Consider the following 72,089-nt stretch of genomic DNA (forward strand, 5'->3'; position numbering starts at 1 on the left):
CTTACATATTATGAAATGATTATCACAGCAGGGTTAGTTAATAACCTCATCGCCTCACATAATTACCTTTTTGGTATGTGTGAGAAGATCTCTCAACCTTCACTATTGTTAATTATAATCACAATATTGTACATCAGATGCCTAGAACATACTCACTGTAAAACTAAGCTGTGCCCTTTGATCAACATCTCTCCATTTTTCCCACTTAGTCCCTGGTAACCACCATTCTACTCTCTGTTTCTGTAAAAGCTTAGCTTTTATAGATTCCATATATAGATGATGTTATACAGTACATATATTTCTCTGTTTTACTAATTTCACATATCATAATGCACTTAAGGTCCATCCGTGTTGCTGCAAAAGGCAAGATTTCCTTCTTTCTCATGACTGAATAATATCTCATTGTCAAAGTTAATAGATTTTTTATTTATTTTAATTGGAGGCTAATTACTTGACAATATTGTAGTGGTTTTTGCCATATATTGACATGAATCAGCCATGGGTGGTACATGCGTTCCCCATCCTAAACCCTCCTCCCACCTCCCTTCCCATCCCATCCCTCAGGGTCATCCCAGTGCACCAGCCATGAGCACTCTGTCTCATGCATCGAACCTGGACTAGTGATCTATTTCACATATGGTAATATACATGTTTCAATGCTATTCTCTCAAATCATCCCACTCTCGCTTTCTCCCACAGAGTCCAACAGTACATTCTTTACATCTGTGTCTCTTTTGCTGTCTCGCATATAGGGTCATCGTTACCATCTTTCTAAATTCCATATATTTGTGTTAGTATACTGTATTGGTGTTTTTCTTTCTGGCTTACTTCACTCTGTATAATAGGCTCCAGTTTCATCCACCTCATTAGAACTGATTCAAATGTATTCTTTTTAATAGCTGAGTAATATTTCATTGTGTATATGTACCACAGCTTTCTTTTCCATTCATCTGCCAGTGGACATCTAGGTTGCTTCCATGTCCTGGCTATTATAAACAGTGCTGCGATGAACATTGGGGTACACGTGTCTCTTTCAATTCTGGTTTCCTCAGTGTTTATGCCCAGCAGTGGGATTGCTGGATTGTATGGCAGTTCTATTTCCAGTTTTTAAAGGAATCTCCACACTGTTCTCCATAGTAGCTGTACTAGTTTGCATTCCCACCAACAGTGTAAGAGGGTTCCCTTTTCACCACACCCTCTCCAGCATTTATTGTTTGTAGATTTTTTTGACAGCAGCCATTCTGACTGGCGTGAAATGGTACCTCATAGTGGTTTTGATTTGCATTTCTCTGATAATGAGTGACGTTGAGCATCTTTTCACGTGTTTGTTAGCCATCTGTATGTCTTCTTTGGAGAAATGTCTATTTAGGTCTTTGGCCCATTTTTTGACTGAGTCATTTATTTTTCTGGAATTGAGCTGCAGGAACTGCTTGTATATTTTTGAGATTAATTCTTTGTCAGTTGCTTCATTTGCTATTATTTTCTCCCATTCTGAAGGCTGTCTTTTCACCTTGCTTAGAGTTGCCTTTGTTGTGGAAAAGCTTTTAAGTTTAATTAGGTCCCATTTGTTTGTTTTTGCCTTTATTTCCATCACTCTGGGAGGTGGGTCATGGAGGATCCTGCTGTGATGTATGTCAGAGAGTGTTTTGCCTATGTTTTCCTCTAGGAGTTTTATAGTTTCTGTTGTTACATTTAGATCTTTAATCCATTTTGAGTTTATTTTTGTGTATGGTGTTAGAAAGTGTTCTAGTTTCATTTTTTTACGAGTGGTTGACCAGTTTTCCCAGCACCACTCGTCAAAGAGATTTGTCTTTTCTATATTGCATATTCTTGCCTCCCATTGTCAAAGTTAATAGATTGACAATACAGTTCTTCATGGAAACTGAGACTTATGCTAATGCTATAAGCATATAGACATGCCAGTTTTGGAAAAAGTTGTCAGAAATGGTAACAATCAATTCTTAAAAAATATGATTTAATTGCAGATCATTCCTCTTATGTTAGAATTCTTAATAAGTTACAGTATTTCTCAAAAACAAACATAAATGTATAAAGTGGATCCAAATATTAAATATTAATACAAGCAAATAATCTAAGTTTATTTGAGTTTTATGGAAGTTTTAAAGGGAGATAATTTAAGAGAATCGTTTATCAGCCTTATTGAATAGTCAAAGCTTAAGTTTTTGCATTAATATTAAGCTAGCTTTCCGCTAGATCCTTAAGGGGACAAATGTCAAATGAAAGAATAAATTTCTTATTAAATCTAACATTTATTAGAAAACATCTCTCTTAACAAGGATGGATTGCTATTTATAGAACAATTAGTGCCTATACATGCATCTATAGTGTTCAACTGTTTGTTGTAAATTGGCAAGAATCTCAGTCCAGTGTCTTCAGTTATATTCATCTTAATAGTTCTAACACAGCTTTTAGGTTTTCTTGGTTGAAAACAAAGATTGCTGTACAAGGTTTTAGATGCCTTCCCATTGAGTTTTTAAATATAACCATGTTGGAGAAGTAAATCTGGGCCACAAATGACCTTATTATTATTCTATATGTAGATAAACGTGGATTTCTGGAAAATTTATTCATATATTTTAAGCTCTGATATTACAATTTCTGAAGACTGGGTTTCACTTGTGAGGATACATTGAAAATACATTAAAAAAAATCCTCTCCTAAAGTAATCAGAGGAGTTGTTGTCAGTGTAATTGAAAGCACATGTCAATATTTTGGTTGGGAAATCTCTTCATTAAGAACAGGTACAACAATGGCAGAGTTAGTAATAGAGAAATAAAATATAATTATTTTATATTATAATTGGTCTGATGGGTCTTAAGTGGCAGAGTCAGATGATGGATACTATTGCGCTCCCTCAGTGAAGGATAGCAGTCATGTTTTCTGAATCCCATAAGACATCAGGGAACAAATGGGGATTCAATACTATAATTCACTCCAGCTAGATGATTAGAATCTTGCAGAGACTTTTTAAATAAGTAATGTTTCTATGTTTTCATTTCAATACTTTAAATGTCAAAACTTTAAAAGTTAATATTATGCTTGTGAGTAAATACTGAGCAGAAAGAACTAAAAATAATGTTTTATTGCTAAGGTTATCAGATGCCCAATATCATTAAATAACTCAGACTTGATCCCATAAAACTTCTCTGATTCACTGGTATTGTTGATATTTTGCAAAACTTATGATTTCCAACATAATTTTGGTTAAGTCAGCAAAGCTACTATAATGTTAAGTTAAAGACATGGAAATACCTTAGAAGGTAACTCTAAAAAGAGAGAGAGAAAGCAAGATTATTAAGAGTTCAAGAGTCCACTTACAGGTGAAATAGTTGGACTGGTAAAGAAGAAAAGAAAAGACTTAGAAATAAAACAGATGGAGAGAGATGGTATTTGTAGGAATGTGTTGAGAGATAGCTGCTGGTAATTTTAAAAATATTGACTGAAAAGGAGAAACTGCTCAAAGCAGATAAATTCCAAAAAAAATTAGAATATTAAAACAGCATGCCAACTCTCTTATTTCCAGGAAAGAGCTGGAGAGACAAGCCTAACAACTTCTGGAATGCCAGAAAAAAGGCAGAGAGTAAATGGACAAAATTTATTATCAGTTCTCTGAGAAGAGGGAAGACAGGGTTAATACAGAGTTTTTTTCCCAGGTAAGGGGCACCAGGCTAGTAACCCTGATTTTACTACCAAATAGATCTAGCGTAGGAGTGATAGAACAGGTTTCAACCCTAGAGACCTACTCTAGGAGTGGCATGATAGCTCTCTAGAGTTAAGGGAATAGTTGATGGGATGCAAATTATGATGGCTTTTTTTGCATGATATAAAAACTATACTGGGACCACTAAACGGGATTTAAATTGAGCTAATGCTGCTTAGAGTTGTTATTTTAATTTTTTTTATAAAGCACTATGAGGTATAAGTTAGAAATCTTCCCTTTGATGTAACAGGAAAAATATATAAAAACATATAACAGTGAAAATGTTAAAAAATACATAAAACATATAGAATTTTCTAGCCTATGTGTCACATTTACAAAATTGCTGTTAATCATTAAAGTGCTGTGGCCAAGTTATCTAGTATAAGCCTTTTCTCCCTCCCATTTAGGAGCTTTGTTACTAATCAGGAATATTCAGGTACGCTGAATTTGGCTTTTGCAACTTTTTTCTCATGTTAATAAATGCATTCCCTGTAGCTCTTTTTATTCCTTTCTAAATAAGATGCTTGTTTACATTAATACTGACTAAATTACAGCTTGCTTCTTTTGCTTAACTCTGTCACCATACAATAAGAAGCTTGTCAATTCCGTTAATGTGTAAAGCATTGTCTTATTATTTTTTATCTGTAAAGATTTCTAGAATTTGAGTTGGAAGCATTAGTAACAAAATGGTAGGAAGAACTGAGAAAGATGCTCTTACATAATATGACAGTCTTTTAAAAAGTTATGATGTGAAATTCAAGTTGATTATTTGGCAAAAAAGAATACAAAAACAATGATAATAATTTTTACTGCATTCTGGAGAAGACATGAAACTATTCAATATCTTGTATTCTTAGGTATCAAATGACTATTTTGTAAAAGGCTCATTTAAGAAGATAAGTCTGAATTAGAACCAAGCTCTTTTTTTTTTTTATCATATCTGAAAGAGTTCAATTCTATAGTCAAAATCTATTTGTATAAGATTAGTGTATTAGTGGTTGTAGAGTAAAGTGAATATTTGGCTAATAGCGAATAAATTTAACTTTGTAACTGAAACTGTAAAGTTATTTAGACACTATATAGTCAATGACAAGTATGTGCAATGAAATAGTAACTATAACATTATTAATGGCCTACTATATCACTTTCTATTTGTGCTCCACAAGGCTTCCATAGCACCATGAACTGAGTCACTGAGCAAACAATTTTTTGATGATGAAAATTAATATGTGCCTATTTGGCTTTTTGCTTATTTTGTTTATGACGAAATGGATCATTGCATTAGATGTTTCTTCTTCTAGGAACACATTAATACATCCTCAGATATTTATATGATTGATTCTTTTGCATCATTTCAGTCTCAGTTTAAAAGTTGATATATATAAAAAATAGACAAGTGGGACCTAATCAAACTTATAAGCTTTTGCATAGCAAGGCAAATTATTAAAAACAAAAAACCTCAAAAAGACAACATAAAGAATAAGAGAAAATACTTGGAAATGATGCAACTGATCAGTGCTTAATTTCTAAAATATACACACAGGGCATACAACCCAATATCAAAGAAACAAACAACAATCAAAAAATGGGCAGAAGACCTAAAGAGACATTTCTCCAAAGAGGGCATACAAATGGCCAACACACACATGTAAAGATGCTCAAAATCGCCAGTTATCAGAGAAATGCAAATCAAAACTACAATGAGGTATTACCTCACACTGGTCAGAATAGTCATCATCAAACAGTCTCAAATAGTAAATGCAAGAGGGGGTGTGGAGAAAAAGGAACTTCCTACACTGTTGGCAGAAATGTAAACTGGTGTTGTAGTATGGAAGAGTATGAAGGTTCCTTAAAAGACTAAAAATAGAGTTACCATATGATCCAACAATCCTACTCCTGGGTATATATACTGAAAAGATGAAATCTCTAATTTGAAAAGATACATGTACCCCAACATCCATAGCAGCCTTAATGACAGTAGCCAAGACACAGAAGCAACCTAAATGCCTGTCAACTGATGAATGGATAAAGAAGGTACACATACACACACACAAAATGGAATATTAGTCATAAAAAGATAATAAAATAATGACATTTTAGTAAAGTGGATGAACCTAGAGATGATCATACTAAGTGAAGCAAGTCAAAGACAAATATTATTTGATATCTGTAATATGTGAAATCTAAAAACTAATAAAAGAAAATAAAAAAATAATATGAATTTATGAAATAGAAACAGACATAGAAAATAAACCTATGGTTACCAAAGGGGAAAGGTGGAAGAGGTATAAATTAGGAGGAATTAACAGATATACACTCCTGCATGTGACACAGATGAACAAAAAGGACTTACTGTGCAGCACAAGAAACTATATTCCATATCTTATAAAAACTTATAATGGAAGAGAATCTGGAAAATAATGTATGAATACCTATCTATATATATGAATCATACTATACGGCTGAGCTTGACATAATACTGTGAATCAACTATAACTCAAAAAAAGTTTCTTTCTTTGACCACCAATGTAAATATTCTCCCAGTTACTATTTTATTTTCATTTTAGCACATGTATTAGTTTGCTGGGGTTGCCATAATAAACACAACAGATCAGGTGGCTTAAGTAACAGAAATTTATTCTCTTACAGTTCTGGAGGCTGCAAGTCCAAACATAGTTGGTTTTCTCCAGGGCCTCTGTCTTTGGCTTGCAGATGGTTGGTTTTCTCCAGGGCCTCTGTCTTTGACTTGCAGATGGTTGGTTTTCTCCAGAGCCTCTGTCTTTGACTTGCAGATGGCCACCCTCTCGCTGCCTCCTCACATAGTCACCCTCCACGCACACGCAGGAGCATGCTGTTGCTCTGCACGTCCTCATCTCCTCTTCTTATGAGGATACCAATCAGACTGGATTAGGGTCCACTCTAAGGGCCTCATTTTAATGTAACTACCTCTTTAAAGGCTCAGTCTCCAAATACAATCACATTCTGAAGTACTGCAGTTAGCGATTCAACACGTGAATTTTGGGGGGATAAAATTCAGCTCATAAGATCACTTAAAATATATGAAATTATAATGTTTATATATATTTACTTGTTTATTATCTTTTTTCTCTTATTAGAATGTATTCACCATAACATACCTCAACTGTATTGCTAATTTTTATGTTCTCAGCACTTAGAACACAGTCTGGTACTTTCGGTATGTATTTGTAGAATGAAAAAACAGATAAATGAATGACTAATGACTTAATTATCATCTTTCATATTTATACTACCATTACAATTTTAATAATTTGATTTAGGAGTCATGAAAAGGTAGCATTTAGTTTTTTTTAATCTTAAGAATTCTATGTAAATATTATTTTTCACACATACCCAAGACTCAATTTATAATTAAAAGATATCTTATGTTTACTGATTATATCTCAGAATCAGAAAGCAGTGAGATTCTATGCCCTACCTTCAAAACAGATAAGGTGGCAAAGATTTCAATCTGCTCAAAAGGAATGAGTATCTTGGGAAGGTTAAGGCAGAAAAAAAGCAAACATTCTTTTTCTCTATGTATAGTGATTGCCACCTCTATGAGCTAAGAAAGTAAAATCATGACTGTGACGGACACCATGTTTTAGGTGAGTACGTTGGTCAGTCATCTAAGTGACTACATTTATTAGCTTCATTTGCTGCTACATGTATAGTCCTTTGATTTAGTTCTGGTAGAGATATATGGGCTTCCCTGGTGGCTTAGTGGTAAAGAATCTGCCTGCCAATGCCGGAGATATAGGTTAGATCCCTGGGTTGGGAAGATACCCTGGAGGAGGAAATGGCAAACTACTTTAGTATTCTTGCCTGGGAAATCCCATGGACAAAGGAGCCTGGACATGTGAAAGTGAAAGTCACTCAGTCGTGTCCGACTCTTTGTGACCCCATGGACTATACAGTCCATAGAATCCTCCAGTGCCGGGGTCCAGCCCCGGTGGATCCAGGGAATTCGAAGCGGGGACGGCGTCGGCGAGGAAATGATTAAAAACAGGTAAAAAAAGTGAGTATATATTTCTCCATAAAGATATACAAACTCCCAAGAGGTACATTAAAAAATGCTTATCATCACTGTCATCAGGACAAGGTAAACCAAAACCGTAATGAGATATCTCACATCTATGAGGATGGCTATCATCAAAAATCAAAAGATAGATGCTGGTAACAATGTGAAGAAAGGAAACCCTGCAACCATACTGGAAAACATAATGGAATGTTGCCCAAAATTTAAAAATGGAACTATCATACGACCCAGCAATACTATTTCTGGGTGGTGGTGGTTTAGTTGCTAAGTCGTATCTGACTCTTTACAACACTATGGACTGTGTAGACCACCAAGCTTCTCTGTCCATAGGATTCTCCAGGCAAGAACACTGGAGTGGGTTGCCATTTCCTTCTCCAAATAAGGATATAAAGAGTAATAGAATAAGGATAGCTCAGTGAGGAAATTCAGTGGAGAAAAGAGGCTGAATAATTCAGCCAGAAGATCAGAGAAAGAACGACATGGTGAGACCAAGTTTCAGTGAACAAGGCCCACACTTTATTTTCCAAAGTAGTTTTTATACCTTAAGTTATGCATAGAGGATAATGGGGGAAGGGGTAGAGTCATGCAGTAAGCCAGGCTTTCTTCCTGCAAACTTATCATATGCAAAAATTTAGGTGATTTGCATCATCTTCTGGCCCAGAGGCCTGTTAACATTTTAAGAAACTTATTTTTCTCTAAAGGTGATTATTCTAAAGTCAGGCGCCAGCCTCCAAAAAGCATTAGATAAAGTTGCATTCCTACAGAGCAAAGGTGTGGTGGGCTATAACAAGAAAAAGAATTAACTCAAGGGTCCCAGGTTACAAACATTAAAGCTACTACTTACACCAATTATATTAATCAATACACTGCCAGGGACACAGCAGGTAAGGGATATGGAAATTTAGCAGCAAACATTGGCCCAACAACTGAAAATCCCTTCACCAACACAATTTCTAATTAATCTTTTAACTACTCAAAAGAATCTGTGTTTAGACAGTTTAGAACATCTCCTGCCTCTTACAGTTGGGAGGCTCTGAACAATCACATATGGCCAGAAAAACCTATTCAGGCAGGCTAGAGGATTTCCAAAGGAGTTTGTAGGTTGAAACACTGTCACATCCAGGAATTATTAACTGGAGCTGTAAGCTAACTCTTTTTCAGAGAGGTAGTGGGGGACAGCCCCCCGTAAAGTCAGAGGTGTAGGTGAAAGCACAAAGCAGAAAGTAGGCAGACTCTGGTTTTGGGGGTAGATGGGGGACTCCTGAGGCTCGATTCCGCCTTTGCGTATGCCGAGCCTCCTTCCTCATGACCTTTGTCATGAGTGGAGCTCCTCACGCTGGCTCCAGCAGTGATAGAATTCCAGTTGAGCTATTCCAGATCCTGAAAGATGATGCTGTGGAAAGTGCTGCACTCAACATGCAGTATGCAATATGCACTCAATATGCAATATGCCGGCTCCCGGCACTCCAGGCCAGACTACAGGAGTGGGTAGCCATTCCCTTCTCCAGGAGATCTTCCCAACCCAGGGATTGAACCCAGGTGTCCCCCATTGCAGGCAGATTCTTTACCAGCTGAGCCACAAGCCTGGACATGGGGCTCCTGGGAAATCCCATGGACTTGCCGGCTGCAGTCCACACAGTTGCAAAGCATCTGACACAATTTAGTGACTAAAAATAACAACAACAAACAAGTAATATGTATATATGTGAAAGTGTTCAGGGGTACATCAGGAGAGTCTCCTTAAAGACAAAAGCGGGTTGAGTCTTTTTTCCTTTCTTCCTTTTTTTTTCTTGCCTGGAAGATAGATATGAAAGCTAGATTTTAACAGCGATCTTAGACTATGAGATTAATGACCACATCCTAGGAGTGGTGAAGTATTTGTGCTGGAAGGAAGGAGCTTGCTTCTTTTATGATTTTATGGAACTGCTAAAGCAGCACTGGACTCCTTTCAGTCAGTCAGTTCAGTGGCTTAGTTGTGTCCAACTCTTTGAGACCCCATGGACTACAGCACACCAGGCTTCCCTGTCCATCACCAACTGCCACAGCTTACTCAAACTCATGTCCAATGAATCAGTGATGCCATCCAACCATCTCATCCTCTGTCAATCCCTTCTCCTCCTGCCTTCAATCTTTCCCAGCATTAGGGTCTTTTCAAGTGAGTCAGTTCTTCACATCAAAGTACTGGAGTTTCAGCTTCAGCGTCAGTCCTTCCAATGAATACTCAGGACTGATTTCCTTTAGGATGGACCGGCTGGATCTCCTTGCAGTCCAAGAGACTCTCAAGAGTCTTCTCCAACATCACAGTTCAAAAGCATCAATTCTTCGGTGCTCAGCTTTCGTTATAGTCCAACTCTCACATCCATACCTGACTACTGTAAAATCCATAGCTTTAACTAGATGGACCTTTGTTGGCAAAGTAATGTCTCTGCTTTTTAATATACTGTCTAGGCTGGTCATAGCTTTTCTTGCAAAGAGCAAGTGTTCTTTAATTTACTGGCCTCAGTCACCATCTGCAGTGATTTTGGAGCCCCCCAAAATAAAGTCCGTCACTGTTTCCACTGTTTCCCCATCTATTTGCCATGAAGTGATGGGACCAGATGCCATGATCTTAGTTTCCTGAATGTTGTTTTAACCCAACTTTTTCACTCTCCTCTTTAACGTTCATCAAGAGTCTCTTTAGGTGTTCTTTGCTCTCTGCCATAGGGTGGTGTCATTTGGGTATCTGAGGTTACTGATATTTCTCCCAGCAATCTTGATTCCAGCTTGTGCTTCATCCAGCTGGGCGTTTTGCGTGATGTACTCTGCATATAAATTAAATAAGTAGGATGACAGTGTACATCCTTGACATGCTGCTCTAATCTTAAATGAATGTGAGAGAAAAATTGTTTAAACTGCTTTTATTTAAGGGTTTTCTGTGACTTTAACATAATGATCATCATTTCTTTCTATAATATTCATTAAAGCCTATATAGTCTACAACTGGGAGGTGCCTATGATCCTTGCAATCTTTGCCTTGCCTGAAGGTTTCTTCTTAAAGTCACACCTTTAATGACTGACACTGAAGCATTGACTTCCCTAGAATTCCCACTTTACTATGCTGTACAAAACTGCTTATGTTTAGAGTTTAACTATTTTTTTCCATCACTGAGGGCTGTCTTAGGCACTCCCACAGCGACATGAATTAACCCTTCAGTTCAGTTCAGTCGCTCAGTCGTGTCCGACTCTTTGCGACCCCATGAATTGCAGCACTCCAGGCCTCCCTGTCCATCACCAACTCCCAGAGTTCACTCAGACTCAAGTCCATTGAGTCAGTGATGCCATCCAGCCATCTCATCCTCTGTCGTCCCCTTCTCCTCCTGCCATCAGAGTCTTTTCCAATGAGTCAACTCTTCGCATGAGGTGGCCAAAGTACTGGAGTTTCAGCTTTAGCATCATTCCTTCCAGAGAAATCCCAGGGCTGATCTCCTTCAGAATGGACTGGTTGGATCTCCTTGCAGTCCAAGGGACTCTCAAGAGTCTTCTCCAGCACCACAGTTCAAAAGCATCAATTCTTTGGCACTCAGCCTTCTTCACAGTCCAACTCTCACATCCATACATGACCACTGGAAAAACCATAGCCTTGGCTAGACGGACCTTTGTTGGCAAAGTAATGTCTCTGTTTTTGAACATGCTATCTAGGTTGGTCATAACTTTCCTTCCAAGGAGTAAGCGTCTTTTATCACTAAGTCTTATAATTGGCATTTTACTTTTGTGCCTTTCTCACTATACTGTATACTCCTGGGCATAGGAGCCTGGCTTACTGTTGTATTCCTAGCATTTAGTGCAGATCCTGGCTACGAAGTAAATGCTCATTTAATCACTAAATGGGTTTTCTAATATTTTATCTATCTATTCATCTATTTTCCTCATATTCCAGGAAAGGAATGAAATATATGAAAGGCAGGTTTTATTACAGTTCCAACAGACTGGGTTAAACTTTATTCATGATATTGTAGTCCTATTTAAACTTTTTATAGAATTTGTTGTGCATCAGCAGTGGTTCTCACAGTGAGCTCCTATACCAACAGCAGCAGCATTATAGCTCTAATGAGACTGTTTAAGAGGCTAGATATAAAGATAATGATAAACAATGTCACACAGTCAGGGAGAGGCAGTATGGCATAGCATTTAAAGAACACAAACTTTGCCTTGAGAACTAAGATCAAAATTCCAATTTTACTTATTTCAGAGAAGTAATAATTCTTTTCTATAGGGGTGTTATCAGAATTAAATGATTTAATAATGAAATCACAAATGTGTATTTTAAAGTGCCAAGTTCTTAATACAGCATATGGCACATAGAAAATGCCCAATAATTATTAGGCATATTGAACATAGTTTGCTATTAGGAGTTTAGCACAGAACTCAATGTCACCTTGCTTTCAACCTTCCATCTAGTACAGGATTCTTTCTTGATTTATTGTATCAATTCTTTATCAACAGTACATTTTGTGATGTACTGATTAAAGCAGTAAATTTGGCAACAACTTTGGCTTCCAATTTACTGATAAAAGTTAAAGACCAACTGTAGGGTTTCCCTTGTAAAATAGAACTATATTGACTTTGCCAAGCAGCCTGTTTCTTTTTATGCCTAACTTCTGCTTGCAGAAAACATAATTATACAGGAACTTTCTATTTCATTTCAGACCTTAAATTTTGAAGATGTGTTTATCTATTAACTGTAAATTTTATATTTTTTAAAAAAGATTTTTTTCTGGAAATTAGGAATTCATTTTCACCATGAAAATAGAAACTGTCCTCAATAAATTCAAGTCTGCAAGAGTTTTCCCTTTTAATCCCTCAAAGACCAAGAAAAATAGCTGTCAGTAAAATCTCATCTCAAACATTGTACTGAGAATATCAGTCATTTAGTAATCTCTTTAATATAATTCCCTTAGTGAGAGCAAAAATGGGAAATTAGAAGAAAACTTCTAAATTTGGCCTGACATGGGAATAAATATTTTTCATCCAATTTGTAATTGTTTTTTGCATTCACTGTTCTGTTCTGTAATCCTATATTTTAGGAATTCAGTCACTATGATGAAGCACCCAAAATTCATTTCTACAACTTTAAACTAAAATTAGTAAATAAATATAAAGTGGAATGACATAATTTTTCAGTTATGATCATAATTACAAGGGAATTAAATTTGTTAAAAAAATGTGGATTGAACTTTGTTCTAATTGGTTTACATTTAAAGATTCTTTGATCTGTGATAACAGTAATATATATTAACATGTTGCATTTTAAAGTGACACTGCCTTTCATTAATCAAGTGTCTGTATGGTTGATTAATTTGTACAAGATTTAAATTGCTATGAAAATTTATCATTCATAGCCATGATCTCCATTTACATATATGTTAATTATGGTAAATGTAATCTTTTTCTGAATCCTCTGGGCTGCATACTAAAAAGACAAAGTGATCAGAGTGACTACTTTTCCTATTACAAAGTGAACTCTTACTGTTCCTCAAAACTGTTGTACTTGTCAAAGCTAGGCTAAAAACATAATATTTTCTGCTGAAGCCAAGTTCAAATTCCATAGATGATGTTTCCTATTCAAGTGATTTCTTTATTAGGCAGCCACAGCATTACTATGTTTATTTACTATGGTATTTAGTACTGTCTCTTCATGCTGCCAAAATTTTCTTTTGCTTTGAAGCATTCTCTGGTATTAACTTTAATATTAATGAGCACAAAATAAGTTTATAATATATCTGTAAAGTAGAATAACTTGAAGTTAGTTGGAAAAGTCTTTGTAATAATTTAAAATTGTTAGAAATAGAAACCTAAAAAAAAAAAAAGGAAGAAAAAGAAAGAAAAAAAAGAAACACAGCATTTTAAGACTACTTGGAAAGATTTTGTTCCAAAAAGTTAACATAGGAAAGTACTTCTGAAGTTTCTCTAAGAAATTAGATTGATCTTTGTTTTTTGCAGAAAAATATTGTGTACTTAAGAAAAATGAGTTGTTGATAGTTTTTATCATTTTATAGGCAAGGATCTAAATAGGATAAATGTAAATGTTGTCATCTATGAGACTAAATTCCTACTATACATTTTTTTACAGGAGTATTGTGTGAAACTGGAAACACAGTTTGGAAGTGTGGGTCTGGCCTTACACAGCCCACTATTGGTTTTTTCCTTAGTAATGTTTTTTGTATGTTTTATCCAAATCCAAGGCATGCTAACCAACAATTACCTTATTATTTTTATTTTTAAAGATATGCGTTCCATTTGTTCCCCAACTGTGACCTTCTCACTTAACAAATATTGGTCTGGAGAGAATTCTAATATATGTGAAAAATGATATGGTAACTAATGTTTTAGAGTGACTATGATAGGCCTTGCTAGGCAAATGTTGGAAAATTTAATTATTCCTATTAAATGTCTATAATTTTATGCTTAACTTGTTAGTATTTACATAATATATTCACTTCAAGAGAAGCCTCATTTCTTAGTCACAACTTAATAGAATTAAAATATCTATCTTGGAAACCTTTGCAAGCATAGCACCTCTGACTACCTGACGAGGCTATTTTTAAAGACACTTATTTGGCAATTTTCTTATACTCAGCCTAATCACAAGAGAAACAAACTAATATGGCACCTGTTCTGATAGATGGATGTTGTACCTTCATTCTCTGATCTCAGACCTTGTAAGACATATTTCAAAGAAGCATCACTTCCCTCACCACAGAAATGCATCCACCTCTAAACTGGAAATAGCAAAAGCATAGGGCAGAAGATGGGGAATATATTATCCAACTAAAATTACAGAGAAATTTTAAGTAGGCAGAATATAATTGCCCAATTTGGAAATTAGCCAGGACACAGGGTTTAACATCATCTTTACTCTTTTGAAAAGTGCCAAGGGATTTTTAATAACTGCTGGTGGTCAAGACCTTGGTTTTACCCTCATCCATTAGACGACACCTCCAGCAGTGCAGTGCCCCCTCATACCATGCTGGGGCATCAGTTCAGTACTGACTCAGTGAAAATTGTGCCACCTACTGAATCATCCACAGCTCATCTTAGAGTGCCCCGGCTTTTAGGCTTTTCTCTGGAGAGCTGTTATGAAGGATGGGACCAGGCTCAATGATGCTTAATTTATGAGATTTCAAAGTTTTAAATGGTTAAGATCTCAGACCTGAGTTTTACTTTCAATCTAATGCGAAAGATTTTCCATGATTTTTCCATACTTATGGGCTATAATAATGGTCTGGATCATTAAAATATACATGATACATATCTCTCTTTGAAAATAAGGGAATAAAGATAATAACATATATAGCTACATAAATATGTATTTATGTACATTGACACATGCAATAGAAAACAGATTCCCTCATTTGCAATATATTTTATTTTTTTAAAATGGAAATAGTACCACCCTTTCACTAAAAAAAAAAAAAAGTAAACTATATTCCTCAACAAGTTTATTTTCCTTTCTAGATTTTTTAAGAATCTAGGAACAAATATTTTAAAAAGTAAAAGCAAACCTTGGAAGGAGTAGACTTCACTGGCCAAGTAAATAAAGTGAATTTTTGTTAAAGAAAACATTTATTCTAGCTTTCCAAATAAAACCTTGCCATCTACAAAAGAATCTCAATATATCTTAACTATTCCAAAAATAACTGAAAGAAAAATCAAGTTTTTCAGATAAAATTCAGATACATGCAAACATAAATGGTGAAGCATTGAATATTTCTAGCCTTTATGCTTGATTTTTACCATTTTTTTTCATCTGTGTTAATGTGTGTACAATGTATACAATTTGTTTTGGGGGGAAAAGGGTTCATGTTATTTTCATGGTCTTTGAAATGATTATCAAAAATTCTTTTCTGGCTGCTAAAAGTATCAGTATCCTGGAATTGAGAAACTGTTTCTGAAAGTGTTTTTTGAGGTGTTACTTTTGGAAATGACATTGAGTAAATCCTGGTGCTGTGTGAGAAAAAGAGAGAGCTGGAAATGGTTATAAGGAATAGACTGAAACAATATAGCGGAGACTGCAAAATAGATTCCAACATATCACTGTGTTTTCACTCACTCCTGTGTCAAAGATTCTCAAGTTAACACAGACAGACAGACACACACTCTACATACACATCATTATACATAATCTTCTATTTTCCTTTTTTGCTCTCATCAGTTTCTAACATTCTTTATCATCTGTTTCTCCTTTTAAAAGCAATCTGGAATGAGGAATCCTTGTTAAATGGAAAATCTTTCTCAACTCAATCCATTTCCCAGAATTCCCTTACACAGTTCAGCTGTGATTTGATCATTCCTTGCCAGTATATTAATAACTCAAATATTGGAGGGTTGGAGATCAGGGAAAGAAAAACTAGTTGAGACAGCTTAAGTCTGATTTGGTGAATTGCTACTGCTGTGATAGAGTTAATATGCCTCCCTAAGTGCCTGGTTTGCTACCAGATGGAAAAATTAACATTTTTTTTTCATTATAAACACAAAAATCATGGATGACAGATAGTCTTCCATTTTAAAAATGAAAATCCGAGACATAAAAACTCTCCGGCTAGGTCAAATAGCTCCCAGCCAATCCATGAAAAGGTTTGTGTAAACTATGGACAATGGCTTTGATACAATGTTTCATGTTGAGATGATCATAATTTCCTATAGTTTAGTTAAAAATACAAATTATCTTTTATTTCCTAATCAAAACAGTGCATTAGATTTTGAATTTTTTCCATTTAAGTAATATTTTCCAGTATTTTTACATATTTTTATACATTTTTCATGTATAATATAGCTGTTTTGAAGTCCATTACACTTTTGTTTCTAATGCTATTTTCCTTTTCTCAAAATGTCATTCTCTAAACCATAGTTTCCTTACCTAATATTCTTTCTTCACTCTAGTTCCTAACTTCCAAGTACACTTCCAAAAGAAGATAATATTCATTAAATATAATTTTTTTAAAAAGAATAAAGAAAAAATTTTAGAAATTTTTGTAATTTTAGAAACAATCAACTCAGCTGTAATCTGTGAATATTTCAGTTAAAAAACACAAGAGTCTATTTCTATATGACTCATAATGATTATATATATGTGCACAAGAAAAAACATATTTATTTGTCTTTCTAATCTTTTATAAGTAAGGCTACCTGTAAGTATAAGAAATTCAAAAAATAACCATACTGGATGCTCAATTTGCTAATTTCCCCAATTATTGTTAACTGTAATGTATATGTCTCTCTAAAGTATCTTTTCTCCTATCAAACCATTAATTATTTTTCAATACTTCAAATAAATGATTGTAACATATGGCTGATTTTGATAGTCATTACCTCAGCCTCTTCCTCTAAGATTATGAAAATGAGCCTATGATAATGAAAAAGGGTATATAATTTCCTACACACAATGTGAACCAAATATTTTCCTCAGTAAAATTCTTACAATCCTAGAACCAGGTCATCAAAATTTTATAAAAAGTCTTAATCATAAATCTGATAGATTAAATACTATTTTAAAGCTAAATGTTGAGTATATATACATATTAATCATTCAAGTTGTATTAAGCACCATGAATAATTTGTTTTTGAAAGGAAAACATATGAAAAATATAAAATAGCAAATGAATAAGTTCCCATATATATTGGATTAAATGAAGATACCCCAAAAGACATGTCCACATCGAATTCCTAGAAACTGTAAATGCTATTATACTTGGAAAAAAGATATTTTACAAATGTAATTAAATTAAGGTTCTCGAAGACAACATCTAGATTAGCTAGTCAGTTCAGTCTCTCAGTCGTGTCTGACTCTTTGCGACCCCATGGACTGCAGTATGCCAGTCTTCCCTGTCCATCACCAACTTTCAGAGCTTGCTCAAACTCATGTGCATCAAGTTGGTGATGCCATCCAACAATCGCATCCTCTGTCGTCCCTTTCTCCTGTCTTCAGTCTTTCCCAGCATCAGGATCTTTTCAAATGAGTCAACTCTTCACATGAGATCGCCAAAGTACTGGAGTTTCAGCTTCAGCATCAGTCCTTCCAATGAATATTCAGGACTTATTTCCTTTAGGTTGACTGGTTGGATCTCCTTGCAGTCCAAGACTCTCAAGAGTCTTCTCCAACACCACATTTCAAAAGCATCAATTCTTTGGTGCTCAGCTTTCTTTATAGTTCAACTCTCACATCTGTACATGACTACTGGAAAAACCATAGCTATGAATAGATGGACCTTTGTTGGCAATGTCTCTGCTTTTTAATATGCTGTCTAGGTTGGTCACAGCTCTTCTTCCAAGAAGCAAACATCTTTTAATTTCATGGCTACAATCACCATCTGCAGTGATTTTGGAGCCCAAGAAAATAAAGTCTGTCACTGTTTCCACTGTTTCCCCATCTATTTACCATGAAGTGCTGGGACTGTTTGCCATGATCTTAGTTTTCTGAATGTTGAGTTTAAACAAGCTTTTTCACTCTCCTCTTTCACCTCCTCAAGAAGCCCTTTAGTTCCTCTTTGCTTTCTACCATTAAAGTGGTATCATATGCATTATTTGAGATTATTGATATTTCTCCCTGCAATGTTGATTCCAGCTTATGCTTCATCGAGTCCAGCATTTCACATATTTAACTTCAGATGAGTTAAATATGCAAGGTGGCACTATACAGCCTTGATGTACTCCTTTCCCAATTTGGAATCAGTCTGTTGTTCCATGTCTGGTTCTGACTGCTGCTTCTTGACCTGCATACAACTTTCTCAGGAGGCAGGTCATGTGGTCTGGTATTCCCGTCTCTTTTAGAATTTTTCACAGTTTGTTGTGATCCACACAGTCAATTTTGCATAGTCAATGAAGCAGAAGTAGACGTTTTTTCTGGAATTCTCTTGCTTTTTCTATGATCCAGTGGATATTGGCAATTTGATTTCTGGTTCCTCTGTCTCTTCTAGATCCAGCTTGAACATCTGGAAGTTCTCGGTTCATGTACTGTTGAAGTCTAGATTGGAGAAGTTTGAGCATTACTTTGCTTGCATGCGAGATGAGTACAATTGTACAGTAGTTTGAGCATTCTTTGGCATTGCCTTTCTTTAGGATTGCCTTTCTTTGGGATTACCTAGGTTGGTCCTAAATCCATAATATGTCCTTAAAAGAAACACTTAGAGGAGAAGAAACAGGGCAGAAGAGGAGAAGGCAAAAATAAATAAGCAAAGGTTAGAGAGGTATGGCTACCAATCAAGGAATGCCAAGGGTTGCTGCTGCTGCTAAGTCACTTCAGTCGTGTCTGACTCTGTGCGACCCCATAGATGGCAGCCCACCAGGCTCCCCTGTCCCTGAGATTCTCCAGGCAAGAACACTGGAGTGGGTTGCCATTTCCTTCTCCAATGAAAGTAACCACAAAAAGTTAGGTGGGAAGTATGGAATGGATTATCTCCCAAAGCCTATAGAGAAGCATGGCTGACCTTGATTTCAGACTTCTGAACACTGAGAGGATAAATTTCTGTTGTTTTAAGCCACCTGGTTTGTGGCAATTTGTCAAAACAGTCTCAGGAAATGAATACTACATAATCTAGAGAGTACACAGAAATGATCTGAATTTATAGAGCATGACCATTCTCCTTTTTTCACTGAAAGGAAGTCAGTTCCTTATAATTACAAAGTTACAGAACTCACAGAAAGAACTGTTATATTGGGATTTCATTTATATTTAGATAAAACAATTTTTCACAATTGTATAACTACATTGAAATACACAATTGTGGTAACGATAGTGGCATAGAAAAAAAATTAGTAAATCTATCAAACAAATGAGTGACAGTATGAAGAGTTTATTTTATATATTTAGTACAGTTATTAGAGTCTAGTGGATTAAGAGATCAAAATTTCCTATCAGAGGTAACATTCAACCATAAAAGCTAATAACTTGCTTCTACTGTCCTCACAGTAAGTTCAGCGGTGAACCACATAATAAAATTTTACAAACTTGAACCACGAGCATCCCAAAGGCCCTGAGGAGAAAAAGAGCTGACATGTTTCAACAACTGAGAGCAAATAACAAAACCCCCAAAACTCATGTGTTGAGAATGTCATGTGAGCAAAATGGGCACATACAAAGAAGTCTAAGTGTTCAGCAAGATCCAAAGCATGCAGGCCCAGGTTTCTGAAGAGATAACAGTGGCCTATGCTAAGTTAGGCAAGTAGGAAGCTATCTTGGGACTCAGTCCCTACTTTACTCATTTTTTGTCCTTAAACCCTAACAGTGTTCTTGGGACACAGTGAACATTGTTATACAGTCTTAATGAAAAAAATTAACTTTTCAAATAAGACTTCAATGTCTACTTGAAGATAATCTATTTTGATCAAAACATGTTACTGTTAGTTCCTTCTACCACATGGTAAGTTACTTAAGATCCTTTCACTATTATATCCTAGCAAGTAGTAGTAATGCTCAGGAAATAATGTTGAATGAATAAATGAAACATACCATTATTTTTCAGTGAAATAGTTCATGCCCTTTTGGTAGTGACTAGGAGATTAGGGCCAGATGAGTGTCTGAATTAACTTGGGTTATTTCATGTGCAACTGGTAATGTTAGTACTGGTCTTAGTGACATTGTTTGCATTGTATGTGAAATATCTTGTTGTTTATAAAGTGTCTTTTGGTTCTAAGTGTGCTTTTCCTTGGCCTGCTCTTCTTTCCAGACCTAACACCTCTACCAAGCCCAGGCTATCTGATGCTTCTTTCCATAGCCACTACACTAAATTTCTTATATAGTGTTAGTCACTCAGTCGTGTCCAACTCTTTGCAACCCCGTGGACTGTAGTATTTAAGTATTCCTTTCAGCATCTGTTTGGTTGTGCATGTATGTTTGTACATCCCTTCCTATTGTATTACATACCTTTTTATTTTTGCAATTTTTTGAACTATAATGTAAAAGGCTCCTCTGTCCACAGAATTCTCCAGGCAAGTACACTAGAATGGGTAGCCATTCCCTTCTCCATGGGATCTGCCCAACCCAGAGACTGAACCCAAGTCTCCTGCATTGCAGGTGGATTCTTTACCTTTTGAGCCACTAGGGAAGCCTCACACTTCTTATAATTGACAAACTAATTACAAATGCTCCTTCAAGCCTTTTTTTTTTAATACTAGTCAATAGTTTATTAGTCTAATTCTGGCAACCATACACACATCAACGAAATAAACTTGCATTTTAATGTAGCATTTTATTTATATTTTTCACTAATTAAAACTGTCTTTCAATTTGTTAAATTAAATGTTTATAATAATTCCATTACACAGAGAAAATCAGAACTTCTAGAGCATGACCATAATTTCTCCTTTTCTTGGTGAAAGGAAATCCGTTCCTTATAATTACAAAGTTATAGAATTCACAGAAAGAACTGTTATATTTGAAATTCAGTAATATTTACACAATAATTTTTTTTATTTGTATAGGTTGTTGAGGATCATTTCAGTTACAAGCTGATTCAAGCTTTTACATTATAGTCCCTTTAGTGCAAAAAATTACAAAAATAAAAAGGTATGTATACAATAGGAAGGGATGAACAGACGTACATGCACAGCCAAACATGCTGAAAGAAATATTTAAAATATTCACAGAACTTTTTTTCAACATTATAACATTAAACAATCCTTTGTCAACCCCCAGAAAATCCTATGCTTTTGGAGACAAAAATACTTATTAGAATTAAAAATTTTCATTCAAGAGTATGGTATTTATTTCTGTATATCTGAAGAGTTATATTCAAGCTTAAGCTTAAGCTTTAAGATAACAATAGTGTAAGCTCTAGGGTGGAACAAAAGAAGGGGGAAAATCCCAGAAGTTCTCAGAGGTAGTTAGGGGGAAAAAAAAGGAAAGATAGGAGAAATGAGGGAATCAAAGAAAAAAGAATGAAGATTCAGGGATGGGTAAATCTCCTCTTTACTTAGCTTTTCAAAAGGTTTGTGATAACCAGCTTTTGTGTAAATGGATTTGATGGCTCTGGGCTGAAGGTGACTGACAGCTGAATCTAGGCCCCTGGAGAAGTGTCACTCTGGGGACTGCCATTGTTGCAGATTGTTTCTTCTGACTGACCCAGAAGAATCATTATCTCAAGGGGACTCTAAAAACAACCGTCCCCACCCCAAGCAGCCCAAGAGCTACAAGCAAGCAACTTAGCTTCTCTTGAGCAGTAATGACAAAAGCTAACAAGGGGTGTAACTGAGTTAAGTCTTTCTCCAATCCCCGATTAAAAAAAAGATTAAAGTAGTCAAGTAGACAAAGATTTTTCCCTAGCAAAAATGTCTGATGCGTTGTTGCTGGAAAAATAAATAGACTTCCAGGTCCTCCTCGGAAGCGCTTAACTGAAGAGGGTATTTGTAGGTAAACGTTTCAGTCTTTTTTATTAAAGTGAATGTGTTTACTTTGGGACTACTTCAGCTACTTTGTTGCTAGTGAGCTAAAATCTGGCCTTACTGCCTTAATATCATATAAAACAAATTTCTTCCAAACCTTGCTGTCACAATGGCAATAGGGTATCTCACTCATCCAGCTCCGACAGAATTCTGCCCCCAAACCCTGACTTTTCCGTGCCACCAGCAAGCTCCACAGGGCTGGACAATTTATGGTGGTGGCCTGCCAAGGCAGTAGTCATTTCTTCTTCCTTTAAACTACTAAAAAGGCTCCACATGCACGTTCCATCAGGATAATAAAGTCGTTAGCATAAACAGAGTAGTTAATTGAAAATCCAAAAACTGATAAACCTGGCATTAGGCTATGACCACAATTAGGCCATCCTTAACAAAGCACAAGCCTCAGGCAGAGAGCGGGACTTCCTGTCTGGGGAAGGAACCAATCAGAGAAAAGAATGGAAGCTACTAAGGGGCTTCTAAGGGCCTGGGCTTTTCTCGCGATGTTCCCGTTGGGCTGAAGACTTCTCTAAGGTAAAGAAACAGATATAACAGTCTTTTCCGAAACTAAACCTTATTCTTCCTTAGTGAAAATCAGCAAGTTTCAATTGTCTGTGACTTAAAATAATTTGGAAGTGTTTTGTTAAACAGCTTGATGGAGTTTGTTTTGCTGCCCCATTTGGTTCTTCATCCCTACTTTAACTGAAAGTGTTTGTAGTTAACTTTTCTTTACTCTTTTCTTTTTCTTGTTTGTATCCCCTTATTTCTGAATCCCCTTATTCTGTATCAAAATACTCTAGAAAGTAAGCTCCATGAGGCTAGAATTTAGCATAATGCTAACACAGTTAGAGGCAATGGCACCCCAGTCCAGTACTCTTGCCTGGAAAATCCCATGGACGGAGGAGCCTGGTAGGCTGCAGTCCTTGGGGTCACAAAGAGTCGGACACGACTGAGCGACTTCACTTTCACTTTTCACTTTCATGCATTGGAGAAGGAAATGGCAACCCACTCCCGTGTTCTTGCCTGGAGAATTCCAGGGACGGCGGAGCCTGGTGGGCTGCCCTCTATGGGGTCGCACAGAGTCGGACACGACTGAAACGACTTAGCAGAGATAAATATACATTTGCTAAATTTTGATTCCTGCTTTAAAATGAATTTTTCTTAATCATTTCTCATTTTTTCTAGTAACTTATTGCTTTAAAAATTAAGCTATTAGAGCCTTCAGATTTAAGAAATTAAAAGTCTACTGGAAAAAATTGTCATTTTATTTTTTCCCTTAAAAATAAATTGTTGTTAAGTTGTCTTGGGATATATTAGCTTTTGTGGGTTATTATATTTGATTGTTTGCAGAAATGTTTTTCTTTACAACTTGTAGTGGAACAAAGTGGAACAAGGTAGTGAAAGGTAGATTCTTAAACCTGGGACTAGGACCTTGATTCATTTGTATTCAAGTCTGGCAAATTACTTAACATCTCTGAACTTCAGTGGACTCACCAATAATCATTTTTTAGCAGGGTGGTGTGTGAGGGTTTAGTGAGATAACATGTAAAATTCCCTGGTTCACTGTAGATATTCAATAAACAATGCTTTGGGTAGGATAAAACATTTGTGATAGTAAAATAATCTCAAAGTAACCTAGAAGCTTAAGAACCTAACTGGAAAGCAAAAAAAAAAAAAAACCAAAACACAAAAAAACAACTTTCAGATTCAGTAGTACCAGCGGTTGGGATATGGCTCCAGGAATATTACTTAACCTCTGTGTCTATTATTGCTGCTGCTGCTAAGTCGCTTCAGTTGTGTCGGACTCTGTGCGACCCCATAGACGGCAGCAAACCAGGCTCCCCCGTCCCTGGGATTCTCCAGGCAAGAACACTGGAGTGGGTTGCCATTTCCTTCTCCAATGCATGAAAGTGAAAAGTGAAAGTGAAGTTGCTCAGTCGTGTCCGACTCTTTGTGACCCCATGGACTGCAGCCTACCAGGCTCCTCCGACCATGGGATTTTCCAGGCAAGAGTACTGCAGTGGGGTGCCATCGCCTTCTCTGGTGTCTATTAGTATTTGTAAAATGGTGTAATAAATTTCACCCACCTGGCAAAGGCCCTGTGTACTATTTAAAATAAGACAACAAGCCCCAGATGGAGTCACTTGTTCTAAGCCTTACCTCATCAAGCTGAGACTTACAGTTTTGACTCTCCCAGAAAGGAATCCTAAATCAGTCAATCAGGAATCACATGTGACCACTAGTTAGGTAATCTGCCTGATAGATCCTGTCATCCCTGAAGGAAAGTAACCTTGCAATAAACAACCTGGCTTTTTGGCCGAGTATAACTTCCTTGTTCTTGCTCCAATCTGCCTATAAAAGTTTTTCATTTTGTTCAGCTCCTCAGAGTTCTTTTCTGCATCCTAGACTGGATGCTGCCTGATGAGTATCAATTTTTGCTTCAAATAACTCTTAAAATTTTTAATGTGCCTGTTTATTTTTTAACAGTACATTAGATACACCATAGTGATTACAAATATTATGAAGTCAAATATTATTCTATTTTGTGTGATAAAATGCTGTTTTAAACAGTAGAATAAATTGATGTGCAAAAGATTGTGTTAATTAAACATAGGATTGTGTTAAATCATTAGATTCGTTTTCTCTGAACATTCTGTAGTCTTTATATTAGAGTTACTATTAACTAACGCAGCTTGACAAATACTTCTTTTACTTGATTTGTATGTGGTGCTATTTTTAGTGAAAAATTATTCGAAATACACTGGTTAATAGAAATGGTATTCAGGAGCTTTTAATGTGGCTTTAGACAGATCAGACCTGCTTTTGAATGTTCCTCTGAAGTCTGAAATAATGACCATGTTGAATTCTCGGTCTAGCACAAAATATCTGGGCCAGGCAACCCCAAGAAGGTTGAGAATTCCAACTCAGTAGGAGACTGACCTATTCCTCAGAAAGTTCATACTCCTGCTGAAGTCCTGTTCCCCACAAAACACATGACTGAGCTGCAGATAAAAGTTGGGGTACCATTGTTGGAGGTTGAGGAATGAAGAAGAATTGGTAGAACAGGGAAAGCTGGTCTAGTAACAATGGCCGAATGAGGGGTAAAAACAATATAGCAATTAAATCATATGTTCTATAGATTTGCCTTATTAATTGTTAACTTGGTTTAGCTGTTGCCTCTATGACCTTAGAAAGCTGTTTGTTCTGTCGTGTTTGTTTACTTACCTGAAATAAGGGTGTAAGGCGAGTACTCTTCAATTAAAATATACCTTTTAAACACCTCATGTGTGTATAATATATGAATTAAAATTCTTCACACTATAATATATGAAGAATTTAAATTCTTAATACCTCTCTCTCAGCTTTTATGCTCACTAAAGGATTGGGAGACTGGATTAGGCAAAAAAAAAAAAAAAGAGAGAGTGTAAGCAGAATCAGTGTCCTCTTGAAATATATCTGTTCCGAATGATTACTCCCTCCTCTTCCTCCTCTCATATTTATTTGCTGATTTACTATTTGGGGAGCAAGGTTAACAGAAATCTCCCTAGTGACTCTTATCTTCACTGAGGTGCTCGCCAAGGTAGAGTTTTAGAAGATAATTCTCGAGGAAAACTCAGAATGAGTACAGGGGTCTCTTCTCTCTCCATTTTTAGGGAAGAAGAGAGCTAAATATATAATACTTATAAAAATTGAGCTTAAGTTTATGAGCAGTTTAAAGTGCCAAGTAGAGCTAGAATGATATAGAAATAAGGTCTCTGGACATGGAATTGGAAGGCGTTGGTGTAAGGCTTGGCTGTATCTCTTAACTAGTGTGTGACCTTTCCCATCTTTGTATTTCCTATTTCTTTGTATTTATTGTGGGGTAACATCTATTTCTTGTACCTCACCAGATTGTTATTGAAATAAAATATTATGTGTAGAACAACGCACACACCATATATATGTGTGTGTGTCTAGGCTGTGTGTCTGGAAAATCTAACAGGTGGTTTTTGCAGTGTCTCAGTAGGAATTCAAGAAACTCTGGCCGAATTTTTGGAGGCAGCCCCATAGGCAGCTCTATGTTTCTTCTTCCCTTGGACACCGCTCTACTTTTTATCTATAAGTAGATAAGCTGATGACACAACTTTCTTTTGTTGATTGTTAAAGGCTCTGCTGCTAGGAACAGAGTTTGGAATGTACATGTAACAAGTATGTTCACTCTTTAATCATAATAATAGCAACTGCAGTGTTTAACACTATGTAGAAAGCATTGCAATATCAAAGATACAGGCAAGGGTGTTATTGTGAGGTAGGTCAGGTGACCATATTTAAAGCCTTTCAAACTTTTGGTCTCCAGACTACTTTATACAAAATTATTAATGACCCCAAGGAGTTTACCTAGAAAATCCCCTTAAATAGAAGAGTACCCATGCGTGCATATTCCATTAACCACCAGGGTGATGATGTCATCACATGTCATGTAGCCTCTGAAAAGTCCACTTGAACTCTCATGGGACAATGAAAGTGAAAAAAGCAATGTCTTAGTATTATTATGAAAACAAGTTTGACCTTGTAAGGCCCATGAAAGAGTCTTAGGGATCCCCAGGGGACCCAAGACCACACTTTGAGAACCACTGACACAGTATTATGAAGGAAACACCAAGGTGCTGAATTATACATTAAGTCGGGTGTGTATTTTTTCCATCTCTGCTTGAGGCTCCATTGAAATTGGAATGATGATTGAGAGTCACTTTGAGGAGATTTTATGTTTTCGGTAGTATCATCACTCTTTACACCTGTGTTTTTAAATCTTTATAAAGTTATGTTAGGCTCTTTCACTGAAGCATAGCAGCCACTTTTCTCTCCGAAGAAGCAAAAATCAACCACCAATTTCAGTTAAAATAGCATTTGGACCTCTCATTTAGCCATTGAAAAAACATCTTCATTTGATTGCTTATTTCTTTTATAGGTTTGTGTATTCCAAAAAGTCTTTTGTCACTCAATAAAGCGACCTTTCAGAAAGTTAGAGATACAGAGCAGCAGCAACACAGATACACACACTTTCTTTTAACAGAGTGGCTTTTATTTTAGGACATCCTTGAGAAAAGCAATGTAGTACTCATTTCTTTGAGCAATTCATTATAGTGCTTGCTTAATATTTCAATAATACATTTTAATTGGACACAATTTGCTCCTTTTGTCTAATTTTTTTACAAAGTTACCTGCCCATTTATAAGCAAAGACAAAGGCATGTTGGTTCCCCAAAGTACTTTTTCTGCTTCACTTTGAGGACATCTGTAGCCTGAATAGTTTTTAGTCCCTCCCAATAGGTCTTCTCTCAGCTGCTCTGTGTTTTTACATCTCTCAAGAGGGGTTAATTCTTTACAGCTGTATCCTGCCTTCCAAGAATCTAACATGTGCAAATTATTAATCTTTTTCTATTGCTACAGTAACTCCCCAGGCCATAAACACCCCCTACCTAAAACTGGCCCTTTTCCAAGAAAAACTTTGGTATTCTTTCCCTGGAAAGATAATTTGGTCTCCTTTGGCTTACATTGTTATTTAGAACAATTGATAAAATACAGAAATTTACTTCCAAACAATTACTTGCAAATAGAAATTTAATCTTCATTTTTCAATCTGTCCACTGTTGTATACTTTGTGTCTGAATTTTGCATTTCATTTATTAGAGAAATCAGCCTGCTTATATTTTCAAGAGTATACTTTTCAAGTTTTTTTTTTTTCTAAGTATTTTTCTAATTATATAAGGTAGGACTTTTTTATTAGGAGAAGGCAATGGCGACCCACTCCAGTATTCTTGCCTGGCAAATCCCATGGACGGAGGAGCCTGGTAGGCTGCAGTCCATGGGGTCACAAAGAGTCAGACACAACTGAGCGACTTCCCTTTCACTTTTCCCTTTCATGCATTGGAGAAGGCAATGGCAACTCACTCCAGTGTTCTTGCCTGGAGAATCCCAGGGACAGGGAGCCTGGTGGGCTGCCGTTTATGGGGTCCCACAGAGTCGGACACGACTGAAGCAACTTAGCAGCAGCAGCAGCAGCAGCAGTAGGAAAAAATAGTGTGTATCTTTTCCTTCAATGTAAGTAAATTACACTTTTTCAAGTATGACTTTCATGTACTTATACTTGCAATCTATATCATGCTTTTGTATATAAATATATTAATATTTATTTGTAAGGATGAAAACAAACTTAGAATATTATGGCAAGACAATTTATATTAATATACAAATGTTGACTATTCATAGTCCAGCTTCTCAATTTACATCTAAAATATACTTTATTCTAGATTTATATATCCTTTTGGACTTACTGAAAGATGGTCACTGCTTGGCCATTTCTCTCTGCCTCTATGACCTAAGTTTTGTTCATTTCTCAGCTAGTGGTTGAATACTCTTATGACACTTCTAACCTTCAAAATAGATCATTTATTTTAAAAGTTAAATATGTCTTTATAAAATATTAAGAAATTCTAGGAATTGCATTTCTCAGTGATTACATGCCTCTAGTGGTGTTCTGAGGCACAAGGCAGAGGGGCCAGTGATTTTTACCACCTGACAAGTGCAATAATCCCCTAGAACTGCAAGGCCTGAAGCATCTTATTGCTGTTATGAAACAGAATTTATAAATAAAAATAAGGAAAACAGCCAGAGCCATGCACTTGCTGGCTCCACTGACATTGATATGACAGCCAATCAGAAATTTCCATTTATGCCAAGATTGCCAAACCAATAATTTTAGCAATAAAGCCTGCTCCAAGAAGTATTAAAATGGTTTGCCTCTAATATATGTTTAAACACAAAGGAAGTTTAAAGGTAGGTTTGTTATAATTCAGACATACAATCATTTTAATATATACAGAAAACCTCCCTGTAGACCAATTAAAAGGAGCTTCCAAACAATGCTGACTCTTAATTCACATAATATTATAACTCAAGCAAGTTACATTTCAACATTTTTAGATAAGCTATGTAAGAGTGGGAAGAAAGGATTAGGACAATAGTGAGATTTGAATTTCATTTTGTATTATTTCAACTGCATTTTAACAGTCTTTATGACCAAAAGAGGGAATAAGAATGCAGAAGAGACAAACTTGTATAGATTATTTTTTCATTACATGCATTATTCCAGTTTAAAAATGTTAGTCGCTTGTCGTGTTAACTAATAATGCATTCACTAGTGTACATATCTAAAGCTGGAGTTAAACTGAGAATTTTGCAAGGGACAGATACAAAGAAGTGATTTTTTCCTTCTCTCTGTATATAAAAATAGAACTTTCAGAAATGTCATGGCTGACACATTTAGCTGCTGGACATTGAAAAACCTCTTTCTGACTCACAACCTGTGACTGGAACTCTGTCAGAGTAATCAAGAGATGTTATACTATACAGCACAAGCAGTAGAAGAGGCTTTGCTATTTGGCCTTGTTTTTAAAGCAAAAGTGATTTAAATTTGGATCATAAATAAATGTTTCTTATACTCCTCATCTTTAAAATGCAGAAAAAAATTCATTGTGTAAGATCTTTGTACAGCTGTCTAATTCAGTGAGTATTTTTTAGGAGTATATGGACTACTGAAACAGCATAACATGATAAGAAAGAAACATGACTGAATAAATATGAATTACTTTTCTGAAATCTTATTGCAATTAGTGATGACCATACCAAGGCTTCCCTGATAGCTCAGTTGGTAAAGAATCTGCCTGCAATGCAGGAGACCCCAGTTTGATTCCTGGATTGGGAAGGTCCACTGGAGAAAGGAAAAGCTACCCACTCCAGTATTCTTGGGCTTCCCTTGTGGCTCAGCTGGTAGAGAATCTGCCTGCAATGCGGGAAACCTGGGTTCAATGCTTGGGTTTGGGAAGATCCCCTGGAGGAGGGAAAGGCTACCCACTTCAGTATTCTGGCCTGGAGAATTCCATGGACTGTATAGTCCATGGGGTTGCAAAGAGTCGCACATGACTGAGCAACTTTCACTTTCACTATAAAGGAATACAATGAACCTTAAAGGAACACAACCATATTTCAAAAATTGAAAGGCAGTTTTTGTATAATATTTGTCTTTCTTTGATCTCATATGTAATTAGAGTTCCTCTTTTTTCAAGAGAGATCAAGGGGCGTATGGCACACAGTATAACATGTATTGCCCCCAGTACTCTATGAAATTCAGAAAAGCTGAGTATTCACATTTTATTATGTCTAATGAAAATTTTCACCAGTTCATACTTTAATAAAACCTTGTCATAATGTCAATTTTGTGAAAACAGAATATGACTAAATAGGCATTCACATGAACATCCATGAAATGATTGAAATAAGACTAGATGAGTTCTTAGTAAGTATTCACACAATTCTTCCTGATATTTTAAAATTGCCAAATATTTACTTTCAGAAATAGTAACATCTAAATTTTTCAAGGTGAATGAATGACCTTAAGATATTTTAGGCTCAATGATATAGTTGATTATGTGATACTATTATAACTTAGGGGAAGGTATTCCAATTTTCAGTTGTTAATCGACTTCAGTTCAGTCGCTCAGTCATGTCTGACTCTCTGCGATCCCATGGACTGCAGCACGGCAGGCTTCCCTGTCCATCACCAACTCCCGGAGATTGCTCAGACTCATGTCCACTGAGATGGTGATGCCATCCAACCATCTCATCTTTCTGTTGTCCCCTTCTCTTCCTGCCTTCAATCTTCCCCAACATTAGGGTCTTTTCCAATGAGTCTGTTCTTTGCATCAGGTGGTCAAAGAATTGGAGCTTCAGCTTCAGCATCAGTCCTTCCAAAGAATATTCAGGACTGATTTCTTTTAGGATTGACTGGTTTTATCTTTATGCAGTCTAAAGGACTCTCAAAGAGTCTTCTCCAACACCACAGTTCAAAAGAATCAATTTTTTGAAGTTCAGCATTCTTTATAGTCCAACTGTCACATCCATGCATGACTACTGTATAAACTATAGCTTTGACTATACGGACCTTTGTCAGCAGAGTAATGTTCTGGCAGCCTCTTAGCCTGGTCAGTTAGATATGCCTTTTGCTCTTCTGGATATGCTTTTGTTTTTGTGCTTTTGCATTTGTTTTATTTATTTTAAAAAATTTGTGGAAAACTTGGTGACACGGTAATTGATTTAGGGTCCAAGTTTTACATATTTATACTTCTTGGACAGGGCGTCTTTAATAAAACTGCAGAACTTGGTCATATTCTTGCAAATCGAACAAGGTATGTTCATTCTCCCCATGTCTGGTGATGTGTGGCTCTAGAGTTAGATTCAAATTCTGCCTCTGACAGTTACTAGTTGTGTGCCCTCGGGCAAGTTACTTAATCTTTATGAACCTACATTTTCTCATCCTTACAATAGGGAAGATACCTAGCAGCTCATGAGGTTTAACAAATCAAGTAATAATTTGAGACTAGCACCTTGTCTGGCTTCAAAAGGGCATTTGTTAAAACAAAGGATTATTTTCTTCCTTGATTCCATTTTTAAAATTATTTTTGCATTTTTTTGTCCAAGTTGTGACATTTTCCCTATGTCCACATTTCCCAGGGAAATCATGTTTTGCTCTGATGGTCTAAGTCTACTATCCAAATGAGTGATACTCCATCCTTCTGTTTTCCTTGAATGTATCTGTTCCCTAGAGTGCAACCATTCTCTTATCCACTCTCTCTGGTTTTATCTAAGTAGAAACTTAACCATTCTGGAAATTACAGGCTAAAGTATTTTTATTAATAAGAAGAGTCACAAAATCTTAGAGCTTGAAGGGACCTAATGAATTAGAGATCACAATCTCAAATGCCTACAAGGCTAAGCAGATATAGTAAATAAGTAAAATGTTCTGGGTGAGTGCAGATGACTGTTCAAGGCTAAAGAGTAGAGGTAGGTGGGTAGAATGGTGAAAGGGATCAATTATTATGGTGACATGTGGTATCTAGACTTATTGTGGCGTTCACTTTGTAGTATATACAAAGATTGAATTATAATGTTGAACAGAAGAAACTGATTAGTGTTCTGTAACAACTTTACCTTGATAAAAATAATAAATTAATAAATAATAATAAATTAAAAGAAAATATAAATAATTTTTATAAGATTTATAAGAAGATAAAAATAATAAAAGAAAAAAAAAAAGAACCTGAAGAGAAGAACTGAAACCAGCTAAAGGGAGCTTACATCTGTAGAGGGCAGTCACTTTACAGCTCAAGCAAAGTGTTGCCATATGGTGATTTCAACACTGTCTTGGGAAAGATTTTTGAGTTAAAAGAAGAAAAAAGTTTTATGTGAAAACTTTTAGTTGAAAATCCTGTTGTTGTATAAAAACACCAATATGAACCAAATATATCTACTGGCCAGATCCACATAACAGGTTGCCATTTTGGAACCTCTGTTAGATCATCTGATACTGATAATCTTGTGTTCAGATGAAGACATTGAAACACAGTCAAATTAACTTTCCCAAAGTTAGATGTGGCAAAACAAGTGTAACTCAGATCTCTAGCCCCATGGTGTAAGGGTACCTGCCACATTTGGCCATTTTGCTTCTTCATTCCTTTCAACATATATGTGATGTTTTGGAAATATATTCTTTTCTTTAGCTTACAGGTATGATATATGATGATATTCTTTCCTTACACTAAAGAATCATCTAGTTCATTCTTAAGTGAAGTGTGTCTATAGTGGATTTGATCAAGAAACTGTTACCTTAACATTCAAAAGCAGTTTGTGTATCTTCTCCAAATATATGAATTTATCTTCCCATGAACCTTTGTCATGCTCTAGAATTATCTGAAATTATTTGTCTTGCTGCTGCTGCTGCTAAGTTGCTTTAGTCTTGTCTGACTCTGTGTGACCCCATAGACGGCAGCCCACCAGGCTCCACCGTCCCTGGGATTCTCCAGGCAAGAACACTGGAGTGGGTTGCCATTTTCTTCTCCAATGCATGAAAGTGAAAAGTGAAAATGAAGTCGCTCAGTCATGTCTGACTCTTCATGACCCCATGGACTGCAGCCTACCAGGCTTCTCCGCCAATGGGAGTTTCCAGGCAAGAGTACTGGAGTGGGGTGCCATTGCCTTCTCCAATTTGCCTTGAGTTTATTGTTGTTATTATGACATTTTAATATACTAGGACAATTTAATATTTCACCGGACTCAAATACATAATTTAACTCTTTGGGATTAACTCAATGTTTCAGATTAGGTTATGTATCTGTATATTTCACTAGGTCAAGTTTAGACTTCTAGAAATCAGAGATTAGTAAGTGAGAGTATCTTGCTATGGAGAATATCAGCATGTTTTTCTGTAATATAAAAATGAAAGAAAAACCCTTTGTTGATTTGTGCATGGAGGTTTTTATATTGAGGGTGTCCTTAACCTTTAAAATCTAAAAGCTGATTGGCAGTTTGTAGACAAACTTGAGATAATTTTGGCACTTTACCTTAGAGTAAATCATAACTCAAGTTTAAAATTCTTTAGGCAAATTTCTTATATTATTATTCATAGCTTGGTGCCAGGTGTTAAGAAAAATTCTAAATTCCCTTGAGACTTCTTATTTGATTATTTGAATGTTAATGTGGCATGCCCAAATTTTCAATACTAAATTCAAAGCCATCCTGGCCATGTGCTAATTGAATAGAACTGTCCATTCTAATTGTGGATAATAGGGATTAGGATGCCAAAAATATAGTGCCTTGATTAGATCACATGGCATCATTTTAGGGCTGTGAAAAATTCTTCTCTCTGGTTTTGCCCTTCCTTTGAGTTGCCCAGTCTTCTACGTGACCCCAACTTGCTTCAGGATTTTTAACTGTGCTGCTAACTAAGGCGGATGCATTTTCTGACCTTACTGGTGAGAACAGAAGTTTCTCAAGTGCTGTAGGAACTAATTAATATGCATGTTATTCCAGTAAAGAATCATTATTTCATGTGTATCTTTGTGAGAGAGTATGGCTGTCATGATGGTTACTTACTCGGGCCAAACCCATTGCTAAAACAGAGATTCTTTAATGATGATATTTTAATTCTATAAAGCTCTTAACATAAATTTGTAAATGTGTATGTGGCTGGATGGCATCACCGACTCGATGGCCATGAGTTTGAGTGAACTCTGCGAGTTGGTGATGGACAGGGAGGCCTGGTATGCTGTGATTCATGGGGTCACAAAGAGTTGGACATGACTGAGTGACTGAACTGAACTGATGTGTGCATATATGAAGTTTTTAATACCACTCTTAAATTGCCTTTCTCTGATGATAAGTAGCATATAAAAAATAAGCTCAGAAATTACAAAACATCCTTAAGATTTGGGAAATTAAAAAATTTACATGGGGTTAAGGAGATAATTAGGGAAAACAATTGTAGTGATTTTGTTTAATGTAATGCCACACTTATTAGGTGATTGTAAAAAGCAAAACACCACACTGTAACAGGCATAAGAAAAACCATGATAAATAAATTATTATCTTTCTGAAATTTCCTTTCTTGGCCTTATTCACCTAGGGTGGAAGGTTAGTTGCTTATGACACAGGCTAAACCATAACGTGATATGCATAAGAGAGAAAACCCAGTATCAGAAGAGATTACTCATGGCTAGTAGGTGGTTATCTAGGTAAAGTATCCAGTGTCAGGGTGCAGTGGGGAATGAATACAAGGTTAGATAATAAGTTCAAGAATAGGACTAGCCCTTAGACTTTAATATGTAGCAGAATTTGAAACAGGAAAACTAGAATTGAGCAACAGAAAAAAGACTGAGTTTCTAGACTGAGGATATAGAATGTAAATGTGACCCAGAGATAAGTCAAACACCTGGTTCCTTTACCTGAAAACTAGCTCAACTTGACCCTTTACCAACACACAAGGGGGAAGCTGTATTGATCTGAGGAGTTTGAACACCTCTGTCTAGTCATTGGATGACTACTACACAGATATACATGGGGTGACCCACTGGACTTCAGGTTTAAAAATTAAGATTAGTATAAAATATACTGAACAAAGACATTGGTAGCCACACACTATGAGGGAAACAGCTCCCACAGATTAATTCCTGACTAGATACTAAAATAAACATACAAAAATGAAAAAAAAAATTCAGAACAATAGTTCTCAGGGGAAATATATCATCCAGGGTTGCTACAATATGTAATCTAACATATCTACCTTTTAATAAACGTAAATAAATAAAGAACCATGCAGAGAAAAGTGTGACCCACATTGAGGGACAATAACAACAAAAAGTCAATAGACTGTCTCTGAGGACCTAGATCTTTAACAAAGATTTCAAAGCAACAATTGTAAATATTTCAAATAATTAAAGGAAATCATGTTTAAGTAATTGAAGGATAATATGAGAAAGATTCATAATATAGGAAATCTTAATACAGAAATAGAAAAAAACATAAACAAGTTCTAAAGTTGAAAAATACAGTAATGGAAGGGGAAAATCGACTAGATAAAATCAATAGCAGATATAAGATGGCAGAAGAAAGAACCAGAGAACTTGAAGATAGATCAGTAGATGATGGATAGATCAGTATAAATAATCCAGTTAAAATATAGAAAAAGGTTAAAGAAAAATGATTAGCACCTTAGAGATCTGTAGGATAACATCAAATATGCCAACATATGCATAACTGAGTCCCACCTCCCATAAGAGAGGAAAAAGAAATATAGGAAACCTATCTGAAGAATAATGGTCAAATATCTTCTCAAATTTGTTGTTTAACCACATACAGGATCAAGAATCCCAGTGGATTCCAAATGAGATAAAGACAAAGAGAATCATGACCTGTCAAGTACTGAAACCCAATGCCAAAGAGAAAATCTTGAAAGCCTGTAAGAGAACATGGTCAGATAATGGCTGATTTCTCATCTAAACAACTGGAAGCAAAAAGGTGGTGTAGTGACAGGTCTAAGGTGTTGAAAGGAAAAATGAGTTTGTTGCCAGTAGGCCTGCCTTAGAGATTTACTGTTGTTACTCAGTCACCAGGTTGTGTCCAGCTGTTTGTAGTCCCATGGACTGTAGCCCGCCAGGCTCCTCTGTCCATGGGATTCTCTGGCAAGAATACTGGAGTGCGTTGCCATTTCCTCATCCAGGAGACCTTTCCAACCCAGGGATCAAACTCATGTCTCCTACATTGGCTGGTGAATTCTTTAAGGAATTTCTTCAGGTGAAGAGAATTATAAAACCAGAGAGTAACTTGTATCTACATGAAAAAATAAATAGTGCTGGAAAGTATACATGTAAATGTTTTTAAAAAAAGCAATATATTTTTTCTCTTCTTGTTTTATCTAAAAATACATGGTTTTTGAAACAATACTTATAACACTCTGTTGGTTTGTAACATATCTACATGTGATAAAAATAGCACATAAAAAGGTAGGCAGAAATGGAACCATACAGGAACATGTTGCTATATTTTACTAGAATTAAGCCAATGTTAAAATAGATTTTGATAAATTAAGATGCATGTTGCAATTCCTAGAGCAACACTGAGAAAATATCATTAAAAATTTAGTAGAGGAATTAAAATCATAATAGTATATTTAACACAAGGAAGCAGAAAAGAATGAAGTCATTGCATTATTAAAAAACTAATAGTGAAGTGACAAATATAAATCCTACTATATCAGTAATTAAATAGTAACAGGTTAAACATTCCAATCAGAGTACGAGATTGTCAGACTAAATAATAATGCAAGAATCAACTATATGCTGTATAAGAGACTCAAGTTACAGAGATATAAATATGTTGATAGTAAGATATGGGAAAAGATATATTATACAAACAGTAATCATAACAGATGGAGTAGCTATATTAACATCAAACAAAAATAGAATTTAAGTGAAGAAATATGAGAAGGACATTTCATGGTAATAAGAGGGCCAATATCAGAAACATACAAATAACCATTATAACTATAAACACACCTATCAACAGAAGCCCAAAATACATTAAGCCAAATCTGACAAAATTGAAGAAAAAATAAAACAATTAACAAATTATGGTTGGAAATTTCAACCTGGTGTTTAATTCCCCAGCTACTCTAAGAAACTGTAGAACAACTAGACAGGTTATCAGCAGGATATAGAAAACTTTGAACTCAGCAAGGATATGGAAGTCATGAACACTTCTATATACTTAACTGACCTGATAAATTTTGAACATATCTTTAAATATAGCAGAATACATATTTCCAAGTGCACACAGGACTTTTTTTCCAGGATAGACCATATACTCGACCACAAAAATCTTTTTCAGTATATTTTAAAAGATAGACTTCATTCAAAGTATGTTATATGACCATAATGGAATTAAATTTAAGAAGTCATCAAGAAAAATAATTGTTAGGAAAATTCCAAGTATTTGCAAAGTAAGTGACACAGTTCTAAATAACCTATAGGCCAAAGAAGAAATCAGAAGAAAATTTAGAAAACATGTTGAATAAAAATAGAAACAGCATATCACAGTGTAGGAAACATAGGTAAAACAATGCCTAGAGAAAAATTATAGTTTTAAATGTCTATATTGTTAACAAAGGCCTCAAATCAATAACCTAAACTTCCACCTTAGGAAACAGAAAAGGAGGGTAAAATGAACAGAAGGTAATTATTAGGAAAAATATAATAAAGATCAGAGTGAAAATCAATAATATTTTATTATCTATTATTTTATAGAGAAAATGAGTGAAATTAAAAGTTGATTCTTTGGGTAGTTAAGACTTCAGGCTGCCCCTGCAGGGGGCACAGGTTCAGTCCCTGGCAGGAAAATGAAATCTGTTATGCAGTGTGGTGTGGTCCAAAAAAAACAAGTTGGTTATTTGAGAAGTTCAGCAAAGTTGATATACCTTTAGGTAGACTGACAACAAAGGTCCATCTAGTCAAAGCTATGGTTTTTCCAGTAGTCATGTATGGATGTGAGAGTTGGACTATAAAGAAAGCTGAGCACCGAAGAACTGATGCTTTTGAACTGTGGTGTTAGAGAAGACTCTTGAGAGGCCCTTGGACTGCAAGGAGATCCAACCAGTCCATCGTAAAGGAAATCAGTCCCGAATGTTCATTGGAAGGACTGATGCTGAAGCTGAAACTCCAATACTTTGGTCATCTGATACGAAGAACTGACTCATTTGAAAAGACCCTGATGCTGGGAAAGATTGAAGGCAGGATGAGAAGGGGATGACAGAGGATGAGATGGTTGGATGGCATCACTGAATCGATAGACATGAGTTTAGGTAAGCTCTGGGAGTTGATCGACAGAGAGCCTGGCGTGCTGCAGTCCATGGGGTCCCAAAGAGTTGGACACAACTGAGCGACTGAACTGGGACTGACAAAGCAAAAAAGACTCTAACTAAATCAGAAAATAAAGAGGGAATATATTCACCAACCCAAGCATTAGACAAATTGAACAGATTTGTCATTTTTAGAAGCTGACAAGCTGATTCTGAAATTTATGTGGAAATTCAGAGGACCTAGGATAGCCAAAACAATTTTGAGAAAGACAAGTTAAAAGCCTTGTATGTTATCTAATTTCTGCTGCTGCTGCTAAGTCACTTCAGTTGTGTCCAAATCTGTGTGATCCCGGAGATGGTAGCCCACCAGGCTCCTCTGTCCCTTGGATTCTCCAGGCAAGAATACTGGAGTGGGTTGCCATGTCCTTCTCCAATGCATGCATGCATGCATGCATGCTAAGTCGCTTCAGTAGTGTCCGACTCTGTGCAACCCTATGGACAGCAGCCCACCAGGCTCCTCTGTCCACGGGATTCTCTGGGCAAGAATATTGGATTGCCCATTGGGTTGCCATTTCCTTTTCCATCTAATTTCTAACTTTATTCTAAATTATAGTATCGAGGAAATATCATCTTGCTATGAGATCAATGAGACAATGAAACAGAATTGAAAGGTCAGAGATAAAGCTTTTTATTTATGGTCAATTGATTGTCTATAGTGTTGACAATACAATTGAATAGGAAAATTAAGTTTTATTCAAGACATGGTTCTAGGGAAATTTAATAGCCATATGTAAAATGAACTTGGACCATTACCTCACCCTGTATGTATGATATGCTTGTGTATAGGAGTTCAAAGGGAAAAGCAGTTCTAACATTGCAGAAAGATGCAAGGCTGTGGAATAAAACATACTGACATGATTAGGAGCCTAGTATCTGTAAATGGAGGTATGCAGTGTTAAGAGAAGACTTGGCATGATAAACTAGGTCTGACATTATCCTAAATTCCATTGGGAAGAACTAACCAAATAATCTCTAGTTCTGATCTCTCCTTCACACTAAGGAGACTAAAAAGTTGAAGGGTGGGCTAGGGAGGGGATGCAAGGGAGGTTCATGAGGGAGGGGACATGGGTGTACCTATGGCTGATTCTTGTTGATGTATGACAGAAAACCACAAAATTCTGTAAAGCAAATATCCTTCAATTAAAAAAAAAAAAAAAAAAACAGTCTATTTGCAAGACATGCCCACTTGGGATGTCCCCACACATCTTAAATTAAGCATGGTCCAATTTGTTCCTAACTTCTTTCCTTGTTCTCTTTCTCAGTTGGTGACCATGCCTTTTATCCAAGTTGTTCATACAGAAACAGCTATGCTTAATGCTTCTGTGTTTGCTTCTCTATATCAAATCACTCAGCAAGTTTTATTACATTATATATACTTCTATATTTTTCTCTAATCTTTCTCTCTTTTTTTTTTTAAAGTGTACCCCCACTGTCTTGATTCAGATGCTCATCTTTTCCCTGGACTACTGAAATGATCTTTAAGTTACTGTTTTTAGTCTTGCCTAATTTGTTATATTTACAATATTGCTTTCAGTGATTCATCTGAAATTCAGACCTGATTGTGTCATTCCTTGCTTACATTCTTTCAGCTGCTGAATGGTAATAGTTCAAGAGATTGATGCAGACTTTCCATTTCTCACCCAGGCCTTCCAACATTTATCCCTTAGTACTTTTTCAGGCAGTATTACCAGTCCATACTGTTTTCTTACCCTATTTTTCCTTTATGCCGTTCTCAGTTTTCCTACACCCACTGAATTTATCTCCACTCATAAGGCTCCCCTTGTGGCTCAGCTAATAAAGAACCCACCAGGAGATGTAAGAGATACAGGTTAGATCCCTGGGTCAGGAAGATCCCCAGGAGAAGGAAATGGCAACCCACTCCAGTATACTTGCCTGGAAAATTCCATGAACAGAGGAGCCTGGCAGGCTTCAGTCCATGGGATTGCAAAGAGTCTGATACAACTGAGCATGCGCGTGCACACACAAACTGTGTCTCCAAGAAGCTCTTTGTGAACTCTTATCTCCTTTGTGCCTGATTAGATGGTCTGGTTATCAAGAGTGAGAGAAAATCATCCCTTATTCCATGCTCCATTGTAATGAAGTTTATGTGTGTCTGTCCTTCTAGGTTGTGAATCCCCTGAAAATAGAGCTCACACACAAAATGTGTTTATTGAATGGAATGGATGATGAGTGAAAGCAGATAATTGCTGGTGGTGGAGAGGACGGACCGCAGAGGGAGACAGCCTGAGGAAGTGGCACCTGGTGAAGTTTGGTGAGTCTCCATTTAAAACATTTCAGCAGACAAAACATGTTTTGTGAAACTTTAAAAATGATTAGTTTTTAGTACTTTTGAACTTGACAAGAGAAGACTTAGTGCGCAATGCAAAGCAAGTTTAATAGCATGCCATAGCAAACATGATGGGCGTGAATCTGAAGCATGTCACTGTGCTTTGTTCTGAGCTCGGGACGTCAAATTATTGCCATGTCAAGTGCTAAATATCATTGATTAGTGGCTACTAAGAGTGCTGTGTTTAGGACTTTAAAACCAGGCCCAAGTTCTGTAGAGAAGATTGCTACAGTAAATAATTAATGTCTGTTGTGGCTACAGGACAGTAGTGTGACTTAATGAGGTTAAAGGATTTCCCAAACCTGTCAATGACCTTTGTCTTATTCAACACTATAAGAATGACTACAAGACACAAATGGTATGCTTATCACAATTGTAGATATTGCAAAACTAGGAAGAATACAAATATTTTGGGCAGCAGTCACATCAAAATGAATTTATGGCTGGCAACATTGCTCTAATAAATTAAATGTAGCTGGAATTAATGTAGAATCCTACACTTGCATCAAAAAACCTACTGTACAATTTCTGGATGTTGAAATAAAAAGTACTTAAGAAATTAATTTAACAACAGGCATGAAGTGAAAGTGAAAGTTGCTCAGTCGTGTCTGACTCTTTGCCAATTCTCTAGGCCAGAATACTGGAGTGGGTAGCCTTTCCTTTCTCCAGGGGATCTTCCCAACCCAGGGATCTAACCCAGGTCTCCCACATTGCAGGCAGATTCTTTACCAGCTGAACCACAAGGGAAGCTCAACAACAGGCATGATAGGAGTAAATAGCATAATAAGACCAGACCACAATATCTTGACTATATTCTGGTTCATTCTGTGATGACCCGACTTGACAGGGCATTTATCCTTAAATTTTGGCATTCCCTTTAAAAGGAACTTTAAGAGGAAACATAAAACCATATTAAATTGGAAAAGTTGAATGAACCTGAGGAAAAAATGGAGCATTATCGTGTGGAACATAGATTTGACTTTTCCTAGATCTGAATTCTAGAGCAACACTGGCCACATGGCAAGCAAAGGAAAAGGAGACTCGGGTTTAGTCCCAAGGATTGGAGGAGTCTGAAAATAGAATTGGCCACCTTGAATATTTCAGGGCATCATTGGAGGTGCTCATGACAAACTAGAGAGACAGTTTCCAGGAATCCACTATATTAATATTAATAGTTTCTGTCCATACCTAATGCCGAGGTGTATAATATCAAATGATTGCATTTTTCATGAATACAACTATAGGTTTTCTTGCAATGAGATGCTGGAGATTTAGTGCTGGTCCTGGCCTCGCCACTGAAAAACAGTAATAAGAGTAATCTTTATAAATACAAATTATATTATACCATTTATCTGTTCATAGCTCTCCAGTGCTTCTCATTGCATCAGAGAAAAATCTGAATCCTTTCTTACCTTCAAGGCTCTATAGCTTCTAATCTTCTTTCTCTCTCTTCTTCTTCTTCTTCTCCCTGCTTCATCTCCTGTTTGTCTCATGTGAATTACCCGCAGACTTCTAGGCTATTCCTCAAATATCCTATACATACTCAGACCAGAACTTTTGTTCTACCTGAGTATTGGTTAAAATTTTTCATTATTTGATAGCATTTTAGGATACAGTTTTTACTTGAAATTTTAGACGTGTGGCCTCCTTTGAAATATTAGGAAATTTGATGCTGATGGACTCACATTTCCAGATAACAGCATCAGCCAAAGCTGCATGGTAGCTGTTTCCTTTAAATGGGACCTGCGCTTTCCAGTTAGTTCAAACCAGGCTGAGTCACTATTTATTACTGGCTTTGCCTCTATAAGCATTTGAGTTTGAGATCCCTGTGCTATTATACGTGATGCTGGTGCACTAACAGTGCTTCTTGAATTTTAGTGTGTGTAAGAATCATCTGGAGAACTCAGAGTTAAAATCACTGGGCCAACCTAGATAATTTTGATTAAGAAGGTCTGGGCTGGTGGCCCCAGATCTCTCAGAGGGTGCCGATGCTCTGCTCTGAGGACCAACTGGCAGTGGTTTATGTTTTCATTCATAGTGGTTTTTCCCACAGAAATATTCACTTTTAAAATTAATAATCAGAAACTGGTAGTTTAAAAAATACGTATTGTTGGGAAATTCCCTGATGTTCCAGTGGTTAGGGCTCTGAACTCTCACTCCTGAGGACCTGAGTTGGACCCCTGGTTGGGGAACTTAAATGCCACGAGCTGTGTGGCATGGCAAAAAAAAAAAAAGAAGAAGAAAGAAAAACATATTGTTGTCATTGTGCTTTCTAGTATATAAATGGTAACAGTTAAGCTGCTCAGTCCCTTATATATTAGGCCATGAGATTTTTGTTCTTCACCTTCCCCAGGGTACTTCAGCTATCTTCTGATTTTACCCTGAATTATGAATTGGTCCTCTGGAATAAGCTAGGTAATCATTAGCATTTCAACAGCAGTTTCTATCCAAGTTATTTTGAAAATACCATCTGGTAGCAAATATTAACAACTTCATAGTAACAGAGAAACCATGACTGGGAGGTGATAATCACCATCAAATGAATACTTATGGAGCACAGGAGGCCCATCTCTCAGACAAAGCAAGGGCATTTACTGTCACTATAAACAAGAAACAGAGCTGGTGACAGAACTGAAGTATGAGGGGGCTGGGTGACTTGACCAAGATCACATAGGTGTCAGGTACCCAATTGCTTATCCAACAGTCCTGTTCTGCTTTCCACTGAAAACTATAAATCATTTAATTAACAGAATAATGGATGAAAGAAAATTAGAGATAGAACTCCACTGCCTCTAATCTGCAGAAGTGGAATCGTTTCTTCAGTTGTAGGTTTCATACCACTTGCCTGGCCCTCAGCAGGGAAGCTACCAAGCTTACTGTGCTGCTCCGGGATCCTCACAGGCTGGTGTGGAACATCTAGCAGAGATGCTGGGGAGGTGAGTGTCTTCAGGAGCTGTGTCCTGCAGTGTTGGTAGCTGCCTACAGGAGAGACCTTGAAAAACCTAAGGATCACTTCATATTTTAGTGGGTTGTTTAGGGTCATCTCTGATATCTCATTCCCAAGTTTCAAGAGTCAGAGAATTCACATGGCATTCAGGAACAGTGGTTGCTGACCCAGGCTGCAATCTGAGGAACTGTTTGGAGACCTGTAGTGGGACTGGGAATGGCTCCATAAATAAGACTACTTTTTCTGAGAGGACTTCTCTCCCATGAAATGGTGACACAGGCCTAATTCTATCAAGATCTAGAGGCAAAACTCAATAAATTGATTCTCAGGGGCTGATACTTCTTAGAAACTATTACTTAGGAAAATAGAGCAGTCACTGACTTTTACTCAATCTGTGCTAGTTGTGAGAAAGAATCATGACCTTTGATACCAGAGGAATACGAAGTATACATTCTTTACTGGAAGTCAAGGCAAGTAGCAGTCTCTCGTCTCGGTGTTCCTTCTGTCAGTGTTTCTCTAGAGTCTGATACCTCTTTTTCTGGAATCGTCTGTCCAAGAGTCAATAAACAGTTACCTGCTGAGTGCCTTCTGTGTGTCAGACACTGATCTAGGCACAGAAAATTCAGCAGAGAACAATATTCATGCCCCTGTTTTAAAGGAACATATTAATATATTCTAACAGAGGAGATAATAAACACATCAATGAATAATGAAGCCAAGTCTGTTTGCTGAAAGTGCCTCCAATCAGATAAAACGGTGGTAGAGTGATGGAGAATGACAGAAGTGAAGGGGTGCTTTCCGTGAGGCAGCAGAGAAGGTCCCTTTAAGGAGGGCAGTTCCTTTGAGTAGGGGAACAGCAAGTAAAAAGGCACTGAGAGAAGAACACTTTTGGACTTCTCAAGAGAGCAGAAGGACTTGGAAAGTATAGGGAGATAGGATTGGAGAAGTGAGTGGGACCAAGATCATCATGACCTCATAGACAGTGTCACGTTTTTGCTGTATTGTAAACATGATGGGAATTCATGAGAGGTATCTAAGCATAAGACTAATATAATTTATATTTTAGAAAGTGCTGTGTAGGAAGTGAATTGTAGGGTACAAGGTATGGGGACCCATTAAGAATTAATTCAGGCTATTGATGATATTGGGTTGGAATTTAGTTTTAGCAGCTGCATTGGTAAGAAATGGTAGGTGACAATAGGACATACTGATGGATTGGATATAGGATGGTAGGAAGAGAGAGACATCAAAATGGCAGGTACTTAGCTGGAGACCTTGTATGGAATCAGGAGTTCTTTATTGGCCATACTATGTTGAGATGCCTAGTGCATGTCCAAATGGAGATAGTGCGGAGGTAGTGAATACTATAATTCTGGAACTCAGAACAGGCTGAAGTGAAGTATAAATGTGACTCATCAGCATGCAGGTTGTATTTAAAGGGATATATCTGTTATATGTCCCACTGGATTAAAGAACCCTGATAGAATGACCCTTCCAGACTCAAGGCACCTTGCTAAGGTTAATGCAGAAATGACTTTGGATTCAAGAGTTAAGATGAGGGAGCAGATATCAGGAACTGGGTCTTACAACTCCAGGAAACTATCAAAATCCTTTTTAGGTAGCAGGCCTTTGAACTGCCGATGGACATCTAGACAGGCTGAAGTTTTGAGTGTTCTTTGGTAAGGGGGGTTACATGCTTGGATATATAGGAAGAGTTAAACTTGGAGATAGTGAAGGACAGGGAAGCCTGGCATCCATGGAGTTGCAAAGAGTCAGACACAACTTAGCGACTGAACAACAATGACAGACATGTTTGACTTAGTTGTTGAGGGTAAATATCTGCTAGTATTTAACTTCTAAACTTCCATGGGCTTAAAAATAAAGATGGTGTAATATTATACCTTGGGCTTCCCTGATGGCTCAGACAGTAAAGAATCTACTTGCAATGCAGGAGACCTGGGTCAGGAAGATATCCTGGAGAAGGAAATGGCAACCCACTCCAGTATTCTTACCTCGAGAATTCCACAAACAGAGGAGTTTGGCGAGCTACAGTCCACGGGGTCCCAAAGAGCCGGACACAACTGAGTGACTAATAATTTATTACACCTTGGTGCAGTGGTAAACACTGGGCAGAGGAGACAGACCTAGATTCTTGTTCTCCCATTTACTAGCAGGCACATAATTTGGCCAGTTTCCTCATCTGTAAAATGGGGCTCCTTTATTTGTGTTAGGAAGGTTAAAGTATACAGTCTGGCACCTAAAAGTCTCCCAATATCTACTTTGATCTCATTTTAAAAAATGAGATGTGGACATTAGAGCTTGGATCAATTTCTAGAAAGAACAGGTTTTGTTTTAGAGACAATGTTAGTTATTAATCTACTGCTTCTATTAATAACTAACATCATAATACATAATTTTTTTCATCATGTAATTTTGAGCTGATTCTGTGACATCTGTCAACTGCTACTCAGCTAAGGATTGCAAAGCATTACTATTTGGCAGCCTGAATCAGACCCAAAGAAGTGAACACAGCCCTTCAAAAAGTCAAGAGAAGCCAGAGAAGACATGTGATAGAGTTAGTCACGTGTCCTTGGCGTAGTGTCTTAGCTTCATAAAAAGTTCTGCCTCTCTTCCCTTCTATTTCAAGAATTTGAGTTCATGGACAACAGCTATTCATTTTAAAATACTAGCGAGATCTTCAGCCTTTCACATGGGCCCCACACCATGAATGCTTCAGGTCCTTTGCTGGCATCTGTTCTTATGAAAAGACCTAGAAACACTGATGTGGGCTCTTTCCTTGCTCAGAGTCTGTCTTAGTTGAGCCTTTGCTGCATTCCTGGTGCAGCTTGGAACCAAATGAATAATTAAACTCTTAGGCTGAGTAAGTGATTTTCAGCATGTGAAATTCTCCTATGAACTATGAAAGGATTTAGTTGAAATGGGTACTGCATGCAAATCTATTATTTTGTGGATCCTAGAGGTTCCTATAAACCCTGCAGGTCTTCCTTTTTGAGTGAGCAGTATATTCTAGTACATCGAGGGTCACCTTAATAGCCCGAGTAATGTGACTTCCAGAAGGGTCTCAGGAGCCCACTCAGCCTCAAAACCCCTAAGCTCCTGAGGGGTTCCTTAGGCAGAAGGATGTATCTGTATGTCTAGATACACAGTGCCTGTTGACTGCTAGGTAAGCTGTTGTATAAAGGGAAAGGGGGATGACAGTTGCTACATGGCCTGATTTTTTTCTTTTTTGAAGGCCACTAGAAAAAACCCTGCTTGCAAGTATCATTCCAACTGCATTGTGTGAAATTTCCTATTAAAATTTATTTCTTTTTTTTTTTTAATCATTACTCTTTTAGAAATCCCCAGTTAAAATTTAGATTTTCCTCTAGTAGCTAACACATTAACTTGCGATCAGTCATTAACATCTTAGAGGAGACCGATATAGGTGGGAAGAAGATAAAAACTAAAATTTATTTTATGAGGCAGAGAATCTAGACTGTGCTTGCTAAGAAAAGCCTAGTTTCCACGTATGAGAGAGCAAGTGTAAAGATGCTGATGTGCTAGGTTACTTCAGTCCTATCTGACTCTTTGTGACCCCTGGACTGTAGCCCACCAGGCTCCTCTGTCCATGGGGTTCTCTAGGCAAGAATACTGGAGTGGGTTGGCATGCCTTCCTCTAGGGGATATTCCTGACGTATGGATCAAACTCACGTCTCCTAAGTCTCCTGCATTGGTAGGCAGGTTCTTTACCACTAGTGCCACCCGGGAAGCTCAAAGGATGCTGAGATGGTGCCAAATACCAGTTTTCCTGCTTTATGTTTCGGTCTTTGGACAGCTGTGGTGCAGAATAACAGTAGCATCCTGACTGAGCCAGTGTAGATAAACAGAATAGAGTGGCTTAGCTTGTGTTGGAGGACTTCAAACCCTGTGAGGAGAATAGAAAATCATCCAATAAAGTTTGTATGTGATTACTGTCCTTCTGCCTCCCTATAGTTGAGAGGTAAACAATGATAGTTTAAGACCTTCAAAGGGGGCCATAGAAGAAGACTCATGGGTAGGAGTAGCTGCTTCATTTGGGGGGCACTTGAAGTAAGGAGAATATTAAGTAGTTACTCTGAGTTCATATGTGCTCAGTCGCTTAACTGTGTCTGACTCTTTGTGACCCCATGGATAGTAGCTGCCAGGCTCCTCTGGCCATGGAAATTCCCAGATAAGAATACTGGAGCAGGTTGCCATTTCCTCCTCCAGTGGATCTTCCTGATCCAGGAATAGAACCCATGTCTCTTGTGTCTACTGCATTGGCAGGCAGATTCTTTACCTCTGAGCCACCTGGGAAGCTGAATAGCAATAGCTGATCTCTGTATTCAATCATTAAATATTTATTGAACACCAAATACAATATTCCCATATTGTTGGGAATACATTGGTGAACAAAAGGGGGAAAAAACCCTCAAAAATCGTTGTCCTTATTCAACTTACATTTTACTGATGGAGAAATAAATAATAGGTAAGTTAATGAATGTTATGAAAAAAGAATTATAGCAGAATAGAAGAGATAATGAGTCATCTGGTAAAAGTGAATATGAAGTTTAAATACCGTAGTTCTCACTGAGATAGTGACATTTGAGCTGAGATTTGTAGATTATCTGAGAGGGTATCTGAGCAAAGAGGGTTTAGAGGGACAGTAATACAAAGTTCTTGATTTGGGTGCCTGTTTTGTATATATGAAGAGCTATGATGAGACCAGGAATGTAAGATTGAAAGGGAGAGACAGTAGAGGAAATCGGAGAGGTAACGGCAGAGGGAAGAAGTGCAGAGGTAGAAACTCTGTAGAAAGCCGAGGGCCATTACCCTTTTAAAGATAAATGATTATAGCCCATTGATTACATTCCCAATATTATCTGAGCTCCTCTCTGTGGAGAGTCTAACCTCTGGGGATTGTTCCAGGTATCTATTTTGGTACAACAGACCACTTCAAAAGTTAGTGTCGAAAAGAATAGTAATCATTTATTGTGCCTTTGAATCTAAAATTTTGGCAAGGCTCAGCAGGGACAACTAGGGAAGCTTGAAAGAGGTTAGGGACCTGCTTCTAAGATGGTTTGTTAACATGGCTGCCAAGCTGATTCTGGCTTTTGGTTCCTCTGCCTGTTGACCTCTCCATGAGACACCTGGGCTTCCCCACAGCATGTTGGGTGGGTGTCAAGAACAAGTGTCCCAAGAAAATTGGAAAATGAAACCTGCTGGTGACATTTACACCAGGCTCCATGGATCAAATATTTATAGAGTCCAAGAGGAGGGAATGTAGACTACGTTTATCAATAAGTGGCATCTCAAAGAATCTGGGGAGCAAGTTTCCATAGGAGCTGAAGCAAATATAAAATTTAGGAAGTATGAGTCATGAATTTGATGGCTTGGATGATGACATAGAATTTAATAGAGATACCTGAGGCCTAGAACTGCAGTGATACGGAGTTTGTCCTGATGCACAAAGAGGATCAATTCATGCACTGTTTTGAAGCTACCAGACACATCCATTTGTTCAGTGATCATGTAAAGAAATGCATGTGATTTTTTCCTGTTAGTTGAAAAAGGTCCTGACCATTCGATGCATTCAAGAAAAAATTTTCAAGTTTTAGGTTTTTGGTTGAAGCGATTAAACAGACCCAATTCTGGGGAAAGGGAATGTAAAACCCCACAGTTGTAAGGGGACCTTACACATATATGCCTTGTATTCACAGCAGCAAAATTGTGCCATGACAATACGGCTGATTGCTCACTCAGAATGACCAGAGGCTGTAGAATGATTAAATAGATAAGCTTCTGTTTTTAAAATGCTTCCAATTTATGGAATTGGTCAAATTTGCTTAATCTACACATGGACAAAAACACAGACAATTAAGCTTTGATAGTCATAGTTCTGATATTGGGGCGGCTTATAAAAATTGTAGGATATCTTCAGGAATAGAACTGATTGTGAGTAATACTGAAGTCTGTTTGATCTTTAGTTCATATTACCAGGAGAAAGGAAAGAAAAGGGAGGGAATTACCTTTCCCTGAGTGCCAGGCACTGGATTGAGTGCTTTTGATCTGTGATCTCATTTATCCTTCAAACAACTCTCTGTGGCAGTTATTATCAACCCTCTTTTTACAACTGAAGAAAGTGAGGCTCAGATCCTAAGTAACTTGCCCCAAGTGACACAAAGTAGTTTTCACAGATAGGATTTGAACTCATGGCTGTTTGATTACAAAGCCCTTGTACTTTCCAGTGTATCAAACTGCCTCTGGAATCAGAAGGCTGTCCACAGAAAAAAGTTGAGAACTTGGTTGGTGTTCACCTTGGTATTAAAGGAAGAGTTGTGGGATTGTGGAGTGTTAAAAATGTTGCCCATTTTTAAACTTATCACTGAATTGATAAGTGTAGCCCGTTGAAGCTAATATATAATTTTACACTGCATGCCTTTTAGGATCATAAACAGTACTTCTACAAGAAAGCATACAAACATGAGTCGACAAACTGTCATTTTCACATTATCTTTGGGAGAAGCATAAAATCATGCTTTGAATGGACTTGCTTTACCTGAAACAGGCTTGATCATCAGGTTTGTTGGACTCTCCACTGCAAAAATAGGCCAGTGGGGAGGAAAAGGAAGCTGGGAGAGAAAACGACAAAGATCAAGGGCTGGGTGAAATGATCTGATTTTAGTGGCAGCTCCAGAGAAAGGAAACAACAGTCTAGTATTACAATTTCCAGAGAAACCTGGTGAACCTGAGATAGTGTAGGCTCAACTCATCCATTATCCAGTTGGAAAGAAATTAAGGTAATGGCCATGCAGCCAGTTTGGGAGAAGCATTGTGTTTGGGCATTGTCAGTCATCAGGAGAGGGAACCAAGCCATTGGATGGAGGCAAGGGACAGAGTCCAGCCTTTCCTACTCTGACAAAAGATAGGAAGGCAACCAAAGACTCAAGTACATGGGCTGACATTAAGGCCTGAACTTTAATTCTGGAAGATAATTGGAGCTCTGGATAGTAAACTTAAGGCCGATGCCTAGGCACACAGACTAGGGAACATGACTGCCTTAGAGAAAAGCTGTATATAATATGACAAATACATGAGTGCTTAGTATGTAATGCAGGCTCATCACATACTATAAAATTAATTCCAGGTTCTAATGGCTGATGAATCTGAGCTCACGTAATACTCTGCCTCCCTTGCTCTGGATTAATTTAAGAATTTAAGACTTAAGGTTATAGTACAGATTGGGCTGGAAAAGGTAGCAACTGAATAGACAGAGTAGTAAATATTAACTTTCATCTAATCATTGCTTCATTCTTCATTCACTAAGCAATATTTATTCCAGGCTTTTAAAGTGTACAGTGAATTCCATTATTATATAACATTTAAAAAGTAATTGCTATTATTCAGTCACTAAGTCACGTCTAACTCTTCATGATCCCATGAACTGCAGCACGCCAGGCTTTCCTGTCCTTCACTATCTTCTAGAGTTGGCTCAAATTCATGTGCATTGAGTCAGTGATGCCATCCATCTCATCTTCTGTCGCCCCCTTCTCCTCCTGCCTTCAATCTTTCCCAGCATCATAGTCTTTTCCAATGAGTTGGCTCTTCACATCAGGTGGCCAAAGTATTGGAACTTCAACTTCAGTCCTTCCAATAAATATTCAGGGTTGATTTCTTTTAGGATTGACTGGTTTGCTCTCCTTGCTGTCCAAGGGACTTTCAAGAGTCTTCATAATCCAGCATCACAATTCAAAAGCATCAATTCTTTGGCATTCAACCTTCTTTATGGTCCAATTCTCACATACGTACATGACTGCTGGAAAAACCATCGTTTTGACTATATGGACCTTTGTCAGCAAAGTGATGTCTGTGCTTTTTAATATGCTGTTTAGATTGGTCATAGCTTTTCTTCCAAGGAGCTAGCATCTTTCAATTCCATGGCTGCATTGACCATCTGCAGTGATTTTGGACCCCAAGAAAATAAAGTTGTCCATGTTTCCACTTTTTCCCCATCTTTTTGCCATGAAATGATGGGACAAGATGCCATGATCTTAGTGTTTTGAATATTTAGTTTTAAGCCAGCTTTTTCACTCTCCTCTTTGACCCTCATCAAGAGGCTCTTTAAAAAATTAGACTAGTAAATATTACAATATTGCTTATGTAAACCATACATATGAGCTTCTCAGGTGGCATTAGTGGTAAAGAATCCCCCTGCCAATGCAGGAGACGCAAGAGAAGTGGGTTTGATTCTTGGGTCTGGAAAGATCCCTGGAGTAGGAAATGGTGCCCAACTCTAGTATTCTTGCCTGGAAAATTCCACGGGCAGAGGAGTTCAGCAGGCTATATATGGGGCTGCAAAGAGTCAGACACAACCGAACAAGCACACACCCAAGCCATACATAATTACTTGATTTGATTTAATACTTATTTCTAATCATTCAGCAAGAATATAGTCAGTAAGTGCCTATTATGCACTAATTCTTGTACTTAACTAAGAAATCTTATCCTTTCTGATAGCTTTTTCCATCAGTAATTCCTTATCTGTCCTGTATATTCAGTTTCCCTTAAAATTCTCTTTTCCTCCCTCAGCATGAAAATATGTTCAATTGTCTGTGAAACAAAAGAATCCTCTTTTAATCCTTATCAAACATTAAAATAATGCCCAGTATGTGCTGGACACAGTTCTAAATCTTTTATATAAGTAACACATAACAGCCTTATGGAGTAGGTATTATTTCTGTGTTTTATGGATAAAGACCCTGAGGCAGAGAAAAGTCAAATGAATTGTTAAAGATTACACAGATAGTGAGAAGTTGAGCAAGAATTTAAACCCAAGCTATCTGGCTATACTCTGTGCTTTTCCTGCTAAGTCAAACTCCTCTGCTGGACTCCTCTTTACCTTTTACCCAACTCTTCTCACTTTTCCTGAAGGAGCTGTCTGCGCTATCAGATTTCACTTTCTACCTGTATTCCACTCACTTTCTGTACCTCTCCAGATTGGTTTGGGCCTGCTGCCTCCTAGGTTCTTGGCTGCTTGCTCAGTGAATAACTTCTGTATCCTAAGTTGCCTCCTCACCTACTATCTGTCGGGAATCCCTGAGAATGGGAGCTCGGCACTACTGGCATGGCCTGGATCATAGGAAAGAGTCCCAGTTGTTCCAGTGCCAAGATCTAAGCTGACTAGCTCCACAATGCTCTGGTTTCTTCTACAACTTAAGACTCAGATGCAGAGCCGAGCGGCAGTGACTGCCCTGAAGGGCTGTGTAGCAGGAGACGGAGCGTGGGATAGGAGAAGATCCAGAAGATGAATTTCTCTTTTTTTCCCCCCTTCCATTAGATTATCCCACACTATGGGTGGTTCCATATGGCTTATCCAGACACCAAGCAGCTGGCCAGCTGGATTTCTCAAAAATCTGTAGACTGTTTATAATGCACTCTGTATTTGCTTTCTTTCTTGCCTGCTTCGTATCCTTTTTTTCCCTCAGTCTTGCTGCCTTGGGATTGTACCTCCCAATGATGCAATTAAGTTTGGGCTCTAATTTCTATCAATCGCCAGGACACTAGACTTCTTCTACTGCAGAGGCTTATATCCTCACTTCTCCAATGAAACTGTCTTCACTGAGGTTACCAGTGATCTCATTACTAAATTGCATGAGCATTTTGCAGTTCTTATTTTATCTGAACTCTGCACTGCATTTACCCATTTTGACCATTTCTTCCCAGTACTTCATGATAATTTGATCCCCTGGTTCTCTTTTCACCTAGTCAGTGTTGCCTTTTGTATTATTTGTGCACCGTTTCCTTGTTAGAGTTATTCAGGATTCTTCCTTTGGCTCTTATTTTTTTACCCTTCATTAGTTAGTACATCTACTCTCATGGTTTCAACTACCTGTAGTTTATTAGGTCTAAATCCATTTGTTTAGCACAAATCTTCCTCCTGAACTCCAGACCCTGACTTTCTATCCCCATCTGAATATCCTATAAACATATGCCTCTTGTCATGTGCAAAACTAAACTCATACCCTCAAGCCTATGTCTGTGTTGGCTATCTTTCCTTTATATTTCAAGATCTACTTTCCTCCCATAAGCACCTGCTTTGTGCTCTGGAAGGTGGACCTACTTGGACAGCCACAATTGCTTTCTTGCTCTCCAGCTTCTGGTTGAGCTGCCACTTGACAAGCACAAGTAGGGCATGAGAGAGAAGAAGGAGACAAAAATCTGGGTACTTACGGCTTCAGCATCCTCCCTGAGGGATCAACACGAGCTGGCTGCATCCGTTGATATAGGGTCACAGTTCTTGTCAGGCAGCCCTCTGCACAGTTCCTTTAATTTCTCTTTATTAATACATTATAGGTTCTATCACATTACATTGTAGTTATTACCTTCTTTGTCTCTCCCATAAAAAAATAAAATTTTGCCCTATGACCAAATTGACAGTTCTTTTGGATAACTAAGACTAGTATGTGGAAACAATTAATTATTAGGAATTAATAAAATAATAGATTTGTCAACAGTTCAAGAAATTGACCTTGTAGTATATGGAATTTTCTATGCTATCAGAGGTCAGCAGGATTTTATAAACTCAAAAATAGTATTACTGGGACGACCCAGAGGGATGGTATGGGGAGGGAGGAGGGTTTAGGATGGGGAGCACATGTATACCTGTGATGGATTCATTTTGATATTTGGCAAAACTTAAGTTTAAAAACAAAATAAAATTAAAAAAAAATAGTATTATGTTTTTGAGTCTTTAACCTCCATTTAGCAGCTTGTAAATAAATCCCACACAATCAAAACTCAAAACAAAACTCCTAAAAAGAAATAGCAATAGCAGCAAAAAACAAAAACACAACATCATCAACCTTTTCTCTTTCCAGTGCCTGCACTGTTACTTAAAAAATAAGTGAAATTGACATTCTTGGTATTCATTCTAAGCAAAGAGATGACTGGCTATTTCCAAGGTTGACTTAAATGTCATTCCGAGTTCTCTCTGCAGGTATTGAACTAACCTGACCTATGGCTTTGGTTTTAAAAGATTATGGAAATTGGGGATGTTAGGGTATGTATTTGTGTGTGTGTACGGGGTTGGGGGCGGGGGAGTGGGTAAAAAGGGAGAAGCCACAGACTCTGTTCTAGAACCATCAAGATTAGAAGTAAAAATTCCACTAAGGCAGAGAGTTTTTGTGTTACAGTATGTTGCAAACCACCTTACCATTTAAAAGCCAATTAACATTAGCCCTGCAGTATAGCTTAACTTCTGCACATACTGTTTTCTACAAACTACCAAAGAATTTTTCCTGTCCATATAGTAGGAGTGAGCTGGTTTTAGGAAACAATCACTCCTCTTCAGAATTGTCACTGATATACTCATTATGATAAGTGAGTATGACACACACATATTATCTTTCTATTTTAATTGTACAATTCTGTGCCTCTACACTTACCAGTGTTGCCTACTAAGACCTGATGTTTGTGATAGCTCATCAATGAAGTGAAATATTTAAACATGTTGAAAATAAATGAAGTGATACTTATTAATCTTTGGTGCAGCATGGAATACAATGTGAAGAAACATCAGTGAAGGATAATAGCTGACTTTTTAAATAGAATATTTGTATTAATATCTCTGAACTGTCAGCCATGTTCTTCCGACTGTTTGCTTTAAAGTTCTTCCAGGTTTTTTAATTGTGGACTCCTTAAGCCTGTATCTGGTTCACTTGAATGGTTTCTACATGCCAATGATATATTCTGACCATATTACCTGCCACATACATACTACCTTTATCCTGGATAATTCACAAATGTAATTTCCAAAAGCCCCAAGTCCCTCATTTAGATCTTATGTCATACTGACAGAGGCCATTTGTATGAGTACCAGCCTTATGAACTTTATGATCATCAGGATTAAAGACAGAAACTGAGATGGAGTAATTATTAGCAGTTGGGCATAGTGAATCAGTGTAGAGTTGTGAACATGCTTTTCAAGTTATTTTAAATGAGTAAAAAATAGAGTGAATATATAATTAGAAAGTAAGAGTTACTCATTTATTTATTGAACTAATGCATGGAGTGTACCTCTTATGACAGATGTAAGTCCTGTATTGGGAAGCGATAATGAAAAATTTCAACAATTGGAGAATTTAGTGTGGAATAGATCAAACTGGTGCTGGAAATGATCAAAATCTGAAGACTTACAGCACTTGGGCATTTGTGAATGATCAAAAAGAAATCTCTAATTGATGGTATGAGTCAGTCATCTTAACATACGGTGAGAGATAGCCAGTTGGTATAGTGATTTCGTGTGTGTGTGTGAGATAGAGGATAAAGGAGGAACTGGTACAGTGAAATAGTTGAAGTGGATTGAGTTCAAGTAGGAATGACTGTGCAGAGAAGGCAATGGCGCCCCACTCCAGTACTCTTGCCTGGGAAATCCCGTGGATGGAGGATCCTGATAGGCTGCAGTCCATGGGGCCCCTAAGAGTCAGACACAACTGAGCGACTTCACTTTCACTTTTCACTTTCATGCATTGGAGAAGGAAATGGCAACCCACTCCAGTGTTCTTGCCTGGAGAATCCCAGGGACGGGGGAGCCTGGTGGGCTGCCGTCTATGGGGTCGCACAGAGTAGGACACGACTGATGCAACTTAGCAGCAGCAGCAGGAATGACTGTGAGTTCTACTGCAGAGCCCAATATAGAGCCTCTCTGGACCCATTAATTTTATGAGACAGCCTTAAGTTGGTGGAAGATAGATTAAAGCCAGAAGTCTAACTTGTTTAATTGCAAATGAAAATATGGAGTTTGTTTTTATTCATTCAAGGAGCAAACCATTTGAAAAAGTATTTTTTTCAATGCCTATTATTTAGATTTCTGAATTTTGTTTCTTATATTTTTCTTTATACTTGCTAGTGATTTTCCTCAAACTAATCATGATTTGGTCAAATATGATGACACACATTGCTAATTTTTATCACAGAGGATGACACTGACAAGTGATTGAGAACAGAAATCTTGCAGAAGGGGTCACAACAGATCTTGAGACCTGGACTGCCTTCAGAAATTTTCACTCATAACTACAGAGCCTTTCTGCAGATATACTCACTCTGTGTTCTTTTTTCCATGTTGACTTCAAAGTTTGGTGTGGTAAGATTCATATTATAAAGGCCTAGGTATCCAGGCTGTCCTCCTAGATGTTATTTTCCAGGTAACTCTTAGAGTGTTTCTTTTACCTTTTTTGCTCAGCCTCACGAGTATACAACAGCTCTTTGTAGTGTCTTGTTGTGTCTGTTTTCTACACATATCCATCTTGATAGAACTGTGTTGTGATAAGTGGTACTTCAGTCTGGTAGACCGACTACATTCCAGTGATTCAATCTTGCCCTTCACTGTGAAGAATGTAACACCTCTCCTTCAAACACATTGCAGATTCAAGAGCACCAAGGTTGGGATACCAGAATTCCAACTGTAGAGCATCATTTTGGCGTGTGTATGTCATGTGTATGTGTGTGTGTTTTTGTGGGTAAGAGAGAGAAAGAGAAGGAGCCAGAGACCGAAAACTAGAGAGGGCAGTGTCCCTAATATCTTTTGTAAGACAGAATAGAAATAATTTTAAAAATATACTCAGAATATATTCGATGACTAATGACATATTTTCTCATCAAATTGCAGATCCATATTTCACTTGCAGGAATAGACACACTATTTCCTTTTGGCATAGACAAAGGCTCTTTCAGGTAGGACATTATTTTACCTTGCAATCATACAACGTCAAGCAGGAGTCATTGTTTTAAAGGAACTGAACCTTCTGCCACTTCAACAACCCTTAAGTGCTGGCCGTTAACTCATTTTTCTTTTCCTTTGATATGACTGTGACAAGAAGCAAATTCATAGAAGTGGAATTATCTGTGATGGTGGGTCATTGGATAGCTGACCCTGGAAAAATTAATGCAATAAGTGAGTGGTAGTAGTCACTACAATCAGACCTGTGCCAGAGTTGCAATTAGGAACATAGATTTTTGTCTGAAACTAATTTGTATATTCCAGATACAGAGGTTGTTTAAAGATTATTTGTTAGATTTGTTGTTGTTGTCACTGTTTGTTGTTTGTTTATACTGAAATTTATGGTTTCAGAACTTTCAAGAATGAAATTCTAGTTTAGGCAACCAAGAGACAAGGACTGTGTGTGTGTGTGTGTGTACACATGTGTGCTTGCATGCATGTTTTCATGTGTGTGTGTCTTTAATGCAATAATGATTTCAGTAAGGCTCAAAGTGGAGGGATTCCTTTCTAGGGACAAGTACTTGGCTACCTCAGCATTTATTTTGCATGGTGTTGGAATGCTTGGTGTAATTTCTCCAAGATAGTGTATTTATTTTTCTAATGCTATTCTTATGAAAGAGAGTGAGTTTCTACTTTCAGACCCTTTGCCTCCTCCACTTTGGATTTTTTGCCTAAACCCGTTTTGTTCATACTCTGCAACCTCCCTGCTCCCACCGATGTAAAAATATGCTGTGTACCCCTTTCTTCAGCTTCTGTATACTTATGTTTGCTCTACTTAAGACTGAAATTCTTCACTTTACTTTCTCAACTGACTTTGTGTTTCTTTTCCTTAAATGCTAGTGGGTCTCGAATATTCTGAACCACAAGAATGAACCTATAAGAATTTAGTCAGTCAGTGGGCCAATTCAGTCAAATATTTGTTCGATTTGCTTATTATCTCCACTTAATTGATGAGTTGGCTAAATCTACTTGATTGATAATTTTGCTGAAGATCTTATGTATATATAATATCTTATGTCTTATACCATGTATATGTGTGTGTGTGTGTGTATACATAAATATGTATATCTAATATATCTTTGTATTTATTGGTTTTCACTTACATATTCAGCCTGTCATTCAATCCACATTCACTAGTGCATCAAAAACACAAAACTAGTTAAGACATGATCTTGCTATTGAACAACTTAAACTCTTAACGGCAAGTTGGTTTTCCTGACAAGCTCCTATTGGCTAATAATAGTAGTTATAATAGCTAATATTTCCTGACCATTATTTATGTGCCTGGCATTGTACTAAGTGTTTTATATGCATTATCTCATTTGATATTTATGGCATGCTCATAAGACATGAATTACTTGGCTTTATTTTAAGATCATGGAGCTGAGGTCCAGAGAAATTGAGTAATCCATACTAAGTCAAGTAGCTACTGAGCGGTAGGGCCAGGAGTTGAACTAAGGCAGCCTAAGCCCTGGCAGCTAACCCTTAGTCACTATATCCACATTCCTTAGGAGGACAGGCCAGGGTGGCATGTGTGTAATTCTTTGCCATAGCACCTGGCCATTTAGAGCCTTTCACATGCATGTTGATCCTGACAAAAGAGAAATAGGTGCATAGGGTACTGAGTGTCAGGGATAAATAGGCTACTTGAGATTAAATATTTTCTAAATGACATTTCTAGTATGCAGATAATTAATAATATATTCTTTCAAATTTTACATACTTCTAATTTTTTTACTTTATTATTTTACAGATGTGAAGTTTCTATCCACTATGAAACACAAATATTTAATCCTGACATATACAGAAACCAAGCAAGAATAAAACTTTAATTTCTAAGAGTATGAAATGGTTTGTAGAAATATTTCCTAACTGTATTTTAACACTTGAGATTTCATTCCCACAGTTTTCCTTTTCCCTTAGGAATTTTATCTTCAAATTCATATAATGTTATTGTAACGTTCCAATGGCATCTGATGTTTTTGTTCCCTACAATATGTATGTGAATATGTGAAAATATACATATAGTAAAAAGTATCATTAAAGGATAATGAGCCATATTTCAAATTTGCCTTTCTCTTGTTTATCTTAAATGAGGTTTTTTTGTTTTGTTTTCTTTAAAGAAAGGACAGAATCTGAGTCCAGATTATTCATAGCAATCTGAAGGCAACATTTTGCCTTTGGTGATTGCCTGGTTTTCTTTTTTTTATTATTATTATTTAAAATTTTTTTTATTACTATTTTTTTTAATTTTTTTAATTTTATTTTTAAACTTTACAATATTGTATTAGTTTTGCCAAATATCAAAATGAATCCACCACAAGTATACATGTGTTCCCCATCCTGAACTCTCCTCCCTCCCTATACCATCCCTCTGGGTCGTCCCAGTGCACCCGCCCCAAGCATCCAGTATCGTGCATCGAACCTGGACTGACAACTCGTTTCATACATGATATTATACATGTTTCAATGCCATTCTCCAAAATCTTCCCACCCTCTCCCTCTCCAACAGAGTCCATAAGACTGTTCTATACATCAGTGTCTCTTTTGCTGTCTCGTACACAGGGTTATTGTTACCATCTTTCTAAATTCCATATATATGCGTTAGTATACTGTATTGGTGTTTTTCTTTCTGGCTTACTTCACTCTGTATAATAGGCTCCAGTTTCATCCACCTCATTAGAACTGATTCAAATGTATTCTTTTTAATGGCTGAGTAATACTCCATTGTGTATATGTACCACTGCTTTCTTATCCATTCATCTGCTGATGGACATCTAGGTTGCTTCCATGTCCTGGCTATTATAAACAGTGCTGCGATGAACATTGGGGTACACGTGTCTCTTTCCCTTCTGGTTTCCTCAGTGTGTATGCCCAGCAGTGGGATTGCTGGATCATAAGGCAGTTCTATTTCGTTTTTAAAGGAATCTCCACACTGTTCTCCATAGTGGTTGTACTAGTTTGCATTCCCACCAACAGTGTAAGAGGGTTCCCTTTTCTCCACACCCTCTCCAGCATTTATTGCTTGTAGACTTTTGGATCGCAGCCATTCTGACTGGTGTGAAATGGTACCTCATAGTGGTTTTGATTTGCATTTCTCTGATAATGAATGATGTTGAGCATCTTTTCATGTGTTTGTTAGCCATCTGTATGTCTTCTTTGGAGAAATGTCTATTTAGTTCTTTGGCCCATTTTTTTGATTGGGTCATTTATTTTTCTGGAGTTGAGCTGTAGGAGTTGCTTGTATATTTTTGAGATTAGTTGTTTGTCAGTTGCTTCATTTGCTATTATTTTCTCTCATTCTGAAGGCTGCCTTTTCACCTTGCTAATAGTTTCCTTTGGTGTGCAGAAGCTTTTAAGTTTAATTAGGTCCCATTTGTTTATTTTTGCTTTTATTTCCAGTATTCTGGGAGGTGGGTCATGGAGGATCCTGCTGTGATGTATGTCGGAGAGTGTTTTGCCTATGTTCTCCTCTAGGAGTTTTATAGTTTCTGTTGTTACATTTAGATCTTTAATCCATTTTGAGTTTATTTTTGTGTATGGTGTTAGAAAGTGTTCTAGTTTCATTCTTTTACAAGTGGTTGACCAGATTTCCCAGCACCACTTGTTAAAGAGATTGTCTTTAATCTATTGTATATTCTTGCCTCCTTTGTCAAAGATAAGGTGTCCATATGTGCGTGGATTTATCTCTGGGCTTTCTATTTTGTTCCATTGATCTATATTTCTGTCTTTGTGCCAGTACCATACTGTCTTGATAACTGTGGCTTTGTAGTAGAGCCTGAAGTCAGGTAGGTTGATTCCTTCAGTTCCATTCTTCTTTGTCAAGATAGCTTTGGCTATTCGAGGTTTTTTGTATTTCCATACAAATTGTGAAAAATTGAAAGCATTTCCTCTAAAGTCAGGAACAAGACAAGGGTGCCCACTTTCTCCATTACTATTCAACATAGTTTTGGAAGTTTTGGCCACAGCAATCAGAGCAGAAAAAGAAATAAAAGGAATCCAAATTGGAAAAGAAGAAGTAAAACTCTCACTATTTGCAGATGACATGATCCTCTACTTAGAAAACCCTAAAGACTCCACCAGAAAATTTCTAGAACTAATCAATGATTATAGTAAAGTTGCAGGATATAAAATCAACACACAGAAATCCCTTGCATTCCTATACACTAATAATGAGAAAACAGAAAGAGAAATTAAGGAAACAATTCCATTCACCATTGCAATGGAAAGAATAAAATACTTAGGAATATATCTACCTAAAGAAACTAAAGACCTATATATAGAAAACTATAAAACACTGGTGAAAGAAATCAAAGAGGACACTAATAGATGGAGAAATATACCATGTTCATGGATTGGAAGAATCAATATAGTGAAAATGAGTATACTACCCAAAGCAGTTTATAGATTCAGTGCAACCCCTATCAAGCTACCAACGGTATTCTTCACAGAGCTAGAACAAATAATTTCACTATTTGTATGGGAATACAAAAAACCTCGAATAGCCAAAGCTATCTTGAGAAAGAAGAATGGCTTTCTTTAAGATAGTGCACATACATACTCTTGGCTTCCCAGGTGCTGCTAGTGGTAAAGAACCCACCTGCCAATGCAGGAGAGGGAAGAGGCATGAATTCGATCCCTGGGTCCAGAAAACCCCCTGGAGATGGGCATGGCAATCCATTGCAGTATTCTTGCCTAGAGAATTCCATGGACAGAGGAACCTGGCAGGCTATGGTCGAGTTCTTCAGTTCAGTCACTCAGTTGTGTCCGACTCTTTGCAACCCCATGGACTACAGCATGCCAGGCCTCCCTGTCCAACACCAACTCCCGGAGTTTAATCAAACTCATGTCCATTGAGTCAGTAATGCCATCCAACCATCTCATCCTCTGTTATCCCCTTCTCCTCCCACCTTCAATCTTTTCCAGCATCAGGGTCTCTTCAAATGAGTCAGCTCTTTGCAACAGGTGGCCAAAGTATTGGAGTTTCAGCATCAGCATCAGTCCTTCCAATGAATATTCAGGGTTGATTTCCTTTAGGATGGATTGGTTGGATCTCTTTGCTGTCCAAGGGACTCTGCAGAGTCTTCTCCAGCACCACAGTTCAAAAGTATCAATTCTTCAGTGCTCAGCTTTCTTTATAGTCCAACTCTCACATCCATAAATGACTACTGGAAAAACCATAGCTTTGATAAGATGGACCTTTGTTGGCAATGTCTCTGCTTTTTAATAAGCTGTTTAGGTTGGTCATAACTTTTCTTCCAAGAAGCAACTGTCTTTTAATTTCATGTCCGCGGTCACCATCTGCAGTGATTTTTGGAGCCCCCCAAAATAAGGCTTGTTACTGTTTCCACTGTTTCCCCATCTATTTGCCATGAAGTGATGGGGAAAGATGCCATAATCTTAGTTTTCTGAATGTTGAGTTTTAAACCAACTTTTTCACTCCCCTCTTTCACTTTCACCAAGAGGCTCTTTAGTTCTTTTGCACTTTCGGCCAAAAGTGTGGTGTCATCTACATATCTGAGGTTATTGATATTTCTTCTGGCAATCTTGATTCCAGCTTGTGCTTTATCCAGCTCAGCATTTCTCATGATGTACTCTGCATATAAGTTAAAGTAGCAGGGTGACAATATACAACCTCAGTGTACTCCTTTCCCGATTTGAAACCAGTCTGTTGTTCCATGTCCAATTCTAACTGTTGCTTCTTGACCCTCATACAGATTTCTCAGGAGGCAGGTCAGTTGGTCTGGTATTCCCATCTTTTTCAGAATTTTCCACAGTTTATTGTGATCCACACAGTCAAAGGCTTTGACATAATCAATAAAGCAGAAGTAGATGTTTTTCTGGAACTCTCTTGCTTTTTCAGTGATCCAGCAGATGTTGGCAATTTGATCTCTGGTTCCTCTGCCTTTTTAAAATCCAGCTTGAACAGGCTATGGTCCATAGAATCACAAAGAGTTGGACATGACTGCAGTGACATAACAGGCACACACACACACATACTCTTAAGTTGCTATTTTAATTGAAATGCATGTTGCTTGAAAAGTTGAGAATATTTTGAGATTTTTTTTGGTTTTTAAGATAAGGTGTCTGTGAATTTGACCTCTTAAATTTGCAAAATTCTAAAATGAACTTACAGTTGTATATTTCTATAGCTTTATCATAGTGGAAAGAAGCTAGGATTTGTTAATATTTTGCTTTTTGAGTTTTTTATCTGTTTCATTTTCCTTCAGCCTTATGAGAGTCCTAATTAGACCATTAAATGATTTTAATACCCTTTTTAATAATACAGAAAAGCACTCCAACTGTGATATCTATTTTTTTAAAATTAGATTTTTCACTAAGATTTGAATTGAACTCACATTCTGCAATGAATCAATAAACATTTTAGTGAATATACTGTATGCCCAGCAAGTCATAGATTGAAATAGAGTTTAAAAAGTAATGCCCAAATTCTCAGAGAACTAGGGCATCATTGTGGTTGTGGGGATGAGATTTATAAACTGAGAATGATTAGGAAGCAATCTGTCTCTGAAATCTTTGGGTTAGTAACCCAATCTCCTAAGGCTTCAGTTTTCTCACTGATGGTATAAGTGAGATATAGGATAATAATTTTACCTTACTGACATGCCATGAAGATTTAATGAGATAATATGTAAAACATTTCTTCTGAGTTAACCAGATGCATAGTTTCCTCTCTTTTACTCCATAAGGTGGAATACTGTCTCATGTGTTGTCCTCTTAATAGTCTTGGCGCCTAACACAAATTTTGTTTAGGCCAGGCACTAAACATGTGTTTAGTGAATAATGCATTTTCCTGGAGGATGCAGTGCAGACCACGGTAGCTTTAGGATTTTTTTTTTTTAAAAGCCTGAAACAGAGCAAGATTTGTGGTTAAATTTAACTTTTAGTTGGCACTAGAGGAAATGTAGTGTTTTTATAGGAGAAGATGAAAAGGAAAGAAATTCCAGGATGAAGGTATATCATAAACAAAGGTACAAAAATGAGAGGAAAATAAGTATAGATTAATAAAATGCCTTGCATTCATATACAAGAAAATATTTATTGATAAAATAGCAAATTTTAAAATTAGCCCTAATTTTTTAAATTGTATGAGCCAAGAGAAATTTCTAAAGCTTAGAGCTTCAGGTTTCCTGCTGGCCTGTAACTGCAGATAAGAAACTTAATATATTTTAGAATAGCATTTTTGTCTTTAAAAGAGAAATGAGAAAAGTTATCCAAACTGATATTCTTTATTTTTCTATTTGAAAAATTATTTGCTACTTACAGTGATTGTTGTTCAGAAGTGGAAAATTGATTGGCAAACCCTTTTTCAGTTTCCTCCTTTTGCATCACATTAACTCCTCGCATAATTTTAGTTCTAAGTTGAATATCTATGCCTCTGACCAAGTTCAAAGTGATGGATGTTGTTCAGTCACTCAGTTGTGTCTGGCTCTTTGTGATCCCATGGACTGCAGCATGTGAGGCTTCCCTGTCCTTCACTGTCTTCTGGAATTTGCTCAGATTCCTGTCTGTCGAGTTGGTGATGCCATCCAACCATCTTATCATCTTCTTTTGTCCCCTTCTCCTCCTGCCCTCAGTCTTTCCCAGCATCAGGGTCTTTTCCAGCATCAGGGTCTTTTCCAGTGAGTCAGCTCTTTGCATCAGGTGGCCAAATTACTGGAGCTTCACCTTCAGCATCAGTCCTTTCAATGAATATTCAGGTTTGATTTCCTTTAGGATTGACTTGTTTGATCTCCCTGTTGTCCAAGGGACTCTCAACAGTCTTCTCCAGCACCATAATTTAAAAGTATCAATTCTTCAGTGCTCAGCCTTCTTTATGGTCCAAGTCTCACATCCATGCATGACTACTGGAAAAGCCATAGTTTTGACTATATGGACCTTTGTCAGCAAAGTGATGTCTCTGCTTTTTAATATGCTGTCTAGGTTTGTCATAGTTTTTCTTCCATGGAGTGAGTGTCTTTTAGCCTTTTAGATTTGTAAACTGAAATGGAGGACCACAGCCTTGATTTTATTAATACCATATAGATTCCATTTTCCTTTTACATGCAAATCTACAATTATATAGTTAAAATCTCTTTGTTTCTGATTACTTTATAAATTAGCAATTGTCAACACATGATTTTGGAGCAAGAGAATAGGAATAGCCATCTAAAATATGTTGAGGACCAATGAATGGATTAATGGTCAAAGTAAAATCAGTAATGAGCTTGAAGTAGGACCAGAGATTGCTCTTCTTAGGCCCTGATTGAGAAAGCTTTTGGTTTTTAGCTTTAGGTGACTTTATGGTCACTTGCTTTCTGATCCTGCTTTGTGTGAGTCTGACACAAACATTTTGCATGTCAAAAGTTGACTGACACTTTCTCTATATACATTTTAGTGTCAAGGCTAAACCCATCAATGAACAGAAAGTCTTTCTCAAATAACAGTGTGTTTGTTTACTGCTTTCTGCTGTCTACTTTGAGAATGTTAGATTATCAAAAAGATATTAGAAACCTAACTTTAGTCATAGGAATAAAATAAAACCATGATTTATTATTTTATAAGGTTCAATCAATATGTTGGTAGTGACAATTGAATAAATTGTTAGAGAACTAAAGTATCAAACTTGCCATGATCTATAATGATGACTGTTGATGGACATTCATTAGTCTTATCTGCATATAAAATTTTATGCAAGGTGTGAAATCATTGTTATCAGAAATCTAATGTGTCTTGCATAAATTTTCTTTTAATTCTTAGTAGAATCCATTGTAAGATATTCAGGAATGTCTTTTTGACAAATACAAAAGGCGTAGAAAGATCACATCATATTGCTTCATCATTATAATACCATATTTTTTATGCATGTCATAGCTTTCAAAGCATTTTTACTACATTATCTCATGGAGGAGAAGAAAGATCACTGGACAAGAAATTGAGAACAATGATTTAATCTCGGTTCTGCTATTAAGTTGACTGACCTGGAGTAAGTCTCTTAAGTTTTCTGGGCCTTTATTTTCTCATTAATGAAATGGAAGAGTTTGACTAGATCATACCTCAGGTTTTTCATATTGCAAAATAGTTGACTTTTAAAAATCACTCCTAAGGTAACCTTTTGCAACAAGGTGAAGTAGATATTTTTGTCCTACTTTGAAAACAAGAAACCTGAGGTTTGGAGTTTGCCGAATAGTCAGAAAATTTTGGAGGCTGGCTCCAATACTAGAAATCTGAGTATTTTACTACTATAGAGGGTCTTTAATAAAATTTGTGTACTTAAATGTGATTTGGCTCATCTGCTAAGTTATTGCTCTGAATACTTTAATATTTACACCTTAAATGCCATCAACAGTTTTCAACAAAATAATTGGAAAGCTATTAATATATGTGTACTTATGTAACCTTTTAGTTGCCTCTATAATTTACAAGGAGTAGTCATATATGGAGAAGATTTTGGACTTTGTCATGGAAAACTAGTCATGTTGAGGCATTGATAGCTAAAGCATAATTATAAGTCAACGGGAGTAAAGTTGAAAACTTACTCTTTGCCCGGAAGAAGTATTACTCTCTTTTACTCTACCCCATCAAGCGAAGTGAGAGGAAACAAATATATTAGTATTGATAATTGGGTGCATACATGCTAAGTCATTTCAGTTGTGTCCAGCTCTTTGCAAACCTATGGACTATAGCCTGCCAGGTTCCTTTGTCTGTGAGATTCTTCAGACAAGAATACTGGAGTGGGTTGCCATGCTCTCCTCCAGGGGATCTTCCTGACCCAGGGATCTAACTCATGGCTAATTTGTCTCCTGCATTGGCAGGCAGGTTCCTTACTACTAGCGCCCCCTGGGAAGTCTTAACTGAAAATTAGTTAGGCTAAATTAATCTAGGAATGATGAAATTTATTTGTTTCCCAGTGTACATATGCCTAACACCTAACACCTCTGAGGCTTCCCAGGTGGCTCAATAAAAAAGAATCTGCCAAGCAGGAGATACAGGTTTGATCCATGAGTTGGGAAGATCCCCTGAAGAAGGAAATGGCAACCAACTTCAGTATTCTTGCTTGGGAAATCCCACGGACAGAAGAGCTTGGTGGGCTATAGTCCATGGGGTTGCAAAGAGTCGGACATGGCTTTGCAACTAAACAACACCTCTGAAGATAGTGGGAGATCTTGATTTTTATCTTCCCTGAGGTTTGTTTTGATCCTGTTCTTAACCTTTGAAAATGTTCTTTAACAATTAACTTCTCACAATCCCTTTTATTAGTAATTAACATTATAATGTGAGCTTTATGAGGACAGAGATTTTGTCTTTTGTTGTTCTTCTTATATTCCCAGTGCCTAAACCGTGTCCGGCATGTAGTAGGTGCTCAATAAGTATTTGTTGAATAAATACATAAAAATTATCTCCAAATTAGCTCTTATTATGAAAAGAAAAAAGAGACCCCTAGTGTCTTTTACAACCTAGAGAACTGCAAAAACATTTGTGAGTAGAAGTAATTTAAATCTGAGAGGTTTCTTTTCTTTGTTTTAACTGAGTTTTTTCCTCCCTAACAAGTTGATGTGCAATATTTGAAGCTGAACTTTTTTTGTTATTTCAACATATCACTTGGAAGATAAAGTATTTAAAATAAGAAACACATTTAATTTAGGTAATCATAATTTTGTTCTCTAGAAAGTTTGTGTCTCTTCCTTCATTATTTATATGGCTTTCCCATTTGTTACACTGTTTGCAGAGAAGGCAAATTTAGAAATGACATTTTTTCCTATCTTTTATAACTTCTCAGGTGTACTAATTAATCTTTTTTCTCTCTTCCTTCACCCCAACTCCCACTTGTACTTCCTTTTTTTCTGATTGTGTGCTTTCCCCTCCATACAATCAAAATGAAATTGACGTGAATGATGAAAAATATAACTAAAGGGGTGAGGGAGGGTCAGGTACCTGGGGACTTGAACCCAGGTCACCATCTTTACACTGCAGTCTGCGTTTCTGGATTTACACAGGTGAAGTGTTGACCTAGAAGTACAGTGTATGGAACAAACTACTACAGCTTTAAGCTGTAGAGGTTTATCAAAAAAGAGCAGGAACAAAGGCAAGCAGATGGCTAAAGATGAAGGTCACATCAGATTGAGAAGTTTGTCAAAATGTGATGACATAGGTAATCTGTAAACTGTTATTGCGCTTAGCTGGAGGTGCTGAAAAACATTTTGAAATTACAAAAAACACTGGAGTCGCCAGCATAGAGGCAGGAATGATAGCCTGGAGTGGTTCTGGTCTATGGATGAATGCCAGATGTGGAAAGCGACATATCTGGAATTAATGATATTAAACATGCTTTTCTTTTATGCTCAATAATAACTCTATTATGATTGATACAAACCGCAGACACTTTATCTAGTACAAATGGAATCGTCTGTCATTGACTATATTAAATCATCAATTTCTGCATGATGAGGATCGTTTAGGGTAACTAATCATCTGTCTCGTTCTGAAGTCTTTAAGGCTGATCAGATAACGTTTGAATACTGCCTGAGCAACCATGACAATCTAACCCTTCCATGTAAGGATTGAGAGGGGCCCATTATGCCGTCAAAGCCTGTGGAAATATCACAGCTCTTTCTCTACATAATACCCTGCTGTAAATAAATCACTCTCCACCGCAAACTTTATTGATCACAGGCACTTCCATGCTTGTGTCTAGTGAAGTCTCTACAGAATAAAATGCTGCTTTATATTTTGTCTTGTCAAAATATTAAACGGCTCTGTCAAGCGGAGTCAGGCTAGCAGTGATGGTGTAATTCTGCTGTAGCCCTTCTCATTCCCTCCTTCTATCTCAGCTGCCAAGCTTACAAAGCAGGATTTTTTTTTTTTATAAACTTTCCAATTATAGTCGTGTAAGATTATGAAGCCTTAAGATAAAGTGTCCTAATTTAGAGTGGTGTGGTACTGAACTGCTAGGAGAGCAGCTGTTAGATAAAACAGCATTTCTCACAAGGAAAAAGATAACCTGGCTTATTTATATACACAACTTTAATAGGTAGCTGAGATTAGGCTAAAAAAAATTCTCTTTAATTTCACTTTCCAAAATGGAGGCATCTAAATTAATTTGCACCAAAGCACTTATTGCTTATACTTAAAAATGATGTGCTATGATTTAAACCAGCTTGAGGGGTTAACATGGAAGTCCATCATTAATACAACACGTTTTCCAAAAGACATGGATAGGTTATCCAGCCCCTAAGCGGTATTACATACTGCAGTATGTTTGTGGCAACACCCAGGAACAACAAACTGATTAAAAGTGTAATTTACTGCCTGCTAATGTTGAATTTCCTGGGCAGCATATGGTTTTAATGCAATGTAAAGTAGTTTCATCCTTTATCCTTTTTAAAGAGGTAGGATTTTAGTCTCAATAGGGAAAAAGAAAGAGACTGAAGTCACTTAGAGAAGAGTAAAAGATTTAGTGTACTGGGCCATTAGTGCCGCTTGGAGGACACCGAGTTTGATCTTTATTCCCTTTTGGAAGATCATTAACTCTTTTAGACGTTTAGCAAATAACCTCTTCAAGGCTTGGAGGAGTTTATATACCACCATAAGAGAACATTTTGCTCCTGTCTTGCCTGTTTCCAAGCCAGATATTTATTGAAGCTTCTGTGTGGCCATTTTTAAAAAGAAGTTAAGCTGTAAAATGAATTGATAATCTGAGACAGTAAATTTATTTTGGAGCCATAAAAATTGGGTGCCACCAAAAATGAGTGCGAGTCTAACCATGGACCTCTGTGTACACCTCTGTTCCTGCCTAGAAGAGATTCTCATGAAGAGAGAAGAGAGCTTAGCTTTTAAGCACAGGGTTAAACCCACTGGCATATTTCAAAAACGCAAGTAAACAGGTTTTTTGATGGTAATAAATTTGAACCATCAACAACCTTAGCTTAATTCAAGTTCTAATTCATCTCTGTCCCCTAACCGGTATTTTTTCAAGTACTATACAACAGGCAGTAAACATCAAAGATATTGGTATCCATCAGTACTTTTTTTTTTTTTTAACAATAGGAAGCCCATTAAATCCTACTGAATTCTGTAGTCGTCTTCTAAGTAACTATTGCTGCCTAATTCTTGGGAGTAAAATGAAACGTGCAAGTATTTGTAAATGTATTATTGAAAGTCGTTTGAAGTTGGAGCCACTTTTCCCATATTCAGCAGACATCTACCAAATCTCTCCTCTTACTAGATACTCCTTGCCTCACTAGAAACAACTTCTGACCTTGAGAGGCTCAGGGTTTATTGAGAGAGAGACACTTGTAAACAAGCAACAACAATACAGGATGAGAAAACGATGATGTGGGTGCCGATGCTGTTAGTGTCCATTTTGTATTTAACCCTAAGATGCATGGTAGTTGTCCATAGCGGGTTAAATAGATGTCTGTAGTTTTTGCCTACTCATTTTCTTATAACAGCTGCTTGATTTTTTTTTTTTCTCTTTACTTATCTCAGACTAGAAGGAATGGATCTCACTTCTACTGTGCCTGCCCAGGGCTGGGGACATAATGCAGGCAGTGTACAGTCTTCTGGCTGCAGTTACTCATTCAGGGATTGACAAAAGTCACACAGTCAAGAAGGGGCAGAGCTGGGTTTTTAATCACCCGTAAAGACCTTGAGCACATGCTCTTAGCTACTATGCTTTACTCCTTTCTGTCTATCCAACGTAGAAGACGAACTGGGCGAAATATTGAAGGTAAAAAGACTCTAGCCAGTTGGCAGATTCATTGCTGGGACTCTTACTAAACCATTGTTTTTTGCTGATTTGCTAAGCTGATATGCCTGGGGCTATAAAAGGGCCACCTTTATGAAGAAAGAATCTACCAGAGAATGAAGCCAAATACAGAAGAAAGGGGAGCTTAGAGGTGAAGAAGCGAAGTAAGAGTGGGGAAATTGAAATGAGCTGGCTGGTATTTGATCCCCTGACTCCATTCTAACATCTATCCCTGAATTTTTTAGTTAGGAGAGCCAACAACAGTCAGCTGCTTGTGCTGAAGCTACTTTGAGTTGGGTTTCTCTACTAATTAATAATGTGGTTTAAAAGATGAATATATGTCTACTTTTAAGGTTCAATTGAGAAAAAAGTAAAGAAGCACCTTTAAAAGATTTCAGAATACCCTTTGATGGTGGTGGCAGAGACTGATAGGGAGGATACTTTCATGGGGAAGTTATTATTTATGATCTTCAAAATAGGACTTTAATTTTGTGCTGACTTTAGTATTGGATCAGAGACTTTTATGTAATGAAGCTCTAACTGATAAATGTTTGCTGTAATTTCTGTTAGAAGACTTAAAAAATCTATTATCTAAATATTTGCCTTCCTTCTATTTAGTGAATAGTTTCTCCTAGTTTCTGAGTTCCCCTGGTTTGCACAGCAGACACTTTAGTATATGAAGGTATCTTTTAATATCCTGGGAGGTAGCTCATTTTAGTCACCAGAAAACCAGTTATCATACCGTACCTGAAAGTGTTAATGCAGTCTCCTCAAGTACCTCGCAT

General features: G+C 37.1%; 1 long non-coding RNA gene across 3 annotated transcripts; it reads left to right on the forward strand.

Annotated features, from left to right (window-relative positions):
- Positions 1–22,674: 22,674 nt before the first annotated feature.
- LOC133259314 (uncharacterized) lies at positions 22,675–59,608 on the forward strand. Of its 3 annotated transcripts, none has more exons than XR_009740367.1 (4): positions 22,675–22,721; positions 40,594–40,740; positions 57,447–57,511; positions 59,311–59,608. It is a non-coding gene; the product is annotated as an uncharacterized LOC133259314 (long non-coding RNA). The 3 variants fall into 3 exon arrangements; XR_009740366.1 differs by lacking the exon at positions 22,675–22,721 and adding an exon at positions 35,863–36,014; XR_009740365.1 differs by lacking the exon at positions 22,675–22,721 and adding an exon at positions 37,875–38,411.
- The last annotated feature ends 12,481 nt before the right edge of the window (positions 59,609–72,089 follow it).

This window comes from Bos javanicus, chromosome 2 (genome assembly GCF_032452875.1).
Source record: "Bos javanicus breed banteng chromosome 2, ARS-OSU_banteng_1.0, whole genome shotgun sequence".
Lineage (NCBI taxonomy): Eukaryota > Metazoa > Chordata > Mammalia > Artiodactyla > Bovidae > Bos > Bos javanicus.